This window comes from Hoplias malabaricus, chromosome 16 (assembly GCF_029633855.1).
Source record: "Hoplias malabaricus isolate fHopMal1 chromosome 16, fHopMal1.hap1, whole genome shotgun sequence".
NCBI classification, from domain to species: Eukaryota; Metazoa; Chordata; class Actinopteri; order Characiformes; family Erythrinidae; genus Hoplias; species Hoplias malabaricus.
Genome location: NC_089815.1, coordinates 17,897,121 through 17,969,209, shown reverse-complemented (window position 1 = coordinate 17,969,209; position 72,089 = coordinate 17,897,121). Strand labels below are relative to the sequence as shown.

At 40.2% G+C, this 72,089-nt stretch overlaps 1 protein-coding gene across 3 annotated transcripts; it reads left to right on the top strand.

The window, feature by feature from the left end:
* Positions 1-11,699: 11,699 nt before the first annotated feature.
* Positions 11,700-38,485, top strand: midn (midnolin). Of its 3 annotated transcripts, none has more exons than XM_066648096.1 (8): positions 11,700-11,811; positions 14,620-14,848; positions 16,832-16,919; positions 17,024-17,086; positions 24,367-24,867; positions 24,984-25,104; positions 26,111-26,425; positions 34,989-38,485. In XM_066648096.1, exons 2-8 carry the CDS (start codon positions 14,628-14,630, stop codon positions 35,249-35,251), a joined length of 1,572 nt encoding a protein of 523 aa, XP_066504193.1. In that variant the 5' UTR covers positions 11,700-11,811; positions 14,620-14,627; the 3' UTR covers positions 35,252-38,485. The 3 variants fall into 3 exon arrangements, with proteins under 3 accessions (XP_066504193.1, XP_066504191.1, XP_066504192.1); XM_066648094.1 differs by lacking the exon at positions 11,700-11,811 and adding an exon at positions 12,009-12,215; XM_066648095.1 differs by lacking the exon at positions 11,700-11,811 and having other exon boundaries at positions 14,207-14,848.
* Positions 38,486-72,089: the final 33,604 nt, after the last annotated feature.

The following is a 72,089-nucleotide window of genomic DNA, read 5'->3' as shown; positions in this document are numbered from 1 at the left end:
CAGTATGATTACACGTTAGTGTCACCCTGTGTTGCTAACAATGCTAGTTTAGCCACTGATCTATAAACTGATAAGTACGACAACTAATAACTTGATAAGATTTAGCTCTTAGCTTGTTTTGCTCCATATTTGTATCATTTGTGTAATCAGGTTTCTTAATTTCAACTATGATATACAAGGAACTCTCACTCTTTTAGGAACACCAACTTGTATCTACAGTCATTATCCATTTTATCAACTCCACTGACCATATAGGAGCATATTGTAGCTCTACAGTTACCTATTAAAGTCCATCTGTTGCTCTGTATACTTTTTAAAATCCCCATTTCAACCTGCCCTTCACTGGTCATCACATGTTAGCTTTTTGCCTTAATTGTTTCTGTATTGCATTTCAGAAGCTAGCAAAAAATAATTAAGCTAAATATCTTTTAGTTATCTAACCCCAAATTAGTCCCAGAGCATTTGTAGGTTTCCTAAAGGGCCTCTCACCTTCATGATACACCTTAATGGATGCGTTGAAGTCTGTAAACCAGAAAATCTCAGCCTAGTCTGCTGTAGTGCACTGAACTACAAATCACAATGTTTTTTTTTTTTTTTTATCCAAGACAAATGGCGTATTCTGGGCAGTACAGTCATCCAAACTCATTATATACACTTTTGCATGCTACAGTTAATGCTTGCAGCTTTGGCTTGCTTTATTTTTGGCTTAAAGTTAGGTTGGGAAATATGAATCAAAACTGCCCCATCTGTGTGTCACTTGTAGAAAGGTGTGGCACCAAAAATAGAATCTGGGGCATGTGTTTCGGAGAAACCTGCAACTATGCCGACCACATCCAGACAAAGCTTAATCAGCTTTGTTCTCTGAATAAGGGCACAAACCTATCTTCAGGTGTTTAGATACTTGCCTTTATAAATATTTACATTTCTTTCTTAGGCAGGATTCTTCGATCTCCCTAAAACTGCAGCCAGACCATTATCTAAGCTTTTATTAAACAATTCTTTAAACACACGCAAACTGGTCTTCTCAGTATATGCAAGATAAATTTAGCCTGAATAACATTTCAAGCAAGTCCTATTAATGTTAATGTCCTTTAAATGTTGTTGTTTGTCCTGTGGGCCGCACGGTGGCGCAGCACATAGTGTTGCAGTCACACAGCTCCAGGAACCTGTGTCCTGCTCCGGGTGACTGTCTGTGAGGAGTTTGGTGTGTTCTCCCCGTGTCTGCATGGGTTTCCTCCGGTTGCTCCGGTTTCCGCCCACGGTCCAAAAACACACGCTGTTAGGTGGATTGGTGACACTAGTGTCTGAGTGTGTGAGTGAATGTGTGAGTGTGTGTTGCCCTGTAAAGGACTGGCGCCCCCTCCAGGGTGTGTTCCAGTGATTCCGTGCAGGCTCTGGACCCACCGCAACCTGAACTGGATAAGCGGTTACAGATAAGGAATAAATGAATGAATGTTTGTTCTGTCTAGCTGTGCAATAATGTGCAGAGTTGAGGGCATTGGAATATTAATAACAATAATTATTAAAGGAAATTTCCAACAATTTATCTCGCATGGCCAATTAAATAATATATATATATATATATATATATATATATATATATATTTTTTTTTTTTTTTTTTTTTTTTAATTAATGTATTATTTGTTGGAGTTCAGAAATTCTGTGCTCCAGTACAATGCAACACTACTTCACAAAGCTAAGTTGCTTGTGTTAAGGGTTTGCCATCAGGCCTCATGCTCTCCCTGAGGCAGCAAACAATGAAGTTTTTTGGCAGGCCTACATTCCATAGAGCAAAGTGTCACATTCCAGCTGGGTGAGGCGTATGGTAGTGAGTGGGTGAGGAGGTGGGTGTGGGCATAGGGGCATATAGCAGAGCAAAGTCCACCACCCACCATTCACTACAGTAGAGTTAAGGTCAGTCACAAGAATCCAGATCATGCTCTGGATAATCTTGAACTTACACTGATAACTCAAAAGCAGTAATGTTACCAAGTGTTCTCACAGTAAGAGTCCAAATCAGCAGTGAAGGAAAAACAAAGGAAATAAGGCACCAACAATGCTCCCACACCCACACTATAAAATCAGTCTTCCAAACAAAATGTAAACTGAGGCAAATTTCCCCATTCAAGATTGTTAAGGTCATTGTTACCCAGACGCGTCACTTTCCTCTTCATTCCTTCTGCAAACCAAGGCTTAGGCCTCTCAATATTAATCCAGTGATCTGATTATTAGGATGGTTAATTTCTATTGCACCTATGTCCTTCATTTTTCTTGTATAAATTCTCTTATAAATTATAAATATTTTGTTTAAATAACCATTTCACATTGTTTTTTCTTTATTTCTAAGAATTCAACAAGTTGTTTTTATTAGTCTTTAAGACTGATATATCTATGTGAGCTCAGTTATAATGGACTGCTTAATATGATTCTCTAATGTGGCATTGCTGATATCAATACTGCATATTTTACTTACTTTCCTTTATTTGTTTTAGATCTACGCTTCAGAGAAAGAGCACTTGAATCAATATTTCTAGAAACGTGCCTGTTCCGGCAACTGGGCTAATTTCCAGCTGTACTTTACAAGCTGCCAAATCATCATCATACATTTCATTCTTTATATCAAGTTATCATGGCAGCCCCAGTATAATCTCTGATTGTATTTTGACTGCAGGGACTGTTGATGCTACTTCAATGCAAAATGCTCTTTTTATGACCACGGCAACATTTTCCAGGGATATTATGCCTTCTCTCTTTCCTTCCCTCCAGCACTGAGTGCCACGTGAGTTGCCCATCTGGAGGATGGCACTGGTTTTCCCTTGAGTGCTGCACTTTTTTTTCCCTTCTCTGCTTGAGCTTTTTTCCTCTAGACCTGACTGAGTGCTATAACAGGTCTGTATTACAGCATGGAAAACTCAATTAAAGGAACTTGTTCACTACATAATATTGCCTCTAAAAAAAAGCACAATCATGTTCCCTTAAAGTAGCACAGTCTTCCGTGCTTTTTTCCAGTTCTTTTTTTTTACAGACTCTACGCAAACTATCATCCCTAAATAGTACTCTGAAAAAATTTGACATGTTGTAGATTTTTTTTTGTGGAAATGTGGATTCTATTCACATTTTAACATATTTCACACGAACAAAATACATATTACATGAACAAAATCTAAGGGGCGGCTCCAATCATTTATTCATTCATTGTCTGAAAGCGCGGTGGGTCCAGAGCCTACCCTGAATTATTGGGCACAAGGCAAGAACACACCCTGGAAGGGGCACCAGTTTTTCACAGCATGACACACACACATTCACTCACACCTATGGAAACTTTTTAGTTGATGCATTGACTGTTTTTTTTTTTTGGTAGTGATCCTTGACCCATCAAGCAGTTGCTTTAGGCTTCTTTTATGTTTTTGACTTTATTTTTTCTGACACTTGACAATGTACCTAGCCTTGAGCAGCCTCTGATACATTTTAGAAAATTTCAGAAAATGATATATGTGATGAAGTATATAATGTTATACAGTAGAACCTCTACTACAGTGGAGCCTATACTACCGAACTTTACAAGATACGAACCGGGCATTTGAATATTTTTTGCCTCCAACAACGCACCATGAGTCTAGAAACAAACCTGAGCCACTGACCACTGGAAATGGCCTCTGACCCCTATAGGCGTGTCTCCCAGCACACCCAGACTTGAGTGAGCTTTTAAGATTAGCAAATTGTAGTTTTAGCAATTTAGCAGTAGTGTAAATAGCAGACATCGAAATTCGTTCCACATTCACCCGCCTACTCTCTGTTATTCCACCCACCCCCACCTCCCGTGATACAGCCAGTGCCTGTTACTCCTCCAACCAGTCATCACGTCTCCAAGGTAGTGATATGTAACTACTTAAAACTTTTTTATTTCTTATTATTACTGTTACCACTGTATTGCCTTTTAATTTCTAGTAATGCTACATGTATATATTTTTTTTTACTAATTTGAGAGTGTTGTAAACATATATCAGTGCAAAAAGGGTGAGTTTCGGGGTGGGGGCTGGAACACATTAATTGCTTTTCCATTATTTTAAATGGGGAAACTTGACTCGAGAAACGAACTTTTCTACTTACGAATCGGGTCATGGAACGGATCAAGTTTGTAGGTAGAGTTTCCACTGTATATCTTTATTTTGCTTAAATAAATGTCAAAATGTTTGTTACAAATGATTACTTTGTTTATATTTGAATTTCACTGGCTTTTCTGAAACGGAAATTAGTATATTTGGTGATGCTTTGGTTGATGTACTATATTATATTGTGGAAATGATGCACATACAAGTACATTCAACTTTTCTCAGTGTAACTTCCCTATATCATAATTTTAATTGCGGTTTACAATGAATTTAGTAGGAACTTTAGAATTTAGAGTCACTTTTTCTGTTTTTCCTGAATGTTCTGAATTCTGAAAAAACTGAATAAACACTGAGATTTGTGCAGCTTTCCTAATCACGTGTGTTTAATTTGTACTGAAGTTCTTGGAAAATATTCCATCAGGCTAGCTTACAACCTGAAGAACCCAAGCAGACATACCTAGCTTCTTTTACACAGGGACTTCACTGCTAGGCCCCCATTGCCTGCATACAAATAAATGACACCTTCTAGTGGAAGGGGACAACAGATATGGCATACAAGCTCAGCCAAGGCTATCAATCAGACTCTGCTGCCTGGTTTGTATTACATTCATCTAAGTTAATGGAAGTGTAGTTAGGGGAAGGTTGATGACTGGCTGCTGACATCTGTGGGGCACTCAGTGACAGTAAAGCACAATGACGTTGGTTGCTCAGCATCTGAACTGATAAGCAGAGTCCCTTTTTTTTTGTACTGAAAGGGTGTGCCTGAAGCCATGGGTCACCCAAAGGACAATGGGTTGATTTACATGTAGGCCACCCTGACAACTTGTCCTTCTCAAATATATGATATGACTGCCCTGCAGGGAGAATGTTCTGGAGACGTTTGTGTAGTGTTGCCAGAGCCCGTGCCAAGGCTTTAGAGACTTCCTATGCTGACGGACAGAGGGCATGTATGTCTATCCTTTCCTGATAGACATACAAGGTGTCAGAATGAGAACTATTTAAAATTTACAGCTTGTCTGAAATGAATATTGACCTATCCAGGCTCCTCCTACTAATGAGCTACTTCATAGCAACAGTAGAGCTTAGACAGGCTTTACAGTGCACTGGCAAAAACCTCACTCAGCCTTATATGGCCAACCGATAGTTCTTCTAAAGTGAAGGGTATTAAAGGTATTAAAAATGAGCCACTCCATTGCTGCACCAACAGTTGTTGCCCTTCAATAGATGTTGGAATATGTTAGTGAGGATTTGATGACATTCAGCCACGATTAGGTCTGGATCAAAAAAGCCACTTCAACTCAGCCCAAAGACCGAGCTCTATCACCACAGAAACCACTGCCAAAAAACTGAGTGCTTTATACCCCTCTAGCCAATGCTTGACATTAGGCATTGTTAATTTAGGCTCATGTGCAGCTGCTCCAGAGAGCCTCATTTTGATTAGCACTTTCCTACAGAGATATAAGCTACGCCTAAACAGCAGAATGTTTGTGTCCACAATGGGTGTACCTTAAAATAGATGATTTTACATTGGATGGACATCCAATTAATCCTAATGTTGTGATATATCACACTGATCTCAAATGAAATTTAAGACACTTTCTAAATTTGAACACAAACTGAGTTATCTGAGGTATTTCAATGATATATTGGCCAGTGTTCAGGACATCTTGTTTACACTTGCTTATGAAAGTACACATTTGTGGGCAGAAGTCCTGTAGAAAGCGTTAGTGTGGCGTCAGTGTAAAGAGTATGCACTCTTTCCATGAAGCTCCAGAATGCTGATCTGGTGGTATGCGCAATTTGGAAAACAGTCCTTTCAAGCCAGGACAAACTCCAAACAGATCCCACCCATAATTCTAGGAGGTGGTAAGAAAGGTGGAGGCATTCCATGCACTACGTAATAGGTCACTGGGGGCTGGCAAATGTTGCGTCAGTAAAAGTAAGGAAGATGTATGGGGCATGGCAGATATCAGACTTCAGCAAATGTTGTAGTAACATCTAGCCTTAATGAGACACGTGATTCATGTAATTCAACCACAAGAGAACAAATTCGAATTGGCTGAGTTGGGTAATGTTAGCACAGCATTATAAACATGTCTTTACATAAGTTAGCACCAGAGAGGTCAACAAGACTATAAAAATAGACACATCATGCTAATTAACTGTGAAGCTCTAGTGGACCTGTTGCTGCCCGTGTCAGATAACATCAACAGTAATGATATACCAACAAGACTAAACATAGACAAGGTAATGTTAAGGATGTCACAGGGAGAGATGATATTTTTTATTTATCAGAGAGGGGGCGGAAGCCTATACTGTTAACAATGGAGTTTGCTGTTATTGCTGTTGAATTTGAGGGCTCCAAAATTGCAGACCTCATGAGCAGTGAAGAGACATTTGGCAACAACTGACACTTCGGAATCAACTAGTTTAGCCATAACGTCTGTCCAGTGTCTCTGAGTCATGAGCATAAAGTGCAATGTCACTTGTTAGATTGAAACTCCAGACTGCTACTTGAAATCTTCTTGGTTCCTTAAAACTGACAACATTTGGGTGGCGCAATAAATCCAGGGCACACTGAAATCAAGTCAGTCCTAGCAGAGAAATAATTTCCTTTTTCCCACTCAGCCATCATCAGTTGTCTGTTTTGAAATTACATTTCTACATATTTCCACTGAAAATGTGTCAAAAACATGAGAGAAACTAACGTGTGTAGAAAAGGACCTTGAATCATTGACAGAAGGATATTATGCAAGGTGTTCTACTGCTTGTCTATCCAAACTGTGGTTAGAAACAACCCCTAAAGTTCTTGTTTTATTCTGCCAGAAATAAATAAAATAAAATAAATGTCAAAAACAATACAAAAATATTCATTTCTGCAACTCCTATGAGGTTTAGTAACATGTTGGCTGCTACGCTAACAATGATTTAAATAAACTTTTTGTGGGCATTCTTGGAAACACATAGATATATATTAACACATTATACCTTGTCGGATGCCTACTCTTTCATTAAAGAGCCCTGGGAACTGCATTGGTCAGTTTACCACTCACATTCACAATATGCTACGTCTAAAGAATCGAATCTAAGGTCCACATATGCAGTTCCAAACATCAGTAAGAGAAGCAAAAAGCCCCAGCACTGGCTCTGAAGCAGTGGAGCTGTGTTCCTGCAACATGATCCCATATCTTTTGGATTAACTGGACTGGCATTTGTGATCCAGAACTAATCATCCAAAATCAGTACCTGACATCATTAATGTTTATGTGGCTGAGGTATTCAAATCCCCTCAGAAATGTTCCAACAAGGCTGCCTAGAAGAGTAGAAGCTGTTACTGCAGTAAAAGGGATACTCTATTGACACCCTCAATTTCAAGAGAAACCTTGTGATTATTTGGCAAAATAGTGTATATACGGAGAAAAAAAGGCATTTGAAGCTTCCACACTGATCAGTATTTTATTTCCATCCATATCCTGTATTTGTACACCACATATTATTAGATGTGTCAGGAGGTCAAGTATCATAAACAAATATAAGGAAAATGTAGAATCAGAAATATCTGATCCCAGTTTGATCACAGAAAATGAGAAAAGTCCCCGGGTTGTTAGATGTCATCATCAACATTGAATTTTACAATTAGACCACTCTATGAAGGTTCAGTAAATGGTTTTGAGTCCTGTCACAACAATTACATTATCGACATATCATACTGTGACCAGACCTCCTCTTTTTGCTGGATCTGTCCTCTTATTTGGGTTTTGTGTCCGGCCCGGACATTTTTAAATCTCTAAAAATATTTGGGATTTTGCTGGGTGCAGGTTTTTTCCATTCCAATATATAACATAAGCCCTAAACCCTTCTGTGAAGTGTGCGCTTTGATGTTCATAGGTGGTAGGTGAGCAAAATGGGTCAGAGAGGTCAAACGTTAATGGGGCCAGTGAGTTGAGAGCAGAATTGGGACACACTTTGCTAGGCTCACCTTCATATTAGTATAACACTACGGCTTAAACTTCATTCGTTAGCTTCAGCCAAGGTCTGCTCAACACTGCAGTTTTTCACTAGAATACCCCTGTCCCTATAATGATAAAAATATACATACACATCTGACTGTTACAGACTTCCTAACAAGTAATTTACATATGTGCATCTTTTTGTGTAACATTAACTTTGCAGGAAAACAGGGGAAATCCAAAACACCAGAGAGCGAGGAACAAGGCTGTGAATCACTGTTTTATCAGCCAGATCTTTGTATGAAATGTAGGAATTTCTACATAAATGTTTGTATACCAGCAACACCCTGTTACTTGATCAAGTATATTTCTTGGTGATAAAATGAGGTGCATCCTTTTAGCAACATTAAAAAACATCGTTAAACTCATGAGTTTTCTGGTGTAAACATGTTACTTGTATATCAATAGGGTGCTTCGGATTTGTAATTTGATATGAACAGAAAAGCCTCTCATAATGTGTCAGGAACTGTCCATTTTTAAAAAAAACGTTTATTCATTATTGTTTATGCCCAAATGTTGAATGAAAGAAATCAGGCCTCAAACGGTTATGGATTAATTTGTCAACTTTTTACAAAACCCCAGTGTGGCCCCAAGTGTCCTATTTATGTAGATTTGTTTTGTTTTTTTGGACATATTTAAGTTTTTTATTATTCTTATTCTTATTCTTATTCTTATTCTTATTACAAATATTCCTATTCCAATAGATGTTGTTTTGATTTTATATGCCTTATTTCATCTTCAGGACTTATATTATGTTGTTTAAAGGAACATTGACATTTTTATGTACATTTAGTGACAATAATGTACCTCTACAGTACAATTTTCTCTGAAATATAGATAATATAATAACATTATAATGAAATCACACCCTTTTAAATGAGAAAAGGAGAGTGTAAAATGGTTTTAAAATAACAATAATATAATTTATCGCAATTATTTTAGGGACAATGTATTGATCAAATAAACAAACAAACAAACAATCAAGCAAAAAAAGGCTATTGTGACAGGCCTAGTGTTGAGCACAATCCACTACATTTCAAAGTATCATTGATGACATAATCAGGCTTGTTTGCATAATTCACACAGTGAGATAAACTACCAATATATATCCATGTAAATATTTTACCGGACTGATGAGAGTGTATTCTCTGAAATGAGGAAATGACCCAGCATAACGATAATGTGGGGAATACGTGGGGAAGCAAAGGGGGCCTACAGACCAGAGCATAATGGGAAAGTGTTACACTGTGTGAGCACACTGTGCTATGTTTAGTGCCTGATTAAAAATGGGGAATGGTCAGAGCCGACCTGTGGCGTCACTGGTCGTGAAGTGAGGAGACCACGTGACACCTAATGACTGTCTGGATCAATGATTAGATTACAGAGAACGGAGAGGTGGGTGGAAGGGTAGAGTATGTGTGTGTGTAGAGAGGGTGAAACACCAGTGTGCCTCACACTCCCTGTGCCACGTTCCGGTTAAATTAGCTGCACGTGGGACGTTGCTAATCCCAGCCAAACCGAGATTACAGAGGAAGAGCGTGTGGGGTAAATGTGTGTGGGCAGATGAGTGGGCGGTGGATAACCAGTGCATCTGGAGAGCAAATACCAGAGACCAAACAGCAAAAGATCCTCTTGTCTTAACACATTTCCTGGTACAGGGAGCATTGTCTTAATGAAATGAGTCCTATAGGCCACTCTGAATTGTCCATTGTCCTCATTGTCAACTAAATACTGCAAAGCCCTATGAAATGCCTGTAATTTGAAGGTTTTGGCAGTTGGATGGCCATTTGTTCCCGGCTTCACATTGAGGATGTTATTGTGAACTGAGCTGTTAATGTTAGCGCAAGCCTTTAGTCTATAACATAATACATTTTCATTTTGTCTATGTGATTCCCTATACAGTGCGCATGTCTTCTCATCATTTCCTTGTTTTTATTTATTGAGCATTAAAATAACAGTCAGTATTCAGTGTCTACCTTAATCTCTTCATCTGATATGGGTGTAGTTCTTTAGGCCTTGAAATGCGTTATGCATAAAGCCCACATTCTCACAATGTTCAGTAAGCCCTGTGTATTAACTTCCTGCTGATGATCTTGTAAACCTCAGCACTTGGCCTAATGCGGGTGTGCCTATACATGCTCATATATGATTCAAGCACTGTGAAATAAATACCAGCGGTGGGCTGACAGATATGTGGGCTGTCAGAATTCTGTGACACAGAGTGGGCTATAAGAATGACTTTGGGGATAGAAATGCTGTTCCCCCCACATGAATGTACGCCTCCATGTGTCCAGCACACCATATGAGTTTCCCGATTTCCTCAACATACTCAAAGCTGAAAATTCAATATTCAAATCAAGATATGAGTAAGCAGGAGCATAGAATTTTGGTGAAGAGAGGTTCCCTGTACTTATCAGTTGTCAGTTGCAGCCAGTTAACCCATTCATACTGATGAAAAATAAAAGCTGATGATATCATTTTGTAATTTGAATAAAGACTAGTGCTTGAAGACTACAAGAGAATTTCATATGAGACCAAATATCTAACAATACACAACAGATCCTTCACAGCATGAAAAAATAACTAAGGTTTTACTTAAATATTATCTGCAGATTTTCTCCCCAAAATGCTGTTTCCATTTGTACAGATCGCTTACATATTGGAAGAAAGTGTTTTATTATATGTATTATTCAAAATATTTAATAATTCTAACTATATATACATTTACGTATTTTGACTATAATATATATATATATATATATATATATATATATATATATATATATATATATATATATATATATATATATAAATATATTTCATCAAACATGTTTGATGAAAACTTAATTATAACAGTTATGATGAAATATGAAATTATAACTTTCTGCCAAGTCAAGGACCTAAATTTATATATATGATGCTTTATCATTTCAGAAAACAATGTTCCAATACTCCTCTGACCAGTGCTAGGCACTGAGCTGGGTGACATTAAGCTCATTTGTAGCTGTTTCTGTGTATATGGTCTCCTAGCTTTTCAGGCTTTTAGATTATACAGATTTTTCAGGCTATACAGATTATATGATTTGTGCATGCACAGCTGAAAGTCAGTGTCCACAATCTATGCATTTTAATTATAAAGCTGTCAACATAAACTCTGGGATATTTAGTTAATATAGGCACTGAAATATGACCCATATTAAATGGGGATGCTCTTATTAACTGCAGTTACTCTGACTCTGTGGTAAAGTCCTTCTTAAGGTTTGACTTAATTTTGGGCCAAATAATAAGAAATTCGACGTCAGTTGTGACGTCAAAATCTCGTTGTATGCATGTTGTTAAGTCGCTGGTGTTTTATATCGTGACGTTACAGTCGTAATCAAGTCGTTGTTTATCGCCGTGTTCTACTGTATCCAGGGAAATATGTTTTGCTGCTCTGGTTGCTAAGCGTCCTTTTATTTTTTTTCGCAGTTATGTCGTCATAAAGGGTTCCGCCTATTCCAGCCCAAAGGCGTTCTCTCCTTTCACTAGGCAGTTTCTTAAGGTGGATTGATTTGAAGTTCACTCTCATGAAGAACAAATATATTTAATGCCACAGTGCTGAAACACTCAACACTTTAATGATATTGAAATTTAATTACAACAGTATAAAGCATTCTATTGGGCTTTGTTATTTACGAAAGGCCCACAGGTAAGTTAGATTTTTTTTTGCCACTCTATACAGTGTGCTTTGGCTCTCGCCACCTTAAACCACACGCTGACTTCGCAGTAACCCTAGGCTCCGCCCACTTTGCGGGGAGCATAGTAGAAGGCTGTCTTACCTCAACTCAAGCCTTAGAAATACAGACGTCTGTGGAGCCCAGCATACAAATCGGAAAAGAGCCGGCGTTCATTAATTACGGACTGATATAAAAGGAATAGCTACTCATTCTCTCGGTATTCTGTAGCGCTGAGTTATTTCATTGCTCCTATTTGTGGATATAGGCTGCTTTTTTGGAGCTTAACAGGTTTTTACTCGATACATGCCAGAACTGGGGAATCTTGAGGATTGTGAAACTTTGTCGCGGAGCTTTGAGGTTTTCGCCACTATAATAGGTAAGTCTTAAGGCACATGACTTTGAAATGTACTGGAAAATGACTCGGGCTTGTGGAGAGTAAGACGGTTTCATACTTTGAATTAACTCGAAATTCTGAATGTCTCACTTTGCGTGTTCATCTATATATATATATAAGTGAAGTGTCTTGTGTTGCATGGTGCACTGGCTTTAGGGGTTTAGTAATGCTATTATAACCTCCCCCAGACTCTTTTTTTCTACAAGTTTTCCAGTTTAACTGTCGTTTGAAGAACATGTTCAAAGCTCATAATTTGATATTCCCGGCTATTCCTATATTCTAATGTATTCTTTCCTCGGAGCAGGCGTACAGTTTAATGATGTGCATCATGTCCAGTTCTTGCAGTTTGTATCTGATGCTGAACACTGTGGCATTAACACAGCCTTCACATATATGACGAATAGAGCAAAAGATAAGAAATTCGTTGGTTATCAGTTTCCTGCCGGACTGAGTATGAAGAGATGGGACAGAACGATGAAACCGTGGGCTACTGCAGAAGCAGGGAACTAAATGGTGTAATATGATTTCTTTCGCCACTGGTGGGCGGTCGAGTATCTGTTCTGTTTTCAGGAGACCACTTCAGGCACTGCGCTGTTTCTGACTGAAGCCAGTGCACATAGACTTCTTTCTATATTTTAAGAAAACTGATGACTATGAAAGCACCGTACAACCCATTATAACTTTCCATCAATGCATCTGGAGTTAGTTTTCATGACATGTCTCAAATGTATCCAAACCGAGTTTAATGTACTGTCTTGCCAATTAATTCCTTTTAGAGTTTCCGTATGTCTAAATTTAGTTTATATTACACTGACTGCACTTATTCGGAGTGACGTAGGCTACACGTTTAACCTTGATATTGTTGTAGGAGATTCAACTTTAGGAGCCCAATGACTCTTACTGAGTATTGAGTGCCTTCCCAAACTGGGACTCGAACCCTTCTGTGTGGAAGACAGTGGTGCTGCCAGTCACTGTCTATAGCCATAATATCACTGTTTTCCAGAGACCAGAATAGATTACTGTTTAGTTGAGTGACTAAGACCATATCAGGTCAGCAGTGGACTAAGGACTAGTGACGTAAGGGTGAATTTGTGCTGCCCTCATTACAACGATGAATGCTTTCCTTAAAATACACTTCACACTGTCCTGACCTGTTTGAATAGCCTTTAGCTCTCTCCTATAGGGATTCAGTCATAATGTTACGCAAGGGTGCAGTATTTAGGCCTATATTATATAAAGGCTTATAATAAGAATACATTAAAAGTATTACATGTTCAGTTTAGTTCTAATATTCTGATTATTTCCCCATTACAATGGCCTTCTGCATTTTTTTAAATAAATATTTTGCTCCAGTGTTGATACATATGACATTTATGAACATAGTACTGTAAATAATTATTAATAATTCAGGATACAGTAAATAAGCACCAAATAGTAGTGCAGTGCCGTCCACTTTAATTAAATTTAGAGTTTTAAAATGTGCTTTTTTCGACACCTGTCCCACGACCCCCACAGTCTTTTCACCTCATTTCAGGAAGTGGGAACGCAGTCCCACCCCCAGTGTGCCCACTGTATTTGGTGTATAAAGCCTACAATAGTAAAATCCGCATGCTGTGTTCATTTAATTTCCTACCTGTATAATTACTACTGAACACCCGTGTAAAAATCTGACTTTGTTGGGCTTTATGAAGATAAACAGAGAAACAACAGTCGAGGCTACGCCGGGTGCCCTTTTGTTATGGTCGCGTTTTGCATTATGAATGGTGTAGCAGGGGAGGTTGGGCTTTGCTGCCCCCAAGCCCCGCCCAAAGAATCTTTAATGAGGGTAAATATGTGGCTCAGAGGGAAGTAGGGGTGGTTGTGGGCGGGAAATATTTTCACGTGGGTGTTTTAGTCCCATGCCTATTGGCTGGAAGCAGTGACGTTTTATCAAGAGCCTCATGTGATTGGACGCGTACGCGAGGAGGCGTGGATGGCGTCGTAACACGGTGGCAGCATTGTAAAGTGGGGGAGCTCATTTTAAATCCGTTACGGCGGAGATCTGCTCGCGGGAGGCAGCTCGCGAAACCGACGGCGAATACAAGGAGCGCGCAGTGTGCGCTAAGTGCGCGCCCCCGTCGTATTAATCGCGATTAAAAGCGGAAACGTTTCTCCGTCGCATTTGTAACACTCCGGACCGTCTCCTGTGGACATAGACACACGGACTAGGTGTTGTTTATGGGAATACTGTATGCCTTTCGACAGCGTATTGGAGCTGCAATAACAGTGTCGACAGAAAATAAAAACGAAAAGCTACAGGACGCCTGAATTCTCTCTCATTCTCTCTCTCTCTCTCTCTCTCTCTCTCTCTCTCTCTCTCTCTCTCTCCGCGGCTACGCGCGCGCAGGTTACCGGATGGAGCAGGAGCCGAGCGCACGGAGCTGCTCGAGGCGCGGAGCTCCGTCCTGCGAGGCCGCCGCGGGCGAGCCGCCCATCAGCCTGCACATCCACTCCACGACGGGCACGCGCTTCGAGCTCTCGCTCCCTGCGGAGGAGACCGTGGACGGGCTGAAGAGGAGGCTGTCTCAGAGGCTCAAGGTTCCAAAAGAGAGGCTCGCCCTTCTGCACAAAGAGATGTGAGTAGTCCCTTCATTGCCTTATGTATAGCTCTATATACAGTCTGGACACCAGCGGTCGAATAACACCACATACCACATGCTCTGCATATAATATTAAGGGTTCCAAAATTTTGCACAGGGCTTATTTTATTTTATTTTACTTTATTTTTATTAAATTCAGCTTATACAGAGTAAAAGTACATTAAAGAGTGTCCTTCTTTTCACATGTTATCAGTATCACGGAATGCTTAGAATACTTTGCCCAGAACTGTTGATAAATCAGTTTGAACCTTATCACATGCAGTTTTTCAGGGTAAATAAATAGGTCAGCTGTGATTTAGCAAGCACTGGAGCCTTGTAGCTTAGGGTAAGTGGCTTAACATGGTCATCTTTAGCCTCCGTGTGGTTCAGTCCACTCAGCTGCAAGCACTGGAGTCTGTGTGCATGCAGAACAAAGCAGTGTGATCATGTGTTTTTAGAGCTAAGCTCTTTGCCCTGAAAAGGTTTGGAGTGGACCATATGGCAAAGATATTATCATTTTAATAGATTTTCACAATACCTACCACCATATTTTCACCTACAGTAGTGACATATTTGCATTAATTCTGGGTAAAATGATTTTTACTTAACATTTCGCATCCTGCACTGCTCAGAAGGCAATTAAACAAGAGTAATTAGGAATAAACCATAATTGTGCAAAAAAAAAAAATGATGCACAAGTGTTTTCTTCTGAAAATAAACAAAATATTAGTATAGTCATTCGAGCAGAGGTGCCCAAAGTTTTGCATATAAGCGTTAGCCTATGCTTCTTTTGTGGTTGTCAGAGGTGAATGGGGCCAGACGTGATTTAGCACAGAGCCTGCGTGTCTTACAGCGCTTGGTATGGTGGTCATGTTTAGCCCTTATGTTCAGTCTGGTTAAATACACAATAGAGTTTGTGTGTGTATTATACAATAAAGCAGGGGTGTTTTTTTATTTATTGTAGTCATTATTATATGGACATATACATTACATGGACACATTTAAAAGTTCGTTATATTGCATGTAACTTTACAATAGATTGCAGTTTCTGCAGTCCCTTTGCTATATTTTTGTGTGCTGAATGAAGGCCAATTCATATTAATCTTGTATATTGTATAGTCTCCTGACATTGCTTTCACTTAAACCAAGCATGGCTTGATGTCATGGACAATAAAGGTGCCTCTGTGGAGGCTCACAATGATGTGCTAGAATATTTCTCTCTTATGTTAAATGGGGTGGGGGGGGCAATGTTAGTTTCAGCAAGCTCTTCAGCCTGCCCTAACAATGGCACAAAGGTGGTAATATTGGGAGGAGAGAGAAAGAGAGAGAGCCTCTTTGTCACTTGTAAATGACCCCTAAGAGTTGCGTTGTTTCACCCTGAATCAGACTAATTTAACAGCTTCCAAAGGCAATCACCCACCAAATTACATCATTCTTAAAAACCAAGGTCTCCTGCTTAACATCTTCTTTTGGATTAGGAGCCTGTAGGCAGCATACTGAGTCCCTTTGTTTAGCAAGAGGTGACATTTAGCCCATAGCACATGTCATATGTATACATCAACACTTTGGGGGTTGTCTTGCTCCTTTGCCAAATAATGGAGGCTCTGTTAAGACCACTAAGCTTTGCCATTGAACATCAGTTTGTACATCGTTTTTGGTGAACTATTTGTTCAAAAATATGGTTTCATTTAGGTTTCATAACCAAACAATAAACTGACAGAAACGGTGGCCTTCGACAGACTGAATACATTTGCATGGGCAAGTCACCGATAATCCACCAGTCATAATTTGATAGTGCTATCTGTCACCAAGTACAGTGCTTACAGTATATCATGAGCAAGTGTAATTGTCACATAATAACATAAACTAAATTTATCTGTTTTGTATCTGACTCATTGCCACTGAACTGGAAAAATCAGTAATTTTATTTTCACCTCGCGATTGCCAACAAGCTCATTTGAGTTTCCATTCTCTCTGCAGGCGCCTGAATTCAGGGAAACTTCAGGACCTGGGCATTACTGATGGGAGCAAGTTGACTCTCGTCCCAACAGTCGAAGCAGGTCTAATGGTAACACTGAATTCATGCAACACTTTGTTTTTTGTTTTTTTGAGACTCACACAATCTGAAAGCACTTCCAAAGAAACTGACTCTCAATTCTCTTTTCTTTAAAGTCTCAAGCATCAAGGCCCGAGCAGTCAGTGATGCAGGCATTGGAGAGTCTGACAGAAACACAGGTAAGAAACCACACTTATAAAACATCTGTGTAAAGAGATTGATATATGTGTAGTGGAGTTAAACTCCTAGAGCTAATACGTGTAAACCTCAGCACACTTAGTATGCATATTTTAAGAAACACCCTCCAGTTTCCTGGCAACATCTCTGAGCTGAGACAAGCCAGGGCAAGCTCCACCTAGCACCCACTTCAGTAAGACCCCAGTGTTCTTTGAAGGCAACCATATGCTTCCAGAGTGCTTAGAAACACAACCAGCAAGCTGATGTTCATTTGCTGTTTCTATAGATTTTTTATTTTTGGCAATTTGCTTATTAACCTGAGTGCTTGTATTGTATCTTGGTATTATGTAGATAGTGTTTAGGATTAAGCTGCCTCCAGTGTGCATGCATTTTATGTTGTGATTAAATTGTATTAGCTGGAAATTATGGCTGGCTTTTTTTTGTTTACAGTGCAGCATCTCTTTTTTTCCCCAGCAGCTATATATACTCGGGTACCTTTGCTTTGTATGTAAGTAAAACTGAGAGGAATAAAGCTTACAGTGATGAAACAGTGAAGTTGTGTTTGACTGAGAAGAGGAGGAGGAGGGAGGTTTTGTATGTGTGTTGGGGGTTGGCAGGGGAGTGCACCATTCTTCTCATGCTGCACGCCTTCTCACAGCAGCTGCAGCGTCGGCTGTTTCCTAAAGAAAAGCTTTTCATATGGCTCTGAATGCAGTCCTGCTCCAGTCAGTGGCTTCTTCCAGCACAGCGCTAGCCGGAAACAGTCACTGAGGTGCCATAATGGTGTGCTGGTTCTAGTATGGTATTTCCTTTTATTTTTTATTTTTATTTATTCATTTTTTTTAAAGTAAAGCTACTTATTGTTATGGTTATATTTCCTCCGTTTTTTTTGGAAAGCATTCACAATAAACTCTCAATACTGTTCCAATAATATGCCAACGTTTTGAGTCTGAATGACTATGAATAGCAGACAAATGACTAGTCTTGAACAGCATTCAGTTCCAAGATGAAGATCAACCACCCAATTATGTGGTTGATTTGTATGTGTGTCTGTGGGTGTCGGAGAGAGCGAGCAGGTCAGGTTATGTGTTTGGACCATACTCATAGAGTTACAGCGGATAAGGCCGTCTTACAGCAGTGTCAGGATTCCGAAGGCTTCAGTGGCTTCCTAAGAAAGATCTAACTTAGACTTCCATGTATTGAGCTGGAGAGTGTTTTATGGAAAAGGAAGACTGGCAATTATTGGAATAGACCTTTCCCTCATTACTGCAGCTCTGTAATTTGAGGCTGCTGTGGTTATATGTCTTGGTGACGTCCCAAGCTTTTTCACTCACTGTCGTTAAACAGGAATCTTGAGACAAGGCAAAGGAAAAAGAATCCAAACTGAGGCATGTAGTACTTGAATTTCCATGGTTTCTTACTAGATTCAGACTGGTGTTGTTCATCCTTCACCAAGCAGGGTAACAGTTAATACCACTGCACAGCCTATGGGTGTATAAATAAGATCTGAAAGCAAGAGCGTAACAGTTTCAGCCTTGGTATCACTGACCCTCCGGTAGAAATAATGACCAGTGTCATATTCCCTCAAGCTGGAGAGTTCCCTAATTGGCAGTGTCTGTTCTAACCTGCCTCTGAAGGCAGGTACATAACTCTTTCTGTCCTCTGGGGATAACAATTCAGTCTGTCTCTCAAAGCTGCTGCATCCTCTCGGTCTCGCTGTCTTCCCACTGATGTATTTTTGTCATAACTCCACACCTGCGCTAGCGACAAACACAGCACCCCCTCCCCCCATTCATTGCGCTTCCACAAAGAGAAACCTCGTCATTGTGTCTGAAATCAGACAGATGCAAATTGTGGGATCTAACAATGTGAATCGAGTCACCTTTCAATCACCCCTCTCATAATTCCCACCCCCTCCCCCCAAGCACGCCGAGGCCAAGTGGGATGGTGGGGGTGGGGTCGGAAGGGACGGACGTTGTCAGGGAAGTGCAGGCTGAGAACTGCCCTTTCTGATGCCCCCACTTGGTTTCTCATGGAGTGTATATGAGATTACCAGGAAGAACAGCAGTGAGTCAGAATGCTGTGTATTGGCAGGAGATAAAAATAGGGAGTAGGACACAAAAGGTTCCAGTAATGTGGCCCCCACTGGACAATGATGACTAGTCCAGTAATTAAAATGAAGCAGATGTCTTCAGAAATGACAGTAAATCATTGTAAATCTTAATATTTGCTTTATATGACCAGTTGGCTTATGGAATGGCTTTGTTAACAGGAAGAGAGATTTGTTTGTGTTCCCCTGCACAGTGATAAATAGAGATAAGGGGTGTGTATCAGTGGGTGTTTGCACATTGCAAGCTTCTATTCCACAACAAAACAAGAGGTTAGACAACTGACCGCTCTGATTCGTGACTGGCACTGTCTCCATTTCCCTCTCAGCTATTGTAAGTGAAGGACATGGCTTCGTGACTAGGCTTATTTGCAAACAAGGTTGGAGGAGTCTCAAAATATTGGCTTTGAATTAAACCGCTGTTTGGCTAGCCAAGGAAAGATTTTCTCTCACAATAGTTAGCATTGGAACTCACAGTGCAAAGGCATTTAAATGTATGTAAATACTGTTATATCTATAAGATACAGCTGTGGCTCAGTATTATGTATATGTATAATAAGGGTGTGTTCAGACTTGTAGTTGCTGTTCCCTTGGTACGGACTAAAAAAGAAAATGTTACATTTTAGTCATGGTTTGGTTTGAGTTCACACTGACACATTTACAATCAACCCAAAGTAAAAAAAAAAAGTGACATATGACGCACATAGGACATTTATTTTGCCATCCAGTCTTCAGAGTTTTCAGCTGGGTTTAATGCAGTTATCTGGGTTGTGTGTGTTTACCTGGAGGTGGCTTTACAAACAGGAAAAACAGCAAGAGGTGATAAAATAGATAAAGAAGTCAAAACAACAGCAGAAATTCATCCACTGCATGAACTAGAGCAGCTCTGCCGCAGAGAGAAGATGTTAGGAGGTGTGTCAGTTTGGTTGTAATGTTCTTCTGTTTCTTCACAGCACTTTTATTCTTACATCTTGGAACTTCGTGTTCTGTGCTTGGTTCAGACAGATGCTTCGTATTGTATTCTCACTTGGAACAAACCTCAGTAGAGTTCATTTAGAAATGGGCTGATAACCACCTGCTCAGACGGTCTCTTTCCTCTTGTTTATTTAGCACCAGAGTTAGAAAAAGAGCGTTCACACTTACTCTAACGAACTGCACTAACAGGGCAATTATACCACGGTTAATTTAAACCAAACCAAAACTGACAAGTCTGAATACACCCTAAGTCTTTTGCCCTATTCTACTCAATCCAGTCTACGTCAAAAGCTGTTGAGCCTTCACAGTTCATATTTCTGATCAGAGAGAAAACAGAGAGCAGGAGAGGGAGGTAGGACCCAGCAGGAGTTGAGAGAAAAAACTAAGTGGATTGCTTCTTTGTAGCCTTCGAAACACCTCAAAGCGATTTGATTGTTGTGTTCAGATCGGATATAGAAAAGAAGGGGGATGACAGAAGCTTTAGCAGGGAGCCCATCAGGCATGCCACTTTGGATTTGGTAATCATTCAGCTGATCAAATACAGCCATCACCCACTGGACCAACCCTATCCCAAACCATATCTCAGTCTCAGCTAGACCTTGAGCAGGTCAGCATCCCTTCAGTGAGATCTTTGAAGATTGTGGTCTTTTTAAGATTTGGAGAAAGATGCAAGCCATTGATTATTTTACAAGGGCTTCTTATTTCAACCTGACCCGTTATGCTTCTCTGTGGAGACTATATCGATAGTACCCCAGAGCAATGAAAACCTGCTTGTCGATGCTAGGGGTTAATAAGGGAGTTTTGAACTTTCCGCACTGATCTAGTTCTAAAGCACAATGACCAGGACATTGTGGTTCTTTGAAAGTCTTCTGACCCCTTCAGACACCCTGTAAGTGATAGGAGTTGTTGGACTGTGGACGAATGGCATCGTCGCATTATTCCAGGCTGGCCTCAGCTCTTGGCCTAGCATGCAGCAAGAAGAAAAGGCTGCAGATGAGTTCCTTGAACCACAGGGACCCCGATTCATACACACTGTCAGCCACTGAGTTTGGGGTGGGGGGTGGGGAAGAGGAGCCAGAGGCGTACTCTCACTGAATATTTCATCACCATCCAACAGCATCTCCGCTCTTCTACAACCCCCACCCCCTTCTCCCGCAACCGAGCATCTCCCCTCACCCAGCCTGCCCCCAACCCATCTCCCTCTCCCTCCTTAACTCGCTTTTCACTGCATAGCAACCACAGCCCACTGCAGAGCAAATGCCAGTGTAACAAAAAAGGCTCTTTGAGGTGCAGCGCAGTCCAAAAACAGGCAACTGTTCACACGGGCAGTTCTTATCTAGGAACCTAGAACCCACAGTCCTAACTGCCTAATGTCACAACATTGTCTAGGTTTGTGGCAGCCTTATTTTTGGCCTTTTGGAGAGCGAGGGTGGAAGAAGCAGGTTGGGGCTGGTTTTGAAGGTCAGAAAAGTTCAAAGATATTTTCATGCCATCGTTTGAGAAACCTCCATCAGAGCATGATCTGTCATCTCTAGCACAAGCACCAAAAAGTCACTGGCCTTTAGAACAAAGAGACATGTTTGAACTGAGCCATGATGGTTGCTTTGGAGTGCCTGACCCATTTCAGATGCTGGGGATTCCAGGATGTCGCTCTAAGCTCAGCGACAACAGTGAGTATGGACTATGGTATCTTATGGTATTTTTCCACGGCATGGTACCTACTCTACGTGGCCATACTCACTTTTTAGTCCATGGTCCCCTGATGGCTTCAGTTGAGATTAGTATAGTTTTTGTTCTTTGTTGCTGTTGTATCCAACCCTCACTGGAGTCTTTCATTGTCTACAAATCCAAGGAGCGTTTGTACCAATAGACGCAACCTGTTGTTGAGTACACCCCAGGGTAGGTAACATGCAGTGGAAAAGTGCCTATACACCCATGACGTCAGAACTGCTCTTTTAACATAAACGTCTTTGGCAGTTCTAGGCAGAGGTCCCAAGTGTTTTTCTCATTTTTTTCTCAGTGAAAGGAAGAATGCTGAGGTCTAGTAGCTGACTAAGATAATTCTTAGACAGCTACTGCACATTCTCCCCAATTGGAAGAAAATACAATGATGTATTTTCATTGGTTCCTTTTTTCTATTCTTTCTGCATGTGGATTCAATCTGGTTGCTGGTGGCTGTAATATAAGAAAAGTCCATAGAAGGCAGTTAAAGTATAAACTCATTACCCTGCAGTGGTCATTTGTTGTTTTTTTTTATATAAGAGAAGTGTGTGGTGGGCGATGTATTGACAGTCTGACTCAAGTCAAGCGGCGGACTGCTGTGGGGAATGTCTCTGCCGCCTGCAGAGTGCAGATTGTCCTCGCTTCTCATGGCCACTTTTACTGGTTGGTTGGGGTTAGCACACTCTCTCATTATGTGGGTAGTGTCTGGGCCTTGCGAATGAGTCAGTGTGACTCTTTGGCTTGGGGGGACTGATCTGCGAGTCTAATGCGGGGTCTGCTCTGCCCACTCATCAACTCACAGTCCCAAAACATGGCGTTCCTTGGGGCTTTGCGCCAAAGCCACATGTCCTTATGCGGAGGCTTTGCCTCTCGCCTCAGAAGAGGTTTTTCACGTAGCTGTTACAGGGACTTCTCTGTAGTATTTTAAACGTGTAGGCAAATGCAAATCAGAAATAGTATTTACCTGACAGCTATCAATCTGTGCAGGATTCTCTCTGCCCACCATGTAGTATGACTCATTTGTAACCTTTGCATGAAGTCCCACAGAGACTCCCCATCTTCAGGCCAAAATAAGTTTTGACAGGTATGAAAACATTAGATACAGATACTGTATATCCTGGATTTTTAGAATGATGAAGATAAAAGGAGAGCCCATCTGTGTTAATATCAGGCTCCTGTAGTAAAGGTCACTCAACTGCTTAGAGAGAATGACTGCAACATAAATGAGCAACAGAGATGGAGAAGTAAAATAATGTAGTGGAGTCTCCATCCAAGCAATGGGGTAACAGTAACCTTGAGCATGTACACTGCAGAACAAAGTGGAACTGGACCTTTGGTTGTGTCATTTGTCTGTGGACTTGAATGTCCTGGAGCTACTATGTTCACATTACCAGGCAGAAGTGACTTAAATCTGGCTTTAACGTGACTAACATTTTTTCATGGCTGTGTGGATATGTCATCGTATCAGATTTTATATGTAGGCCTTGATCGGATACGTATCAGATTTGTAAGCAAGTGACCTGAATGCGAACACCCAGATCAGATTTAATGAGTCTTTTTGCCTGTACATATTCGCCTAGAGCTTTTACTTCAGTCTGCATAAGCAGTCAAGCTTTTGGCAGATTATAAACCGTTTTGTAATTCAACATAAACTACATGAGCGCAGAAACTGTTATTTAATGATAGTTTGAGCAAGAAAGGGTGTATGGAGACATTTGGAATTCAGACGTATCTCTCTGGGCAGCAATAAAAGCTTGTAACATAGACAGCTAAATCTGATCTGAGCAAAAAATTCTGAATGGATGAATGAGGCTTAAAATGTAATCGTAGCACAAGCTCCATAAAATATTCAGTGTTCCACTTTGTTTTGTAGAATTTTGACATTTTTCTCATGCTACAGAATTAGGAGGGGGATAACCTAGCTTTACTTAGGCTGTCCCTTTAAGGGGACTGTGTCCTCCTAACAAACCAGTAAATAGCAGCTGTTACAAAGAAAGCCTAAGGGCTGAGATAGGACAAGAGGGAAGTTGTTATGAGTATGCACTGAGAGCCAAGTCAAGACAAGCCCTGTGTGCTTCTCTTCCTGATTTGTAGGGGTCAGAGCCCCATGCTTGGCTCTGCTTCCCATTCTGGGCACTCCTAAAATGGGCAAGCCTTCCAGATCCGTCCTAACCCCTGAAACAATCGACTATTGTGCATCTGTGAAGCGAGTGGGTCTGCATCCTGTTTCTGTGGTGGATTTTGCAGGCCTGAGGCCAGACAGAAGTTAGCCCTTTGTGGGTGTACTCAATGGCAGAGTTCAGGACTGGGGGAGTGTTTGTGTGTGGCTCTGTGTGTGTGCTTTTACATAATGACGCCTGTTCCTAAAGCGGGATTCAAAACTTTGCGTTCATTCAGCTATTTTGACCAGCATTCCATTCGAGTTCTGCAAAATGGGGAGATTCCTAAATCCTGTGTTTTTCTCTCTTCTGCTCATAGGTCAGCGACTTCCTGTCTGGCCGCTCTCCTTTGACCCTGGCCCTTCGAGTAGGTGATCACATGATGTTCGTCCAGCTGCAGTTGGCGGCGCAGCACTCAGGCAGCCAGCAAATGCAGCACCGACATCTCGTCTCACGTGGCGCCTCAGAGGGCACAACAGGACACTCGTCGACGGCTGTGGGTTCCGCTGCTCGTGTCTCGCACAGCCCCCATCCACATCCACACTCGCACCCACATCCACACCCACACCCGCACCCACACCCACATCATCACACTCACCCCCACCATCCGCATGCAGCACTCCCACTCAGCCCTGCAACCTTTAACCCTTCAAGTTCTGGCCACTCTGTGCCAGTCATATGCCACACCTCGGCCTCCAGACACTGCAGTACCCCGCCCTGCCCCTCGCCTCTCCCAGAGAGCCTTCTCCGCTCCCAGCAGCCCCCGTCAGCCTGCCCAAGCTCCCCCAGCAGCACCAGCCCTACTGCGTCCTGTCCAGAGGTAAGGCACAAATCCCTTTGGTCCAAATCCTACAAGATTATTATGGATCATAGGATTAAATAGACTCTGAGATAGTGACAGGTTTTTTTTTAACCATCTGCCCATGTCTTCCACAGACAAACTGCACTGCTAAGACTGCCAGCAACTGCAATGCTCCCTCACGCTCCCGCAAACCAGGTGCTATCATTGAAAGCTTTGTCAACCATGCTCCAGGAGTTTTCTCTGGAACATTTTCAGGTATACTGAAACTGCTGTTACTTTTGAGTACTTTAGTGTTAATGATCAATATGATTAAAACTCAAGCCCAATATACATTTCTTTTGATTGTTGGTTTTCCTCCTAACCCTGTCAACTTTGAAACATATATATTTAATATGAATGTTAACCTGCTAAAAGTGTGGATATACCTGGTTATAGCTCTTTACATTCTAGGTAGCTAAGCTAGGTAGCTTATGAAAATATTTGCACTTTTTTACAGCATGGTACCTGCTCTATTTGGCTATACTTGCTTTTTGGTACCTGGTTCGTTTTCCACTACCACAGCTCCTACCGGAAATATAGCCAGTGAACAGTCGAAAATTACCAGCAGTACTAGGAACAGCAGGCTTTGGAAACCACAACAGTGGTGGCAGAAATGCTAAATGTTGTTTACAAATTGTGTATTCGTGTGCTGTATTTGCTTTTTGGGACTGAAAACAGCCCAGCAGTATAGCTTTTTCACTCCTTGGTACACCATCCAGGTCTCAGTGGACTTTTTCATCAGGCACTAATCAAGGGAACTTTTGTACCTCTTCAAAATGCCGCAGTGTATTTATAAAGGCTGACATTTTGAGTCAAATAAAAACAAACGTGATCGCTACTGTAGCGTGGATATTTTTTTCAAAAGGCAACTTTGCTGGTTGTCTGCATTTCTTCGTGTAGTGTGACAAGACTTTCTGGCCATTCAGTGCCCTGCAAGGTTACCACATTCACATTTTTGTCCCTACTTGACTTGCTCGGAACCACAAGTGAGCAGGCACTAAAAAATACCCAGTTCCAGGTATCAGGTGCCAAATTTGCCTAATGGAAATGCAAAACAATCAAAGCAGAGTCAACTACAGTGGTGTAGTTACCATGCAACAGAAAGGTACCATTTGTAACAGCCAACCACATTGCTATGAAAGTAAGGTTTGGTAGGGCCTTTTGTTACAGAATTGGAATAAAGGGCAGGTTTTGACCTTCAGAGTCTCTTCCCCTACTCCAGGCACTTTGCATCCGAACTGTCAGGACAGCAGTGGTCGCCCACGACGGGACATCAGCACCATCCTGCAGATCCTGAATGACCTTCTGAGTGCTACCCGCCACTACCAGGGCATGCCTGCATCCCTCACACAGCTCCGCTACCAGACTCAGTGTGGCAGTTCAGGTTCTCCTGCACCCTCACCCCCGCCTTCCCCTCCAGCCACAGCTGAACTAGCTGGCATGTCCTCTAAAGCTACCTCCATACCATCAGTGAACCAACCCTCCCTCCACCCTCTCGTCCAATGCCAGAGCCAGGTCCGAATGTGCAAGCCTCCTGGTGAGTAAAAGTTGTGTGTGCTTCTTTTCTTTAGGAAATCTACGATGTCAATAAGACCATTAGTATGTAAGTGTGCTGAAAACTGAAAAGTTAAACTGATCTCTTCAACAGTAAACTTATTACTAATTGATGAATCATGCGATTATTTAGTAACTTCAGGGAATTATTTTGCCAATACTTCAAAAGTGGTATATAAATTGTACGGTTTTAAATGTAAGGAACTGTAGGAATAAAGACACTGTTTGGTGCATCAGTTTATAGTTGCCATTTGTTGTGTGGTGGAAGGTAAAGGAAAAATAAACAGGTAGAGTGAGGAAAAAAATGCTGCTATCTTGAGACTCCAAAACCTTCCTTGGCAGACTTGTTCTTTTAGGCTTCAGTGGCTGCGTTCTGGCAGCAGCAGCAGGTCTGGCTTAGTCTCTGTGCTGACGGTGTCAGCTTTCCACTAGGAGAGAATGAATGGAAGGGGGGTGCGGGGGGGTGAGCCAGATAGTCAGCTAAGATCTTTCACAAGTGTGTGGCAGGTACCCTGCTTTGTCTCCAGAAACTGAATTACCTTTCTCCAGTGTGTGAGGGCAAACACAGCTGCTTGGCGAGCTTTTGGATAACAAAACAATGCTGTCGATTTACTGCTGAAAGGCATGGCCGACTTCGTTAGCACTGAGAAAATGTGAAATGTGAAAGAGCCCTGCTGATTATTTGCACAATAACACGCACACACAGTGATTTTTGACCTGTTTTGCAAAATTTTGTATCGGGGTGGGGAATCCTCCATTCTTTTGTGATAATGCTTAGTTGATCTGTGCGCTCTATGCACTCACCCCCTGCTTCTATCATCAGCCTTTGTTCCACTCCCACATTTCCAGTCAATGGGCCATCCTACTGTTTCCTCTCTGGCTGGCCAGCACTCAGGCCCATCTGTAAAAGCCATCCAGGCACTGTGAGCCAGGCCTCCTCAATGACGCCTTGTTTTCCTTTCAGTCTTTAAATAGAGATTTATGCAAAAAAACATGAGCTCGAAGAGAATGTTCATTGTATTTGGAGTCTGTAGAAAAGCAAAAAATAAAAACCCTCCATTCATAAAAAATGGTGTTTATATGGGGCCTGCAACTGCCCAATGATTAATTGCTGATTCTTTTTAAGAAAGGGGTAGTTTGGGGCCTCTTTTTTTTGCCTTGTTGGTTAGTTTGTGTTGTCCTTTGTCTTGTTTTTTTGGGGCGGGGGGATGGAAGTAGCATTTGACTCAACAGGTACCTCAAGCTTTGCAGTTTTAATTTCTTTGCACCTGGTGACTGAACTGCTTTTATGACCGTTATAGTTTTCACAGAAATCTGCCTACAGAAATAGCCTAGGAGACAGACATCTCAGTGTGTTCCACAGCTTCTGGGTAAGCCCAGCTCTTGGAAATGTCACATACTTGCGCTGTCTCTATGAAGCTGCCACTTCTTTATCTACCTACCTCTTACATGTGTATGTGAATGAAAAAGCAACTGATACCCCCCCACCCCAACTCTTCCTCCGCCTTGATTTGATCAGACTGGCTGTAGCCTGTGTTAGTGAGGAGGACAAGGAAAGGGTTGACTGACTATGTTATGAGCCTCGGGAGGGGAGGACAATCGCCTATGGAGAGGATTTGGCCATTTTGAACAGATGTCCTGTGCACAGTGGGTTTTATGTACTATCTGCTCTGTGCGGATCTGCCCTTTTATTTGACCAAAGTGGGTAAATAACTGCAGAACTCAAGCTTGTTCCACTGCAGAGCCACAGAGTGGGAAGGAGTGAGTTAGAGAGAGGGAGGGAGGGACTGAAAGGGAAAATACTCAAAGAAATAAAGAAAGAATAAAAAGCAGAACTAGGCCCCAAAGGGTAGTATTTAGCTAGGGGCTTTGTGCATGCAGAACATAACAGTAGGACTAAAAGAGGACCCAGCAGACTCGGAAACATGGTTGGGGGGTCAGAAGGAATGCCCTCCTCCCTCTCCTCCCCTCACTATCTGTCAGGTCAGGTTAGTTTAGTTTAGGCTTGGGAAGAGACGGCCTGGGTGGAGTTGTGTTTCAGACGAGAGGAAGAATGAGAGAGAGAGCGAGAGCAAGGGGGGGGGGGGGGACCTGGGGTGGGGACTGCTCAAATTCCTCAAGTCAGTCCTTTAATCCACCCAAAAGCAAATGTTCCCAGCTCCTGTGTACATTCAGCAGAACCAGAAATGTCAAAACCTTCACTCTTTGTCCTTAGCTGCCCCTTGTGTAAACAGTGCCACTGCACTCTCTCCTAGAACCCCAGCTTGCCACATTTGCAGATCCCCATTTATTTTATTTTTTTTGCTTGAGTGCCCCAGGCCTCCCTCTCTGTCGCTATGGAGCTCTGACCTGCCCATGCCTGGCTGCGGTTCAATAATTCATTCCCTAGTGCAGCTATGCCATCAGCAAGTGTGTAAGAAGCCCCCCGGGCTGCCTGTTGGCTGCTGCAAGACCGTAACCGAACCTGCCTGCTTTCCTGTTGAGCACGGCCATATAGAACCCCCCTATCTGATGCCCTTTATTGCTCCCACTATGCAAATAACAGTTATTTGAGATGCAGGCTCCCTGTGGGGTCATTGAAAGCATCACACCCCAGAGGAGCTAGAGATAGTGGGGCTGGTGGTAAAGTCTCCCCAGGTTTTAGGCTCCAGATGGCTGAGCACAATGCTTGTCCTGTGCTGTGTAGCAACTCCTAGCTTGTCTTCTCCCTTAAGGCACAGTTGGATTCTCTTGAAGCTTTCTAGGAACATGCTGCAGCTGGATTGTGGCATTGTAGTATGCTCTCATTTTAGAGCAAACCTGGGTATGGACTTTATTGTCTGTACTTTGGAGAAGCCTTGTTCATGTTGGCATGCCTAGCCCTTTTCCACCAAGAGAATTCATAGTACAGGAACATTCTTGGAACCTTAGTCTTTTCCAGTGAAGCGGCACACATTTCCACCAGTTTTGTTTGATGGGAACCAAGGATTTGTCATCTGTGGGGGGTGGGCGTTGCAGGGTTGCTTGATACCCGTGTTGCTGTGCTAGAGATAAACGGATAGAGTCATGGTTATTCCAGTGTTTACAGCAGGGTCACATTCTAGTAATATATGATACTGAGCCATTCTGCACTCAAGTGCTGAACACAGCCCCAAAATATTATTTCTACTTATTGTGTATATACAACATGCTGTCAATGACTATGTCCAATCGCAATACCTCTTTATTTGAGTCTCTGTGCTCTTTCTGGAGCTTCTTTCGCTCGACATGCCGACAGACGTCATCACAGTTCACATAATATTCTTTGGTTCCAGCTGGGACTTTTCTGGTTCCACCCTGGTGGAAAAAGGACTAGCCTTGGTTCTTAAGATATCAGATCAATAGGGCTTTTTGAACAGCTGAAGACTGTTTCTGACTGGCTGTGCATCAGTGGAGTCATCTGCTGTCGAGAAATATCCCTTTGATGCAAAAGCTGTAGCATCCTGAATCAAAAGAGATCACAGGACTTTTTAGGGGAAAACAAACAAGCAAGTCAAAGACAACTGTTAATTAAGCTGATCTTTAATGGATCAATGGAAGGGAAGCTCACTGGAGCTGCTACGCCGTTGTAGAGTGGGCTGCTTGACTGGGATGAGCTTTCTGCCTATCCCTCGAGTCTGCTGTAACTGACCCAATGCCTGCAGCTAGGCCAACTGCTTCATTGATTGTTTTTTCTTCCTTTCTCTCTCTCTCTCTCTCTCTCTCTCTCTCTCTCTCTCTCACTTGCTTTCACCCTGCCTTTCACCCACCCCCACTCCTTCCTTCCGTCTTCTTCCATTTTCTTCCCTCATGTGGCGATTAGCATGAGGGTCTGGTCTAAATCCTCCTTCCCCAGCGCACTGATCAATACATTCTTATGCATCAGCCCTTTTTTGCTCGGTTGCAGAACGCAAGCCAGAGTCTGTCCCCATTTTAAAAACGCCTTTCTGCCACAAGACTAAAAAAAAAAAAAAAAAGAAGCCAAGCGGCGGCTTTTGTTCGAGAGCGGCCGCTGCTTTGAGATTCCAGAGGGACTCCACTGTAATCGTTTCCAGCCTCTTGTTCTCCAGGCTTGTTCTCATTTGCCTTTTTTGTATGTCCCTTGGAGGCCCCCTTTGCGGCGCCCTACTGGGGGAGGGTAAGTGCGTGGTGGCGGGGGTGAGGTTGGGGGTTGGAAAGGAAGGCCAGGTGTATATGTCATGTGCAAACTGAACAGCTGAACAGATCCTCCCACACTTGCACGTGGCTTTGAGCACCAGCTCTGGGGTCTGCATTAGCGCCTAGTGCTCTTGATTTGTTTGCATTGCGTGGAACTGAGGGCACTGCCGCATATGACTCGCACGGAGACAATGCAGCGTTGGCGTAGGGACTTAGCTGGGGTGGAGGAGGATAGAGAAGAGTGGAAGGGAGGGGAGAAGCAAGGGGGAGGTGTTATGCTCTGTCTCTATCCTCTGCTTTTGTGACCTGCTCTGCGTTCACTCATGATTTGCTACTGGCAAAACTTGCTCTATTCTAACTGCCCTCGATCCTGCATGTTGTGCCCGAGCATTTGCAGAAGGGAGGAGATTTTTAAAGAATGAGAAGCAGATGAGGAAAAGCATTTTTAGTGCTCGCTCTTGCTTTTGTTCCCTGTCTATCCCTGCTTCCCCTCTGCCCAGCCCCCATACTTGTTTGCTGCGTGGCCTTTCTCCCTGAGGCTCTCTCTCTCTTTTCCCCTTCTCCTATCTCCTTCTCTACACCAGTAGTACTCTAGGCTAGGACAGCCCAACCTCAGATTATAGCCCCTGCTAATGTAAACCGAATCTGGAGCCCTCCCATTGGGCCACGACGTTCAGCACACTGGCTCTCTAATGATGTTAGGGAACGAGCGAACAAGCAGGTCAAGTCCTGTCTTCATTTCCCCAAAGCATAGAACCGTATGCTCTTGTCAGCAGATGCATTGCAGATTACAATGTAAACACAATACTGTTAAATTAAGGAGCTGTTGATATAACACGATCAAAGATCAGGTTGCTTTATTTTGCAGCTTGCTAGATCATGTCCTCGCTTTGATTTGTCAAAACATCCATAAATACCATAAATATAACTCCTTGAAAATACACAATTATCTACTTATGCAATACGCGACGTAGTGATTATGACACAGGGTGCAGTTATGTGCAGGGGTGTTTTGGGATATCTGTTAGTCGGCTTTAGCGGGGATCCCTGTGTCCAGAAGCCATTTTTGGGAAAATGCATGCAGTCTCTCTCTCTCTCTCTCTCTCTCACACACACACACACACACACACACACACACACACACACACACATTAAAAAAACAGCTTGGTTTGGTAGGACGGGGTCTCCCTGAGCTTCTTGGAGCCTATTGTGAGTGCAGTACAATACCTCTGCAGTGGCATGCCGTGCTCCGTACTCCTAATGAGCTTCTCTGCCTGTTTTTTTTTTCTTTTTTTTTTCTAGCTTTGTCCCTCTGAGCACATCAGCTTGCATGCAAAGTATGTGCTTTTCTTTCTCCCTCTGCCTCCTTGCAGTTATGACACAGAGGCTCAAGGGTGAGGGTGACTGCCCTACATTTGCGCTTGCAGCAGAAGCATCAGCACGGGAACTGCTGGAGAGGACATGTGAAGGAGAGAACAAGAGACAGGGAACAAAACAGCAGCGACACTTTGTTTTCTTTTTTTAAAAGAAAGGGAAGTAGGTGGTATCTCATGTGAGGGTTACAGTGGGTGTGTGTGTGTGTTTGGGGGTGTGGGAGGTTAGCAGAGCAGAACAAAGGCCCAGGACATCTCAGAATAGGTTGCTATCTGCATTTGTCAGTGTTGCTCATATATACTCAGGCAAAAAAAAAAGAAGTGTTCATGCTTTACCTGGCACCCTTGTTTGTTTGTGCTCATGCCACATATGGCATGAGCGTTTTAGTTGGAAGGAGAAGCGATTGGAAAAATGCAGTGGAGCCTTTGTTTATACGGCCTGTCCTCTCGAGTGAATAGCCGGTGAGGGAGCAGTAGTAGCGCACATAAGTCATTTACTGCAAATGTATTTTCCATGGAAGAATCGTACCCAAACCCTATGGTGCAAAAAAAAAAAAACATTGAAAAAAAGCTAATTAAATACAAAGGGAAATTGAACCCACACAGTCTCCCATTTCAGGAGGGGAAGGAGATTGATTCGGGTTCTGTCACACATATCGGTTCCCCACCCCCTAGCTGGGGTAGAATGCCACAACACAGGCCTCCCTATACTTCACCTCTCTTCCTCTCTTAAAGCAGAGAGGGCTCTGGAGGTGAAAGAGGGGGGTTATGTGCTGTGGGGGTCTCTTTACTCAAGGGGTTATGGGGGTAGGGGGAGATTGGGTGGGGTGATTACTCATTCAATGAGCTTAGGCCTGGAAACGGGTGGCGGGTGGCGGGGAGGGGGGATGAAGCCTGGCTTGCTTCGCTTACAATTTCCATTCGCTTGCATTTTCTATTGAAAGCCAATAGCCGTGTCCTCGCCTGGAGATGGATTGCCGCACTAGAGCTAAGGTTTAATCAATAGGTCTTTTTAATTTGCCATCGATCCATGTTAAAAGCTACTGCTACTGCTGCTGCGGGTGTGTGTGTGTGCCCGTGTGAGTGTGTGAGGCAGACTGCATCCAATGAAAGATGGTCCGTGCTTTGGATTATTGACATTCTATCCTTTTATTTCATTATTTAATTCTGGGATAGATCCTAATGGAGCTAGCTAATAGATTGTGGTTGCTTTTTCCCCTTCCATCCTTCTGAATATATTTATAAATGAAATTAAGGTTGGGCAGAATAGTGCGGTCTGATGCACAGGGAAGAGAAAAGCCCTACAGGGATTTCTTCCTTTCCAATAGCCACATCAACAGCTCGAAAATGCATTTAGCATTGCTTCACTGATGGGAAGTGATAAGCATGAGAAGATGTTTTACCTGTGAAAGAACCCACAGCTCAGCTCGGAGGTGGCTGAAGTGGGTAAGGCCTCCTTGAAAATCTCAAGGTCACGTCCACCAGTGCATTTTGAACAAAGCATTCTGCGATAAGGTTGTTAGAAAGGACGTTGCCGCCACAAAGGCTTTATGCCGATATCAGATCTGCAGGCACGTGCACCTGTGTGTGTCCCGAGAGGGAGGGGAGCCAGAGCCTCTGGAAAAGATCACAGCTTGTCTTTTTAAAGTATATCAGCATCATGGCTCAAGCTCCAGCATATTTATTCTGAGCTGTCACCTTAGCTAACTCTGCACAGGCTCAACAGAGATGTGCTGAAACTTCACTTTCCAAACACTGCAGCTAGGTCTTAAGTCCAGCCCTGCCACAGTGCGCCGACCACTTTTAAAGCATGTGCTCGCATTTAGAGGAAGGTCATGGTGTTTTATTAATATTAGACAGTATTCAAGGATTTATGGAAAAATTAAGCATGGAATGTTGCACACTATCATATATAGAAAATATTTTACTTGTGCCACGTGTTCAGTTTTCATTAGATAACACATAATATTTAGAAAACACAAAGAATGTGGAGTACACCATTTGTAATGCATTTAGTAGTTGTATAGTGGCCAGAATGAAACCCTTAATGAGACCAAACATGTCTTTGCTGTGCACTACGAGATGAGCCCAATATTAACTGGCCCTACTTTGTACTACAGATTTTGACAGACGGATGTTATTTTCCAGGTTTAGAAGCGACTAAGACCATGGATGATTTGGTAATCTGAGCGATTCAGTGTTTAGCTTTCTGATCTAGCTCTGCAGTGCTCTGAAACTTTCGGACATGCCGGAGTGCTGTAGTATGAGATTGTCAGTGACATAACAGACCATTCCAATTGATTCAGGCAATAGATAACGAGAGACAGCCAAAACACCACAATATCTCTATATTTATTTTTGTTTGTCAAGTAATATCTTTAAGATTTGGGCTTTGAAAGTGACTGTGTTTGATGACTTTCCTTGCCTAATTGTCAGGTGCAATGTGCCCCTACATAAAAGACAAGAACCCGGTTCTTTTACAAAAAGTGTATGTTACTATTTTTCTAAAATGTATACTTGGCTTAACATTTAATCTCATAAACAAGGGACAATACGTGCTAGCACTTCTTCTACAGCTTGCTTGTCTTGGTAGTCAACAAGTTAACAATAATCCATCACAGTTACAGAATAAAGGCAAGTTCAAGGAGTTAACGAGCACTTTTTGACCTAGAACAGGTCTGTTTAAGATGGGGGAGAATAAAATATGCAGGATTTGGGGGCTTTGAGTCCATAATTGGCAACCAGTGCTACATTTATTTATTCCACATTCACAGTTTGATCCACAACATAGGTACTCTAGTGGTGCATGGATGTTATTGACATTTGGCAGACACTCAAAGTCAAAGGCCCAAGGATTCTTATTGGTATAGAGTGGTAGCACTCTATTCTGGAAATAAACCCCAATTCAAAAGATGGTGGGCAGCAGTTCTACCAACTAAACAACATCAGTCACATTGTTCTACACGAAGAATGAGCCGGATTGTGTCTAAATTATGCCTGTTCCCTCTTTTTGTCCAGGTGACCAGCTGCGGCAGACGGAGAACCGGGCCACCCGCTGTAAAGTGGAGCATCTGCAGCTGCTCATGCAGCAAAAGCGCCTGCGCAGGAAGGCCCGGAGGGACTCTCGTGCCCCCTACCCCTGGCTGCCCAACCGCAAAGCCGGACGGAGCAACAGCAACAGCAGCATGTCCAGCGAGGGCTCCCTGGACCTGGACTTTGACGACTCTGTGTGGAAGCCTGACGTCAAAGCTGACATGAAATCTGAGTTCATCATGGCCTGAAACAACTGCAAGGACGCAATGTCTTAATTATCGTGGAGAGAGATGGGCCAATCAGTGTGAGGGGGTTGTGTACAGGAAAGGCAACTGTGTGAAACTTCAGGCTGGTGACGACTGAGAAAAAAAATTCAAAGCATTTTATGCTTCCCTTCAACCACAGACTCGTTTCACAAAGGAAGTTCTACAGACTTTTTACCGTAATGTCCCTGTCCCCGTCAGCTTACGATTGAGGAGATGGACACAGTTTCATTTTGGACGCGGACTGGATGCAGATTCACGCTGTCACGAGAAATAGTTCTAAAGCAAAACACAAGAAAGGAGCATAGCAGACTTTAATGGTGTTGGGGTTTTTTCTTTTATTTTTTCTTTTCCTGAGGACAACACGGGGCAAATAGCAGCTCACCATGAATCCAGAAAACTTTGCTGGTCTTGCTGCCACCTTTTTTTTTTTCCCTTTCCCACAGGGGCATTGAAAACAATATTTAGGAGCCATGAAGCAGATCTCAAATGGGGGGTGGAGTTATTTCTTCTTTGTTTATGCTTTTTTTGATTTGTTTCTTACTATTAATCAATTTACTATTTTTGAAAAAAAAAAGAAAGGAAAAGTATGTAGCATTACCCACATAGCATTCAGGTGTTTTTCGATCTTATGGACGAGGAGGTTTTGTTTGCACATATCTTTTTGTTTTTCAATTTTCAAACCGTGACTAATAAATGGTACAAGTGCATGTTTCAGAAAAAAAACAACAACACAGAAGCTTCTTCAATGCAGCTTGGTGTAGAGACAGAGGTTTGAAGTTGGATTCATTCTCAAAAACAAGGATTAAAAACTCCACCAATCACAGAAACAAAAAATAGGATGTAACTGTAAACTGTAAAGTTGGTCAGTTTATATATACATACTTACATAAATATATATATATATAAATATATATATTTTCCTTTGACATGATACTTAAAAATGATACAGAATATGACATGGATGAAGTTAGGAAATGAATGGTGTGAGTCATATAGCGTATATCTAAACCCAGTTTCTTTCAGTTTGTCCTCATATCTGTGAAGAACAGGTCAATTTTAGCATCTATTTAGAGTTCATCAAAAGTGCTTGTTCAAGGCTTTTATTCAGAAAAATGCTGATTAACTTTACTCTCAGAATTCTGCACCCCATTCTTCCCCATGATTCTTTGGACCCCCATCCACCCTCATGATGGCCACCATGTTTTGTCTGTGTAATGGCAGTCTCTGGATCAACCCTTCTGCAGATTTGTTCATAAATTGCTCTTATTTAGGACCCTTCAGCCTGTCTTTTAGATGGAGAAAAGAGAACAATAAGCCTGGAGCTGACATCTTCACCTACTGAATAGTGCCTCACTGGTAGATGCACTAACATCCAATTAGGCCTTCCCCAGACCCGACAGTTCTGCTGCTAAATGAGACTTTTACTTTGCATGCAAATGTGTGAATTAGCCTCATCTTTGTAGGAAAAACAGACACGTGGTGCTTAAAAGAAAAAAAAAACTGCATGCATTCATGAGAGAACCCAGAGTCGCTCAGCTGACTGGGATTTCCTAATGTAGAGATGATGGTACATATCAGTGGCGAACCAAAACACGGGGCAGGACATGTTTTTGTTTTATTTTTTCATCTTTTTATTTAAAAAAGAAAAACAGTATTCACGGATCATTCCTGGACTGTGATGAACTTAGAGCAACTGAACATCTTTTTCCTACACCCAGCAAAAGGGGTCCACAGAGCCAAACAAACCCTGCCCCCAGGTGAAGGCAGAACGTCTGGACCACCCTCTGCTCCAACTGACTTGAGACTCTATCTATGAATTTGTAAAGAATAAAGAAGAAAAGAATGAATGAAAGAAAAGTGAAAAAGAAGACCACAATTGCACTCACTGAGTTTGCAATGAGATTACTTGCCTGAAAGGGGAACCTAGTCTCTTTTTTCCTCCTGTTTTTGTTTCAAGTGGCCTTAACTTTCACAATGAGACACTTGGGGACTGCGGGACTAGATAGGGATGGCTTTTTTTGTTGTTGTTGTCATCAATATTCTAGTTTTTTGCCAAAATATCATCATTTTCTCCAACTCTTTGGGCAACTCTTTGCATTTCTTGAAGGTGGAGGCTCTAATATGTCAAGGCTTCTGTGCCTTAAAAAATTGCCCTTCAGTGAGGGGGAAAAACAGAAAAAATTTAAGAATTTTAATTTTTAGCCCTTGCTGATTCTTCAGTTCTCACATAATCTCTGGTAGAACAATTATATTAAAATTGTTGTACTTTTTATTATTTTTTTTGCAATTATTCAGCACTACCTTGATGTAAGAGGAATGGCTTCAGGTCTCATTTAATGTGTTCCATCCTTATTTGTGAAATCAGATCCTTTTAAACCCTTTTCTGTCCTACCACAAAGAAGCTGAAAAAGCAACAAACGAAGCAAAATCAAAGGGAAAAAAAAGAAATAATAATAATAGTGAGGAAGGTTTCCGCTGTAGTGCTACAGCTAAAAAGTGCCCTGACTCTAAACGTCCTTTAAGGACAAGTTACTACATGCACTTCCTCCCCCCTTGGTGAAAAGATTTCAAAGGACATCCCCCCCATCCCCAACCTGAACCCTGATTCCCACCCTCAACCCAAACATTTTTAATTTCCATATATGTATGAAATATACTCTGTGTGTGCCTCACCTATATGTGAAATGATTAAAACAAGAAAATGAAAAAAAAAAAATAAAAATACAATGACAAGTTTGAAAGAGCGGGGAGTTTTAAGGGGTGGTGTCTGGGCGGGGGGGATTTACAATACAGTTTGTTGAAGTTCACATCATTTAAGTTGCCTGTTCTTTCTTGTAGCCAACAATTAAAGATGATGATAATAACAAGAGTCAAAAATACAATGTTCTAGCTATAGACCGGTGTAGCACATGTGTGACTGTATTAATTTATAAAAAAACCAAAATGGTAACTGTGAATTATGTATTTCTTTGTGCATTTTTTTTAAAGTGGGAGAAGGTGAAAAAAAGGGGGACGTGGCTGTGCCCCGTTTTTTTTTTTGTTTGTTTGTTTGTTTTGTTTTGTTTTTGTGGAATATAATGGAAATAATCAAGTTAAAAAAAAAGAAAAAAAAACAAAAACAAAGGAAAATATCTAAATATATTTTTTTCTTAAGCAATACATTTCAGTGTGACTTGTGATAGGACATTTTCTTTTTTAGGTAATAAATTGGACGAAAACGTGTCTGTGTGTGTGAGACTTTTTTTTACTGTTTGAGTTTAAAAATCTTAGGACAGAGGTTCTCAAACATAAATTTTAGAGGTCCTTATACCAAATTTCCCTACAGCTTAAGTGTTTTTAAAACAGGTGTCTCTTAAAAGTCTCCAATTACCTAAAACAGTGGTACTTAAAAATACAGACTCCGATCTGGGTCTGGACTTAAATGTGATTTATTACAGACCAACAAAACATCCATTTCCTGTGGTCCAATCATGCATGTAAAACAATTTCCATGACAACAGTGACATCACTCAACTCTTGTTGATCTGCTTAGCAAACCAGGAAGCTAGGCTAACATCATGTTCAGAAATTAAAATTGTGTCTTCTATATTGTGCAGTACAAATAATTGGATTGAAAATGGTCTTCGTTGGTCTCACTAATTTGACTTCTCTGGACCTTAAAACAATTTAATTTTGGCTTTAGGATTTCTCCTATGTTGTGAGCTTTTTGAGCTCTAAAATATTTTAAGTGAACTGATATTTTTGTGAAATCAATGTATAATTTAAAAAAATTAAGCTTTAAATGGATAACTTAAGCAAGCCAAATTCTGACATGTCCTACACAGGCCTCCAAGAGGCATATCCCACAAAACGGGTCATAAATCAGTCCCAAACAAGCAAACTCAAACAATAGCAAAGCACTTTTTGGGGCCAACACTGTATGTCCAAATCCTCCTTTCTTCTGAAACGTAAAATACCAATAGGGTCTTTGTCCTCCTTTACTGCAGTAACAGCTTCTACTCTTCTAGGAAGGCTTTCCACTAGATATTGGAACTTTGCTCTAAGGATTTCATAGCATTGAGCCACAAAAGCATTAGCGGTGATTAATTGGTTGGGTGGAAACACCATGACCATGATCAGGATGAATAAAATTACTCATTCAAAGAAGTGTTTACAAATGTATTTTGAAAACGTTCTATAGATGAGACCCCTACAGCACCAGTTTTCAATCATAGATAAGACCTTTTATTATGCAGTATCATTCAGATATTCAATTGGTTCTTCATGCTTTTATAATTGTTGCCTTCACTTAAGAACCCTTGAAGAACCATTTCGAAGGGTACAGATGATGCCGCATTCTGAATAAAAAACAACAACACTATGCTTGTGTAATTTGGAACCAAATGCATGATGCACATTCTCTATGGTATCCTCATTTACATTCATTCCCTATGAAGCATGCCCTTCGAAGTATGTGATCAGAGGCAGAGAGCAGGGTGGTGGGTTCTCTCTCTCTCTCTCTCTCTCTTTTTTTTTTTTTTTTCTCTCTCTCTCCCTTCCTCACACACACACACACACACACAAACTGCCCTGCGCCATCTCAGTGCGGCTGCACAGCTGTATGGAGATGATGAAAGGTGCTATGAAAGCAGACGTGGCTGCTGCTGGCTCTGCGGCAGGAGGTTCACATCAGAGCCAGGCACTGGAGGGGTGGGGGGCTTGATGCTCACAGAGAGTCTAACATCCCCCCCAATCTGTCAACCCACCCTGCTCTTCCGCTGCAGGAGAAAACAGAAGATGTGCTAACAGAGCAGGGATGAGAGAGGAAGGCAAGAGCCATTTTGAAATTCAAGAGCATGCCAAGCCATGTTTTGAGCAAGAATTAAATTTACTAAATATTTCCATTGTACTCCCAATATAATTGATCAGCTGAGACAAGTTGGATGCCTGGAATTTCATTCTTTAGCTTTGCACTAGACTTATAAGCTCATTTAGCCACAGGAGCATTATTGAGGTAAGGTACTGATTTTGAATGACTTGTTCTGGATTACAAACACCAATTCGATTCATCCCAAAGGTATTGGATGGGGCTCTGACACCACAATGGTGAGGGGCTTTAATACAGATCTAGTTGGCATTTAGCATTGGGTATTTGCATTAAAGGAAGAATCTTCAGATATTAAGTAAGTTTTGGCTAATGCAGCTAACTTGTAATGGAAACATGTGGCCTCCTTTAGTATCAGATTTGACCTTTATAAAATCCCAAGTAAAAATGTAGACTTAAGTAGTGATTTATAAAATGAGAATTTGGTGTAAAAGATCTGGGTATATGACCACAAGTTTTCAATCTGAAGAAGAAACAGCACTGCTAGTTTGCTAAAGGCAGTAGTGCTATATGTCTAAGCTAAAGACAGTGATTATTTTAAAAGCAAGTTCAGGAAAAAAATGTAATTACACTTTATAAATAAGGGTCCATAAATGGAATTTCATTCACCTGACAAAATCCAGGCTGATCTGGCTAAATTCTGGTGCCTATAATAGAGCTAAAACAGTTGCAGACCTCACACTTGATACTGGTTGGTATTTAAGTCTATTTTTATATTCCAGTAAAGCATCCCAATAATTTTGAAGCTGAAATTTGAGGGGAAGTATACTACTAGTGTTCCTTTAATGCCAGGTGTTTACAGGCCTATAGTTCAAGCAACCTGTTAGCAAGTAAATTTTTGATTACTTGGCAAGTCAACAGTTTGAGAGGAGTATGTGTTTATGTATAAGCTTCTATTTTGTGTTGTTAACTGCATAAGCCTCATATTTTCAGTGTAAAACTAGAAGAAGGCATGAAATATAAACTCTGAATATGCTAATTGGAGGCTTCCTTTAGTTGTGAGCTACATTATCCTTGTAGGTCTATTATAAAAGTATAGAAACTGATCAGATGTCAATGTCAGCTGATTATGCAGATTGCAGACATAGTTTTCCATTAGCGGTTCGCTACATTAGCTTTGTAACTCAGATTAAAACTAAGCTGCAGACATTAACGCTTGGCTGATTAGTTTCATTTGTACATTCCTTGAAGGCTGTAACATTGCTTTCAGTCTTCAGCACTCATGAAGGCCCACAACAGAAGAAGGGCCACTATGAAGAAGCGCAGGTAAGTAGGGGTCGGGTGGAAGTGTAAAAAAAGAAAAGACTCATGTTGCACTAATAACAGAGAAAGAGAGGTAATTAGAGGTTGAATTTTGAGACGGTGGATGCCTTCACCACCAATCACACAGTGAACTCACTCTTAATCTTGATTAGCAAACCAAACATTCACTCAGCCACAAAAACGTTCATAGACTGTTTGCGACACAGCGCTAATAGGCTAAGTTATGCTAAAGGAAAAAAAAATGTTTAAATAAATATGTTGAATAATTTTCTATTAATTTTACTTATAGTCTTATAATGAGAATTATAAATATTAACTAGACTGAAATTTTCATTTACGTAATTTTTACATAACTTCATAAAAGTTATGGTCATGGATTAAACACCTAAAACCTTTACTCTGTACTTCAAAAGTATGTGTATATGTTAACAAAAACAACCCTTTTGCTTCAAGAAAGGGCTTGTACACCCTTTTTGTACTTTGTTCTTCTTTACAAAGATACACACCTTTACCTGTCATCAGTATATCTATGAATATGCAATTTGTTTGCAACTCTGGCTCCACCATCCCCTCCATCACTGCCCTGCAAGTTGAATGGATTGGATCCTTAAGTTGGTTGTCTGAATTAGTCCATTTGCACCTGCAGAGCAGAAATGTTTAGCCTGGCATCAACTGCTTATTTCATTGACAACATGTCTTCTATCGAACAGACAACATAACATGGAAATGATGGATATAGTAAAAAAGCTACTATTTGGAAATAAAAAATTTAATTTTGTATTTAATGTAATGAATTAAAATTGTCATAATGTGATGAGCGTATATCCTTCGTTTGACGGACACATACAGTGCATATGGTTGTTCCCTGGCTGAAATTAATACCTAATTTACATATTCTGTTGCACATAGCAATCAGAATTCAAAATGAACACCAGAGTTTCTTTGACTACCAAGTGTTAATGTTTGTGGTTAAAAATGTATCCAGATGCAGTCCACATACCAGGTATAAATCACTGGCAAAAGGAAGGAACACAACCTGTATAGGATGCCAGTATATCACAGGGCATCACACACTCATATATTCACTCACACACTCAGAGCTGTGGACAATTTTGCATAGCAAATCAACCTATCAGCAAGTGTTTTTGGACTGTGGGAGAAAACCAAAGCACCCAGAGAAAGCTACTTACAGACAGTGATACAAGGCATGGTTTGAAACCACAGCCCCAGAACCTTGGAGTATAACAGAAAGAACCAAATATGAAAATACCCAAATGAAATAATATTTTTTACATATAATATGATCACATGATCACTCCTGTGTCTTGTTCCTGTTTAATGACTTGAAGTTTGATTATTAAATAAAATTAATTATTGGTCCATTAACATCTCACCAACTGAAGATCACCGTAGTGCTAGTTTGTCACATATGTTATGAAAAACATTCTCAGTAGTACTTTCTGGCACATTAAAACATCTGATTGAAATTGAATGCACAAGATTTTATCAAGTGTCAGAGTGTCATCTTTGCAGCTTCTTCTATACCATCCTACTCTAAAGCCAAAAAAGCTATCAACATTAGCATTTAGGCCACTCACAGGCTTGTTATAATATCTATGTCAGTGACCTGGCTTTTGACAACAGAGCAAAAAAATATTGCACTCAGCACATAAGAGCTGTTTTAGCAGGCGGGGTCAAAGGGCCAACTTTTTCAAGTTTCCAGTAATACTACTAGTTCAGTTAAGAGTGTTTCCCAGAACCCACAGCCTGGTTCTGCATCGCCTGAGCTTTGCATCTGCCTCCACACACCCTGCTGCTGAGAAAAGAAGCTTGAAGCGCATGGCTCTGAAATCGAAACTTTGCGCTGAGGAAGATAATCGCGGCTGTGGCTACACTGCAAAAACTGATCAGTTAGCAAGTGAAATCATCTGCAATCTAGTCAATAGTTTTAATATTTGTCATCTTATGATTTAGGTTATCATATTATTCAGGTTTAGACAGTTTTACTTGTTGAAAGTGAATTGATCTGAGAAAGTATTTGATGAATTTGACGTTTCAAGAAACGTTTAATTTTACTTTGCAAAGCAAATTCAAAGGAATTACACACTTAAAATTAGACACTTCCTTAAAATAAATTCTTGTCCAACAATCTCTATAAACAATTCAAATGGTCTAGAAATAAGTTTAACAGGTTTATTATTGTTATATTGTTATATTCTTTATAACGTTTGTATTCTTAAAACAATCTCGCATTGAGAAATGTTAGGTTAATTGATTTGATTTAGGATGATTGCACTGGCTAAGGGAACAGATTTTGCAATGTAAACTCCTCCACGCTGCTGCACTCCAAAACAGACCAGCGATTCTTCACATGGCTGACTGTCCATGTCCTCCTCTTATTTTTCATAGCTACAGTATGAAGCACAACAAAAGTGGCTCATATGACGATGAGTTTTCCACACCAAACTCTTTGCATGGCATACATGGAAAAAAAAAAAAGAAAAAGAAAACCTACTAGTGTATCATCTGTGGAGTCTAAATTTGTCAGTGATGGCAGTAAATGTCTCTACTGCATAGAGCAAAGGCCCTAGTACAAATACTGGAAAAAATGTCTTGCCTGGGCATGTTGCCTTTACTCATAACACTTACTTACATAAAACCATCTTCAACATTGAAATACACCAAAGGTTTGTTAAGTTTTGCTTAAAGCGTGTATTGAATGTACTGTAAATTGCCCTGTCAGGTCAATATCTCATGTCTCTTAACTTTTCTGATCTTATTTTAAATTACAAGTTCCCTTTACATTGGGTCAAAATTTCATGCTGAATGGACCAATAGGACCAAATATCCAAAATTACTTGGAATTATTAATCGCTGCATTATAATCCATTCAAAGTGCACACATTTTGCTCTAGTCTATAACACTGTCTCGGCCATTAAGAAGTTTTAAGTTATTTAAAACAGACTTTTTTTTCATGTGATTTAAGACACTGTATGAGAGATCATTGTTTACAAAAATTGATGTACATGTAAGATAGAATGGAGGCTTCAAGATGACTGTTACTACTGTTTTTAGCATAGACTGTCCATTTGAGGCTTGCAGCTCCAATGCAAATCTAAGGAAACATTAGACAGAGCATTTTTACCAGCACTGGGCACAATTCTGACACTGTGTAAAGGGGTATTAACTGTAAACTCCATATATATTTGTAATTTTTGTAATCGAAAATGGTCTCACTGATGACACACCCTAGTGTTTTGGAATGTATTCTCTGGCCATCTTTTTTTTTCAGTTTCCAGTGCAGTGGAAAAGAGAAGAATGGTAATCTGTTTAAAATGTCACATGGACTTTATTTATGCAGCTGCCTTAGTTGAATGAACCTTTAATGCCATTTCATTTTTCTTTTTTTTTTCTACTTTCACTGCTCCATGTCTCTCATGCTGTTCCAGCTGTCTGACCGTATCACTGTGCACTGCCCTATCCATGTGAGCTGGAAATGGAAGCCATAGGATACTCAGCCAGTCTCATAATACTGGAGGAGCTAGAGAGACCCCCGAGAGACAGGTGCTGATATGTAAATTGCTCAATGGGCTTAAAGTGTATGATGGTGCAGTTTCGTCCACCCACACTCCAGTTCCCGCCATAAACACTGAGCTCACCACCTATGTGATAAACTACAGAGGCGGTTAGTATCTAGCTGTTATTACCCTAGTACACAAACTTCAGAAAAATATTGATGGGTTTATACTATTTTTTTCTTTTTTTTATAGATCACAGTCATTTAACTTCCATGTTACATTTTAACTGTTCGATATTTCATAACTAATTCCTGTAATTGTGTTTTATGTGTGTGCAACTTTGTGTTTGGTCACTAATTGAGCCTGAAACTGACCTTTTAACATTTTATTTTAGACTAGAAATATCCACAAATGGAAGAAAAATCCCCCACTGTGAAAAAACACCCTATATAATGAGTGATAAATTCTCAGAATAGTGGATACTGTTATTGCAGCAATGGGGGAAAAACTCTATTTTCGTGGGCTTGATATTAGGAGTAATATTGGAATTCAACTTGCAAACATGTAACAGTTGGTATCGTCAGTTGCCAGATGATATAGTGTAATTAAAAGGAAAGGGGAAGTAACACAGTCATAAATATGCACCTTTTTTGGAGTGTGTTTCAGAGGTCAACTCTAAATGTGTTTAGGTCATCATTCAATTTTTAATTTTCTGGGACCACTATATCCTGTTCAGCAAGACCAGAACACACCTTAGACGGGGTGCCAGTCCACCACAGGGCACCTCACAGACCCGATGTGGGGTTTGAATCCACAATCCCAGGATTCTTGAGCTGTGTGACCTTCAGTGAAAATGTTGGAAATGTGTGTAATTTTATAGTGGATGCTTGATGTACCTAGGATTTAAGGGTATTTTAATTTTTTGTTTAGATTCCTTTTGTTGTAATTACACATATTATTCTTTTATATAACCTTATTTGTATTTTTAAGAGTATGTGTAAACATACTAGTGACCTTTGTGAGTGACTAAACAGCATTTTATGAACGACACACAAACAGACGCACAGACATTCTTCCCCACAAGCCACAACCATGCTCTAGAAATTATTAATCGTCTCTTATGCCATTGCTTCCTTCATCGTTCCTCATGTACTGATCATGACAACAAGACCTAACCTGTTGCTCACAGCGTCTCAAACAGTCGGCTGTGCCTCAGTTAGCCGTCCAGACATGTAGTCTAATTAGGAGCTGTCGAACTTAATTGCGTTCTAGGGAATGAAGGGGGGTGGGGTGAGAGGCTGGGTGTCCAAATGATTGGGGGTATTCTAAAAGGCCAAGCCATCATTTTATCTCCTTGCTCAGCAGGTGAAAGTGCAGCTGGCTGGTTTGCGTTTCCTAGAAGGCCCGCACTTCACTTGATGGCTCCAAGAAGCTCAGGCTAAACAATGATCTAGGACTTCCAAATGTCAAGAGCTGCCTTTACAGGAACAAAAAAGCAGAACTGATCTGAAATCAGCTGCTCTTTGAGAGAGTAATACTTGTAATATGTCTTTGTTGAGATAAAAGGCACTTTACAACAGTAACAAAATACACTATCAGCAAACACATGCAATTGCCCAGCTTACAAGGCGATGCAATGAAGGAGGGACCTTCTGAGCCTAGAAAGAAGACATATAAGCCCCTTTCACATATAAACTCTATAGAAACTCTAGAGAAACTCCAGAGTATCAGGTTCAGAGATGTCCCGGAGTAGTCCTTTCATAAGTGCAGAACATAGATAGACATTTTCCATGTTAGACATATTCTTGCAGCTGGAAATGCTCTGGAGATACAATATGCTTATCTGGGACTCATGCTGACTTTACCAAGAGATTCTACTAGGGTACTAAGAGGAAAAAGTCAGTGTAAAGTCTGGGACAAACATTACAGGTGTTTGTTTACACACATTCTGCTTCTCCAGGGAAACTCTGGAACATTTCTGGATTGCCATGCATGTGTGGGGCTTTAGACAAAGGCTTATTAGCTGCAATGTGGAGTCAATCAAAAGCCTTGTAGCTGTAGTGTAGACTTGCTCAGGTGGCCAGAGTGAGGAATCCCTTACCCATAATATAGAGTTTCTCAACCGTCTAGTTTGAGAAGTTTCATAGCTGCAATGTACAGAAGCTCAGATGGCCAACTCTGTAGCTGGAGAATACAGTCAGTCACCAAGGTGGCCTGTCAGAGAAGACTTATAACTTTAGTTTAGAATTGCTCAGATTGCTAACAAAAGAGCCTCATAGCTGCAGTGTAGAGTTGTTTGAGTGGCTGGCACAAGAAGCCTAAAAACTACACAGGATTCTCAGATGACCATTCTAGAAATCTCACTGTAACAGAGTACAGTTGCTCAGGTGACTTGCCTGAGAAGTTTCGTTGCCTGCTATTTTAGTCAATCAGTTGGAAAAGTTCTTGGCCAATGAATAGGAAAGTGTCCTGCAATGGAGGAAGGTCACTCACAGCTGGGGAGGAAGCCTCATAGCCAAGAGGCTTTGTAGTTGCAGGGTAGAATTATTCAGTTGGCCAACACACGAAGCCTTGTAGCTGTAGCGTGGAGTTGCTCAGATGTATGAGCACTATCGGGTCATGTTTGCAACAGCAACTGTCAGAAAGCATGATTTGGATGTTTGCTTTTCAGAATAGGTTGTGGTTTAAAGTCATGAACCACACTTGCAAGAGCTTACCGGCCTTTGGGGTTTGATTAAGTGGAAAACACAAAGAAACCCACACACTTGAAAGCAGATTGATATATAAGATGCTCTCTTTTTTTTTGGCAGCTTGACCATACAGTCCGAGAAAGAGAAGTCATATGACGTAATCTCTTTTTATGCTTGGTAAGGTAATTTTTTAAAAGCAAATTTAATTTTCCGGTATTTGTCCCCATATTAACGTATGCACCATAGTGCTGGTTTTTTTTTTATAAAGAGGTGTGAGATATAACTTGTGTTGCTGTGCATGGGGGAGTTTCCCTCTAGAACAACATAAAAAAGCTGTGATTATTTGAAATGAGTTAAAACTGCCAAAGATGAGAGGGCAGGCCGGATATATGCGTGAGAAGACCAAAAGCCTATGATAAAAACCACTGATATCTGGGTGTGTAACTTGCTTCGAATTCAACTGCCCATAGTCATTGTCAACAGCCCAAAAGAACAACAGGTGAAAACCCAGCAGTGAGTTTTATGTAGATTCCTGTAACATAAACTCATAACAAAGAGCAGGAGATCACTACAATTTAAAATCCCCCCATTTTAAAATCTTACATTACAATAAAAACTGGGTCGGAAAAGAAATACCCAGATTTACTGAGCGGATGTGTGTTTAGAACATTTTCAGGACATTTTTTACATTCAGTTTAAACAATGAGTGTAATACTGTACGCGTATTATTCATGTATTATAGCAGCTAACTTAAGTCAATGCAGTTCAAACTCACTTGAGTTAACGTTTCTGTTTCCTTTTGTTTTCATCTTGTTGCTGTTTCTTAAAAAAGTGAATTATAAATCTAAAATATAATTAATACTCTGTGTATCCTTAAGTACACATATAGAGATATAAATTTAGAAATGTTATATTTTCATGAATATTTTATTTAAATTTAAAGCAAAAAATGCAAAACTAATAAAAATTAAAAAATGAAAGAAAAAATTAAATAATAAAAAAAGCTGAAAAAATGTCACAAATTAACGTGAATATTTAAGTCCATTCAAGAATTCTTTAGTTCTTTAAGTATATCGGCAGTATGTAGGTTTTCAGTGTACACTCTACAGAGCTGCCCTGAGCCCAGCCGCTGTGCCAGCTGAGAAGCACACGCTCATACACACACACACATATGCAAAAAAAAAAAAAAAAAAAAAAGTGAATGAACACAGGAAACCTCACACGGGCAGGAAGTGGGGCTGCTGCTATGGTAACAAACCGAAAGCAGGAGGCCTGGTGGAGCTGCTGCGAATCGCTCTGTTTTGACGTCATTTCACGCTCGGAGAGAGCAGCTGCCTGAGATATAAAATAAACAAAGAGAGAGGATGAACTTTAAACGCTCGCTCAGAAATGCAGTGTGAAGAGCACTTTGACCAAATGTTTGGAAAGGCAATGTCTTGTCATAACCAAAAAAAAAAAAAAACTTTTTCTTGGCAAGGAACAATTTACATAATAATTTTCTTCTGTTGCAAGAAAGATATGGGATATGTAAGGAAGTTAAATGATTTGCTGTGTAGATGGGGAAAAGGCCATGGATTTTTAGCCATTCAGTTCAGTAATCTAGTCCAAGTCAATAAGCAAACATATATATATATATATATATATATATATGTATGTATGTATGTATGTGTGTGTGTGTGTGTGTGTGTGTGTGTTTATCAAAAGAAATGTAAGCAGATCTCACATGAGACAAAAAAAATATATTATTAATATACAAAATAGCTTTGTAATCCCGGAATGGACCAGTTTATAATCCTTAGAATGGGTCTCCCGCAATGGGACAGCCATGTTTGAAAAGATTTAATACAAAATCTCTGATGCATCCAGGGTACTTGGTGTCAGTATAATAAAGTTTCATCACGTGAAGAAGAAGCATGGGAGAGAATTACAGATTGCTCTTTTACGCAAAACAACAGGATCATATAAGTGCACAATATGCCCACCATTCATTCATTCATTCTTTCATTGTCTGTAACCGCTTATCCAGTTCAGGGTTGTGCTGGGTCCAGAGCCTACCCGGAATCACAGGGCGCAAAGCAGGAGCACACCCTGGAGTCATGTCCACCAATTTTAGTGATTCAATCTTCTATAAGTTACATGTATTTGTGGACCCAACTTGTAGGGTATTCATAGAAAATACACTGACAGATAGAACTGGAGCAGCTGCACATGAGGCTAAGGTCACCAGGTACAGTGCTAAGCATGGGCTAAGCACTGGGCTATACAAAGTGCAATAGTTGAACTTTGTTCTCTGGAGTAATGGCGCTCCATCCATAACCTTTGGTATGCATTGAAGTGGTGTTTGTGATTTATTACTAATCATGTATATCAGTAGTTGACCTCACTAAGGTTTATGTGGGTGAATTTAATCAAATCCTCACAACAGACCAGCCCAGAAAAATATAGGCTAACCGTAAAACTTTCTTTCATTACAGAATACATGTAGGATAAGTGCCCAAACCATTTGGTCATATAATGCAGATAAACATGCTATCCTCAGTGGGGCCTTGGGAGTGGATATTTGTGCTAGTTATAGTGTGTGTTTTTGTAACAGTAAGAACAGCCTGTTAGACTGAATTAAGTGGATAGGTGATGTTTCCTTATACAGCAAAAGCTTTCTCAGAACAATTGTTTTTCAAACTGACATATTAATTCTGCTTCAATGTGTGTGTGTGTGTGTGTGTGTGTGTGTGTGTGTGTGTGTGTGTGTGTTTGGATTTAGTTGGAAGTCATTGACAAACCCCCAACCCATCCACATTCACATAGCTATAGCTCAGTATGTTTATAAATGCCTTAACATGTTGAGAAAAAAAAACTTTTTGTGCAAAAAAACACAAAATGTTATTGAAGATACATTAATAGCTGGTCAAAATTCAGAGACAACCTTACTTTTATTTATCTTACAGTAAAACTGTACATACACCCTTTCAACATCAGAAACAAAAGCCCTTCAGGTTTCAGGCCCCGAAGCTGAAAAGTCTCTGTCCTTGTCTTGCTTGACCTAAGTGCTGCTTTTGACACAGTGTATCATGAAATTCTACTTGATCAACTCCAGAACTGGGCAGGTCTCAGTGGCTGAGACTTGGACTTACCTAAACATTAGGTAGTTCTTCCTCTAAACTTTAGGGAATAACTTATGGTGTTCCCCAAGGTTCAATTATTGGACCTTTAGTATTCAAATCTGAATTGCTTTCATTATCTAATATCATTAAGCAACATGACATTAATAATCATTAATACATAGAAGAATCAACAAACTTACTGTTTTGAGTGCATTGGTGATATATAGATGTGGGTGTTAAACATCTTATGTCTGCAAAATAAAGAGAAGACTGATGTTCTTGTCCTCAGAAGTAAGACACAAAATATGATTTTCAGACTTATTTAAACAACATGCATCTGAATGCCAAACAATTTCTTAAAAATTTCAGCATAAGTTTTGGTAATAAGCTCCCGTTTAAGTCACACATCATGGCTGCTTACAGAACGGATTACTTACACCTTTGAAATATTGTTAAGGTCAATAACACTCTCTCTTCTGCAGATAGTGAGAAACTTGTCCATGCATTCATCACATCAAAATTAGATCAAGGGCATAGGTTTGGGTAGGAATGTAGGGACATGTCCCTACCTACATCCAGCTACTATTGAGCTATCTCTAGCAATAATTTTGGACAAAAAATGACAGTACAGTTGTCTGTCTGTGTCGACCTTGATAGCATGAAGACAGGAGACCACGGTCTGTCCACCGAGGGCAAAGATGAAGGTCCAATGGTGTTTTCTGGGTGGATCACCGGTCGATAAACATTTCAAATTCCCTTTTTCATTCACAGTCAAATTTACAGATTTTTCCTTTAATTTATTTCTTTTGTTATCTGTGTAAATAAGATTAGTAAATAATTTTAATCCAGCACAGTCTCAACATTTTCAGCATAATCATTTTATATCAGGCCTACATATTATTGTAAATCTTACAGTTGTTAATACTGGAATAAAGGTCTCTGTGAATTTTCAGGAGATTAAAAACTAATTAGATCTTGTACATGGGGCAGTAATCTGAATAGTCTACAGTCAGCAATTTGTCAACATTTTTAAGCCAGTGAACTGATATATGCTTGCTGTCTGGGAAGACATTGCATCTGGTACACAAATGGTTAAGATCTCAGTCTACTACAAAGTCTGTATTATGGTTAGAAAATTGTTGCTTCTCCTCACAGATTTCACACTCTTTTCAAGCCCAAACCTGAGGCTGTACAGTCATAAATGTGATATATATATATATTTTAAATCACAACATTTATCAGCCTTCTATTACGGTTATTTATATTTTTCTCTAGTCATCAATTTCCCATTAGAAGTCCAGTAATATATATTTCCATCACATCTATCTATCTATCTATCTATTGGCATTACATTAGCAGCATTATGAAAAGAGGTGCTGGTTGGCATCATACACCTCAGAATAAGCTCACTTTCACCCTCTCAGGATATCTGGATTGTTTGTACTTGGGAAGTTTTAGCTAAGACATGGTAACATCTAATCATTGGGAAAAAAAATTGGCCATCTTCAAGATGCATAAAAATTGGTTTTCCACGCTGTAACCTGGAAGATCTCACACTAAAGTGATACATTCTCAAAAATGCCAAGCTTTTCTCATCAGGGTTGTCAACAGCTTGGAAGCCCAGCTTGAAATATTACTGTGGCCCCACTGTAAGATGCGAATAAGCTTATTTACAGATATGGTAGATTACATTTTTTTTTTGGACAGAGTGTCTCATTAAGCTTATGTTACCCAACCTCAAACCCTTTTAGTCATTTCACCTGCCCACAAACATCTCGCTTACACACCCCACTCTCAGCCACCTGCTCTGTCGTCATTATGGAGGCAGGTCGATCTCTCTCTCTCTCTCTCTCTCTCTCTCTCTCTCTCTCTCTCTCTCTCTCTCTCTCTCTCTCTCTTTCTCTCTCTCTCTCTCTCTCTCTTTCTCTCTCTAATATGGCTATGAGAGGCAGGTGCCATTTCAGTCATCATGTGTTTGTAGCTGGAGGTTTGGGAAAAGAAATGCCCTGCTCCCGTCACTGTATTTAGCAGTGTCTGAAGCAATGATACTCAACACTGAGCAAATACACCAACTGGAACCAGCTCAGATGTGTGATTTCACTAAAGCTAATAACATGTTAAGCTCATCTAAGACCAAAGCTTTTAGCTGTGAGTACCAGCCCATAAACATCTATGTCAAGAAACAATATCTAGGCCTATATTAACCTGTCAAGCTAATTTGTCAGCTAGCCGTACAGAACACCATTGTTTTTCCATTTGTGGACATTTAATTATTTTACAAATAAATATTTGACTTAATATTTTACATTGTCAAAGTATCAAAATTTAATAGGATAATTTTATGGAGAATGACATGTGTATTTGGCTGTGACACTGCAAATATTTTGACTCTAAATATTCTGACTTTATTCTCAGAACATTTGTATTTCTTTTCTATGATTTACATTATACATTATTTCTAAAGCTGTGAGTAAGAGTTGGCTACTACTCACCAGTCAAACTCTTTGCGTGATGGAGGCAAGGGGCATTCGAGGCATATGAGGCAATGCTGCTGCAGATTTGTTTTTGTGAAGCATTAAATACCTTCCCCACCTCAACCACCCCAGACTGTTGACAAAATTAGACACCCATGTTTCCTACGCCATGATATGTTTTTTAAGCATAATTTTTATCCTTATGTCAGCAACATTAGAAAAAATTTGATGGAACTTATGAAGCCACATGGCGCCCCTTTTGATAAAGACTGATTTACAGCACTGCGGGTTTCTGGACATATCATTTATTATGTATAAATATTTTTGGCATTTTTTATACATATTTATATATTTCACAAATGATGTATATTTAGTTACTTTCTCTCTGGGAAACGTAAAGTAATTAATTTATATCATTTATAAGAATATGTTTAAAAGTCTTTTGTAAGATTCTTATAGGAAACAAAAATAACTATTCAGTGACTTTGCACTGAATGATATTTTTGGCATCTAAACTTTTAACAGTGTGAAATAAATAAATTAATTAGCTTGATTTAGGCTTCTTTTCAGATACCAAATAAAGCTAAATAAGCTAACTGGTTTGCTTAGTTATCTAGCTAAATATCCAAAGCATATTAGCAAATTAGTTGGTCAGACGCCTAGCCTTATATTAATTTCCAAGGATGTAATGTTTTATTTTTCACACTTTATTTTAAATTATTTAAAATACATAACTGTTTAGCTTCTATGCTAATTCTTTCACACGTATATTTAGCATTAGCACTCAATTTCAAGTTTCATATTAGGAGCAGGTTTTGTCTAATTATACTTTTGCCTGTTTTTCTTCTAGACTGTTGTTAGAAACTCATTTGGCTTAAAGGTCTGCACTGACAGATAAAAAGTGATGAATATGTTTCCTTTATAACTATATTTAATTGTTTTTTTAATGTAACATAAGCAAATAAATGAATGCCACATGGTCATATATTAAACTATTTGAAATCATTTTAAATGCACATTTAAATGCACAAGATTTCACAGTGATATGATGACAGTGTCTAATAATAAATAGATATTTAAGGGATAATATATATATGGGGTATGATAAAGGGATATCTGATATTGCAAATCAGATGCTAAACCAATTAAAATGTTTTGGCTCTCTGTGTCCTCTGACCCCTTTGAAATGTCACCTACCCCGAATGCATGCGCTTCACTCTTAAAGGGCGCCTCAGAATATCTCAGCCTGTACATGTATCTGTTCTCCAGGCTGACCTTATGAAGCTGTACAGTGTACAGTCAAATGCAAATGGGTACAAGGAATTAGGACACATCTAGTCAAGGTAAAAAAAAATTCAATGATTATCATTAAGTTTTCAAAATATTTTTTAATGTTAAAAAACACAGGTACACAGGTATCACACACCGCCATAACATTATGACCACCTCCCTGTTTTTATATTCACTGTCCATTCTCGAAGCTCCACTGACCATATACATGCACTTTGTAGTTATAAAATTATAGACGGTAGTCCAGCTGTTGCTCTGAATACTTTGTTTGCATATTTTTACCCTGTTCATCAATGTTCAGGATCCCCACAGGACCCCAAGTTACTTCAGTCCCTCTCTGTTTTTACTAGAGATATTTATTACCCCCTTTACCTATTTTTAAACATAGTGCTGTAGGTCATATATTTGCAGAAAAAAAGAAGCCTTTACATGAAGTAAACACCTCACAGCATGATCCAATTGTTCGTGGTGGGATCTGTGGGAAACCCTGGAGAGATGTCCTTACTTCAATCTGGAGTTTCCTGATGCGTGGGGAGCTTAAATCAATAGGGATTTTGTAATCGGGATTTTGGGGGCAGGTGCAGACAGGAGAGGGTGGGGTTTTGGCCACTGGTGATTGGTGTGTTGCCGACGAGGTGGCAGATACTGCTCAGTGCTCAAGACTCAGGAGAATCAGTGTGCATTGGCTTAGCTGAACTGAATGGTCGTCTGGCCGATTGATCAGAGGATGTCAATAGAATGGCCTCCAATGTACCTTTAACCTTGGGGTGCACTAGTGTTATAAATCTAAATAACAGGGACTCAATTTGATTACCGTTTATTAGGAGACAACTCAATGCATCATGAAATCTCCAATTACAGCATGATTCAATAAAACAAATATATGCAAATTTAGTCATTTCCATTTCAGCATGCTAGCTATCTCCCACAGTTATATGATGCAGGCTGGAGTCAGCCAACACATAATTTCTCACCTGCTAATGCAACATCCAAGCTTGTCTAAGCACGCTTGGAGGAGAACACTGATTACTCATTCTGTTATGTCAGGTTACACCTGGCTGGTATAGCATTGCTTTGAGTGATGGGGTGGGGTGAGGTGGGGGGTTGGGGGGGGCAGTTATGCTCTCTTGAAAATAGGTTGAATGGTCTAATGATGTTCTCATTTGTAGTCTATTTATGAGAAATAATAGCTGTTTTGCCTAGAATCAAGATGTTTGCACTTAATGCAATATCATTTTTTGCAGTGATGTGGCCAACTGCCCCCAGCATAGTCTGGTTCCATCATGTGAAATGCCAGTGGTTTTTTATGACAGGCTCTTTGACAGGCATTCTGCATTAAAAAAATAGCTCCACACACGCTATCGTGATTACATCAGCAAGTGTTTTATGGTTTTATTTAGTTTTTTTTTTTCATTTGTAACTCTGTCTGTAATATGGTCGGAGGTGTGTTTTTGAAGTCGCTTCTGGTAAATATGTCATCACAGGGCTTCTCAAGAACATCAGCCGTGTCATTTCAGCACAGAAGCTGAAGCAGCACCCGAAGCCCAGTTTCATATTCACACACAAACACACACACATACACACACATTTACATATGTACATGCATGCGTATGTACACAAGTGCAGTCCTAACACCTAACTGTCACTTTACAGTTCTGCAACAGACATTAAACCTTGAAACTGAAAAAAAAACCTTTCTGGCTTGAATTTAAAGTAAGGCAATGGAGCGATTTGGTTTACTTGAAACAGTCTGTTAGGAGATTATTTCCTTTCTCTACACACCTCAGACTGGAACCAATGCAAACCAGGACTTTTTTAGGAGACTGCAGCTGACCGTGTCCAGAGCAGCAAAGCACATGGAACTATGGTTGCATCCAAAACCACACTCTCCACATTAGACATATATTCCGATGCAAAAAAGGGCCCAACCCAAAATAGCCTAACTTTACCCGTTTAATCAGCAAGAAATCAGCAAGAATCAATAAACAGATGAAGTAATGTAGTATGTGAGATTTTTCCTTTGATTTCCTTAAGTATTCCCTCGCAGACAGAGTGATCATTGTTTGATTCAGTAGATACAGATTCAGGAGTACGTTGAATTGGAAAAATGTCTGTTTGTTTCTGTTGAATGTGAGCCCTAATATTCTCTATATGATTAAAAGCCCCCTGGAACTGGTTTCTATGCAGAGCACCAGGGAAAAACTTTGAAATGATGGCTTTAGTAATACAGAGCAAATCATCCAGCATCAGTACCTGACTTTGTTAATGTTTATTTGGCAAAAAATCCTAAATTCAGCTCAAAGATTTGTAGGTTTGCCTGAGGTGAATACAGTTTTTGCAATGTTATTGTGATACTATGGAAACACTGGAACAAAGAAGAAATCATAACAATAAAATTACGAAGTGAAGAGATTTATTGACTTTCAGCCACTATTTCAAACCAAAACAACAATGAGAAGTAGCTCAACATCAACCATTCTAGACTCAATCTCTGTATATTTCTGATGTGTACTAACCAATGAGATACAGAGTTTTATGCCTTAATTTATGTACTTTTGTGACATTTTAGTTACTTGTTGAATTTATATCAACATCTGAATGTACACCTGGTTATCATTAGGAGAGATCAGATTAAAAGTGATGTCGACAGTTCTGAAGAACTACTGTTCTTACAGCAAAACAAACTCCCCCTGTTTGTTTTCATTGAAGCAGAGGTGCTGCATCTCTAAGGTGGAATGTTATGCTCGATTAAGAAACTGACTGTATCTTGGTTGTGGTTGAAATTGAGGCTCTGTAAGTTTATATGCAGTTTGAAACTCAAGCTGTTTAATTTTGTAGCACTTTAGCTCTGTGTTTATTGTCATGGAATTTTAGCATTCAGAGTCAGTTCCACCTTAAGCATAAATAAGTAAATATTACCCACCTATGGTGCAGAATTAGTGCAACATCCTTAACCATTGTCATGCTTTCCAGTGTTGTGAGGTCTCTCCACCATCCTAATGCCTCAGGATTCCATTTTTTCTGCAGTGGCCCCTGAACATATTGGACAGAGATAATTAATTTCTGTCCCATTTATCAAACCATGGCTTTGTATTAACATTGGACCTTTTTCAAGCAGGCAGACAGACCAGAGAGCTAGCAAACCATGGGAAAACATTCTCTGAATGTTATTAAAAGTCTGTTGTATTAAAATCATAAATATTGCCTTTATTTTTTTTTTGCTTTTGTTGCCAAAATCTCTCATTTTATTGAATGGGTGTTTGATAACATTAAACAGGCTGCTATAAAAAGTGCATTTTTGGGTAGAGTGTGGATCCTTTTCACATGACAAATGTAAACTTTGAATTTCCCTTCAGCTTCTAACCATGAATTCCATTTGCTTGCTTGAGCCCCCACCCCACCCCATCCAGAGCCACACACAATATGCTAATCATTAGAATTTACTGTGCAGCCGGCCACAAATAATGGAGCAGTGTGCCGGCCCCTTTGGGTCGATCTAGGTCGAATTCAATTTGTAAGATATTATGTATTGATTGGTGCACATTGGCCTGAGTGGGAAAGCGAGACAGAGAGAGAGAGGGTGAGAGAGAAAGAAAGAGAGAGAGGGGGGTGGGAGTGGGAGTGTGAGGTGAAAAGGTTGGGGGGGATGGACAATACTTTGACCTCCACATGGTACATTCATGATCGTCAGATCACTTCCCACATCCCAGAAAGGAATGATTCTTCCCCATGCTGTACATCCCCAGAACTTGGAGGACCACTGCAGGAACAAGTCAGTGCCAATGTGTTCTACAAGAAACATATTTGTAGAGGGCCTCAAAGTGTCATTTGTTGTTTGTGTCCATGCTTTCTGAAAGACAAATGTTAATGGGTGCACATTTGTTTTTGCTGTCTAGCAGAGGTGAATAACTAGAGCATGTTTTCACGCCCGTATGACCTTATTACGGCACATAGGGTTATTGTATTTTTATGATGGAATCGGAGATGGCTGGACCTCCCACACGTGCATCCAAGAGGCACGGAATAACATTTAGCCAAACCAGCAGGCCCTAAATCTGCCTGATCAATAGCCCTCCACCAGGCCTTCCTTTCATGCGCATGAGTAAATCATTCAGATGAGATGAGTTCGACTGAAATGTGGAAAGCTTGAGGAAAAAAATCTTGCTGCTTGTGTTGCTGATATTTCTTCTCGCCTCCATGAGCAGGAAAAGGTTCTGGACATTGTAAGATTGAATCAATGGTAGCTTGACAGGATAAAGATGGATTTGAGTCAATTACAGCTCTGGCCTCTTTTGCCATTAACATGTAATATTCAAACTATATAAACACAAAGAGAAATTGGGAGGAACTGGTGGACTTTACCTTGAATCTATACTCACTGTCCATTTAAGAAGCTTCACTGACTATACAGGAGCACTTTGTAGTTCTACAATTAAAGACTGTAGTCCAGTTGTTTCTCTACATACTTTCTTATCCACATTTCACTCTGCTCTTCAGCGGTCAGGACCCCCACAGGAGCACCACAGAGTAGGTATGACTTGGTTGGTGGATCATTCTATGATCTATGTGTGACATAGTCAGTGTCACATTAACAGTGGTGTGTTGATGTGTGTTGTGCTGGTACGAGTGGATCAGACACAGCAGTGCTTCTGAAGTTTTTAAACACTTTGTCCACTCATTTTCATTTCTGTTAGACACACCTACCTTGTTGGTCCACCTTGTAGATGCACAAAATCAGAGGGATTAGCTTATCTGTCTCTGCAGTGTGTGTTGGTCATTTACTGTTTGGTCGTTTCCCACACTGTTAGCTGAATATGCTTGGTTGGTGGACCAGCTGTGACAACGACAGTTTAAAAACCCAAGCAGCACTGCTGTTTCTGATCTACATGTACCAGCAAAACACAACACAATACACATCAAAAGTTATTGTTAATGTCACTGTAGTGCTGGGAATGATCTACCATCCAAATCCTACTTGTTCTGTTGTTGTCCTGTGAAGAGCAGGGTGAAATGGGGATAAGAAAGTATACAGAGAAACAGGCTACTACAATCTGTGAATGTAAAACTACAAACTGCTCCTGTACGGTGAATGGAGCTGAAACAATGGGCAATGCGTGTAGATACAAGGTAGGTTTTCTTACCCAGTGATCATTCACTGTATACTATACAGCTTAGAATTGCATGTCTAGGATCAGCACTGGTTCCTATAGAGAACAACTTATGCACCTCGTCTTGCATCAGCGAACAGGTCTTGCAGCCATAAAGAAGTTTTTCATTTACGGTGGCCTTCTGATGAGAGACAAGGCAGCTCAATTTTAAGACAAGGGCTTTAGTAAATGGAGTATTCTTCCCTGGGTGGAATGCTGACAGCACGAGAGCATGGCCCCCTCGCCAGGGGCCATTATGAGATTTCAGCTCCTATCTTAATAACAACAGCAGCCTGGCTGAGGTGGGAATCCCTCTATTTACACTCCACTTCCTCTCCCAGCAGGCCATAGAGGACACACAGAGCCCCCTCCACAGGAAGCCCTGTGCACCAGGGTACACCCCATGACTTCTGCCCCCACACACTGGCGACTTTAATACTGGTAACCACAGGATAAATGTGCAGTGGTTAAAGTTGTTTTTCATACTAGCAAAAATGTTTAAAGAACTTTGGTCAAATTATATTATATTTCTGGTAAATAACTGTTAAATAAACCACATTTAAAAAATATGTATATTACCCTGTGTATTAAAGTCATAACATAAACAGTAATTATGCTTTGCATGCATTTATTTTATGTTGAACATGTGTTAACTTTTCACTTAGTAAATTAACCAAGCCTGTCATTTGTTGTAGGGGTGCCAAAACCTTTGCAAATTAGTACATTTTTACTTATTTTCCATGTGTTCTGCCTAATTTGGGTGTTTCTACACAAAGTAACCAAGCAAATTTTCAGAACATTAGCATTTATTTGGACACCTGGCTTTAATTGGGGTTATCATCAGTGTTCAGCTTCCAGTCAATGAACATACATATTAGTTTTTATTCAGAAATTGAAGGCTAAATCCAGAGACAAATGTCTCAGTTGTGCTGTGGACTTTAACAAGGATTAGCTTGCTAGCAAGGACAGAAGATTAGCCATGGGACAAAGGAGTCTGGACTGCCTCAGCTAACGAACTAACAGAAAGCAGATGCAAGGCCAGGCTGGTGGACCGACAGGTCCAAGGCCAGTGATGGAGTGCCTAAGCCGGGTGTCAGGAGCTCCAGGTCTGACCCCGGCCTTTTTAGCTTTAAAGAAGCATCACCTCCACCCTTCAAGACGGATGGGCTTTTAAGCTCATTAGCCCCGCAGCCTGAACTGTTTTATTTCAGGGAGGGGGATAAGGGGTGGGGGTAGGGGGTAGGGGTTCATCTGTTTGCTCCTGTCTGGGGACTGAATTACAGCACCATTCGTGTTCCAAGAGATCAAGAAGGCATTACAGTTAAGAAGAGAAACAATATAACCCATGGAAAACGGAAGACTAGAGTTCAGTTCCCTACTCTTGGGACAAGACTCCTAACATTGCATCAGCCTCCATCTGTAATATTATTGAAGGCCATAAATAGCTCTTGATAAGAGTGTCTGCGGAAATACTATAAATATAATATAAAATGTTACAGCCTCCATGTTAGCTCACCGCAGGATGTACACAGTGGCCAGTTATGGTCAACACTTCATATGAAAACCTCAAGTTTCACTTTACATTTTCTGACTCAGCATGATTCAACTCAGACAGGAAGACACTCTCAATAGGCTTATGAGTCATATATCGCTATCATACGTACTATTGTGGTGGCACTTGCTACAGATGTTGAGCAGCACATGGCGAGCTGTGTCTAGGTGCTTTGAAAAGGGGAAGGGGAGAGAGTAGTGTTTGGAATATGTCCGCCAACAATGCTTGACTGTGCTCTCTCTGTCAGTCTTATTTGTTAAAATTTTGTATTATCCGCCATCATGTTGATGTACATTCCTTGTGGTCTTCCCGCATCCAGTGTAAGAGTTTGCTCTTAGTTGGCTGCCCACATACTGATAGTCAATGGTGTAATTGTGGTTGCATCATTAACGAGTCATCAGTGTAATGGAAAACCTGCTGTCTGCCTCAGCAGGTTTTCTGAAAATGATACCATGTTATCAGGTCATACATATTGTCAAAGTCATGACAAAATGAATCTTCGAATTTTTCATGGAAGTACATGTAAAGTTCTTTTATTTCAAATGATTTAGGATCTTTTCAGATGGAAGCTCAATACTGATACAAACATATAGCCATTTATTATAATTAGGTCTTGCTGTCTCATAATCATGGGATGCTAGCCTATAACTTTTATATATATTGTATATTTTATATATTTCAGGATCATGACAGTATCTGCTAAGAATGTGATTCGATTCTCTCTCATTTGTATGTGATCTGAATTCTTAGCCATAATTATGAGAAATGTTTTCATTATTCCTATACTAAGTTGTAATTAAGTATATCAGGCTCCTTGTTACAGTTAAAAAAATTGTATTTCTTGTTTTTTTTTTTTTTTGCACATTTTAACAGTACAAAACATTCTGTCGTAATTTGTTGACATGATAAATAATATAGTGGGGTGGCATCGTGGATGTATAGTGTTTCTCCAGAGCTCCAGGATCTTAAGGGCCTGGGTTCAATCAATGTCTCAGGTGACTGTCTTCAAGGAGTTTGGTGTGTTCTCCCTGTGTCTGCATGGGTGTTCCAGTTTACTCCCACAGTCTGAAAAACATATGACAGTAGATGGATTGGCTGTGCATAATTGTTCAGAATTTCTCTGAACATTACAGAAGATGAATGAATTACTCTAGCTTCATTTTAAATTTCATTGCATCTAAATAGGAGATATTTGCACACTGCATAGCAGCTCAGCAATTATATCAGCATGAATGCAGTTAATATACAAGGTAATATGTTAGCATGCCAACATGCTAAAACAGCAGATTCAGTGAGGGCTAGTTAATTGTTTTGTTTACATTTCATGTATGGAATTTTCCTTAAATGTAAGTAAGCTAAAGTAAACAAATACATTTTCAAGAGACGATAGTCATAAAAAATTAGAAACTTATTCAATGACAGGGATTACAGCTTTATACTGTGACTCACCAGGGCCAGTAATATAATGTACTCATACAGAAAGATTCGCTCTTTAAATCAAAACAAGTGCTTTCTTTTGTTACTGAACAGAAGAAATGGTGCAAAAAATGCTAAATTGAGGCTAATTATATCAAAGTAGAAGTATTTCACTTTGAACTATCTTAAAATTTCATGACAGTATATACAGTACTGTGCACCAGAGATGATGAGATTTAAAAACCCATTTAAGCAGTAAGTGTTTATTTGCTAAAAAACAAACAAATAAACAGCATATATATAAAACAGCATATATATATATATGTAAAAGGAAAGAGTGCAAAAAGGTAACTGTTGAATCCTTCTATTGTTCTATTGAGTGAAGATATGCTCTTTTTTGATTAAATCAGTTTCAATTTAGCATTTTCTGCACCTTTTGTGCTGTTCAGTAACAAAAGCTAGCACCCAGTGTTGTTTTGATTTGATTTAAAGAGCAAATCTTTCTGTATGAATACATTATATCACTGGCCCTGGTGAGTCACAGTATAAAGCTGTAATCATCTCAAAAGACAACGATTATTCATTTCTTCTATACGGTCCTGCATTTCTTTATGAATAAGAACTATTCATTTTTTCATACACCATGGCTAAAACTCTGATAGTTAAACCAAGAGATGCTGTATTTACTCTGAATGTCATTCTGGTCACATGCCTCCTACTGTCTTCACTCTCTCTTGTTCTCTTTATCTCTACCTATCACTCCACTGCATGTACCCTTATAGCAGCAATAAATCATTTTTTCCACAAATAATATTTAAGAATGTAATTTTACATTTATTTGTACATGTTTTTATAAGGTACATGAGATGAAGTATCATATATCTAAATGACCCAGTTTATACTCCATAGACAGGGTCCCCTACATGGAGACAGCCATGTTTAAAACCGAATGTAGGTAAATCTAGAAAATGAAAGTGTGGCATCTCACATAAATTCTTATGCTCATATTATGATTACATTGATGTTTTTTGGGGCATACATTAATAAATTATGTGAAAATAAACAGGTAGTTTTTCTCATCCACCAACTCTTCTCTTTTACCCACACTAATATATCGCTGTGGCTTCACCTTACCCCTTTCCCCTCTCTTCTCTTTCTGACATGGCTTATTGAACTGCTAGATTGATCCTGGCCTGTGTCCATCTGCTGTGGGCCTGGCTCTGGAACCATAGTGGCCTCCCAGAGAGAAGTTGCAGGACACCCAGGACAGCTGGCCTTGATAACCAATCTGTCTCTCACTGGCTCTGAGCAAAACAAGATAGGAGGCAACTAGATAATGTGAATTAATACAAGTTATATCATAGCACAAAATGGCTGACAAAGAGAGAGGTTGGTAAAAATAATCTAAATTGGATTCATATTTCTATTATAATATATCTGTGCAGCTACAGCTGACAGTTGTTTGAAATAGTTATTTTCTTCTTATGCTGCTGCTTTAACATCAGTACACTACTGTGTATTGTCATGCTGTCTTCTCTTGTCTCATTAGTGTCATTTTAAGTTTTTCTCCTGTGTATTTTTTATGTCAGTTTAAGGTCTGGTGTATAGTATATTCTGCTCTCTTTTTCACATTGTTGTGCAAGTCGGAGTCACGTCATGATTAATTTAATGTGAGTCTAAATCAAGTTAGTTATTTTTGAGAATTAAAGGCAACATGTGGAACTGCTGTTCTCTCTGGTTTGTTTACATTCAGAAGCATTGTGTCTTTTAAGGTTGAACTAGTTTGGAATTTTTCTATTCGCTGTTTGAATTAACACAGAAACTCATTCGTAACTCAAGTTGTTTAGTTTTGTAGAACTTTCACTATGTGTTTACTTACATGCAGTTAGCCTATAACACTGGAACGAGATACTTGTTGAAATATTTTAAAATAAATATTTCTTTACTAATATACAGGCACTGGGGATTCGTAAATACATTGAACCGGTTTCCAGTGGAAACCAACTGGAGAGCAGAAAATGGTAAGGAAACATTCTATGAATTATGTAAATATTTGATTAAATTAGAGAATTTAATCTATTTGATTAAAATAGAGAATGTCATCTTTAAGTCCAAGTGAACGCACAAGTAACTGGTATGTGAGTCTTTGAAAAGCCACAAGTTACAGGGAATTGAGTAAGAGTCGAGTCACGTGTCAGTGGTAATCAAGTCTAGGTCAAGTTTCAACTGGACCTGAGTACAAGTTGAGGTCAAAGTAACTGGAAATTTAGGCCAAGTCAAGTCACAAGTCTCTGTCTTGTGAGTCAGGGCTGAGTCAAGAGACACCAGGAATTGATTCCCAATGATTTGACGTCCAGAGACGATAATATGTTTGTATTTTGTATACACAGGTTTATAAAAGATGTCATTTTTGTGTGCTTTACAAGACATTTGAGACTATCAGACATACACCCTGTGTTTTTGACTCCTCAGTTTTGGCTAGATGCCCTGAGCACACCTGTGCCTCTGTTTGGTGAGGCTGACAGAGGTCGTCCTGGATGATCTACAGCAGGGGTGTCAGACTCGCAGTGTCATTTGAAGATTGTTGTTTTCCCTCGTCTCAGCCACTATCAAAGCCGGATCAGTTTAACCAGGAAAGGGTCTTTTAATGTTTAAGATGTTATAAATTACACTGGCCAATTTATTATAGCCCCCAGAATATCACTACTATATCTGAATAAAGGGCTGAGAATTGGCCACCACTTAAATTATATCTTGTCATATCTGGTCAGTTGTTGGCCTCTAGGACCTGCGTGTGATATAGCTGATCTACAGTGAGGCTGAGGCAGATGCAGTGCAGCCGGGCCTGCAGAAGACATGTCAGTAATGTGATGATTATCAGCACAGAGGGAACACAGAAGGCCGTCTGTTCTTGTCGCTGCCTTGGCCAGAGACACAGTGGCTGCCGGCCAAGCCAGGTGTGTCTGGAGGGAGGGGGTTTGCAGAGAAGCGAGTGGAGAAGGCAAAAATGGATGGGGAGTTGTAGTAATGACAACTACTCACAGAACTGCTAGACAGCTGTTATACAAGTCGACACACTTGCTGCTTAACCTCTTGAAATTAAGGGATATTACATGGAGATACTTGCTTTTCATTGGACAGTGACTATATGTAACAATATTAAATATTATTGTTCATACAGAGTATACTGAGGTAGACTGTAGGTTTTTTTTGCCATGGCTGAAATGCACAATACGGACATGGACAAAGTGTTAACTCTCTGCCTTGAAATTGTATATGTGCTCATATATGTGGGGGACACATAAAACAACACAGTGATAGATAACACAAAATGGGGGAAACAGAAGGCAAATATAACACAACAAAGCAACTACAACACATAAGATGAAAAACCCAGAATAACAGAAAGAGAGTGAGAGCATTAGTACATCATGGGAGGTATAATGGCACCCACACTCAGCCGCCCTTTTCTCCTAGGCACACACATCTCACTGGGAGATGCTCAGCGTTCATGGCAAGGGACACCACAATATTTATTTTTTATATCCAAGCTATAATTTTTAGGCGGCAGAGGTAGTAGTAACCTATAGCCATGAATACACTGTGTCTCACAAAGTTGTCAGTATATAAGTGAGTGGTTGGCCAGTGACCTCTAGAAGGGAAGCTACAGAAAGCCTTGCACAGCTGGCTCTGATAAAGTAGCCGAGATAACCAAAAATATCCTCTATTTCAACACACATTCTGCTGGTTTGTGCTGTGTTTTGTGCTTTCTGGCCTTGATGCTCTTTAAATGAGCAGTTGTGGTGTGTTAGCTGTGGTTAGTACTGCACATGGAAGCTGTCTTCAGAAACTCGTTTTGTGTGTGTGTGTGTGTGTGTGTGTGTGTGTGTGTGTGTGTGTGTGTGAGTGCGTGTGTGTGTGAGATGACCTCTGCAGAAAGCCGCGGGTGTGTGGGTGCTCTTCTGCAGAAGGGAAGTGGCCTGATATGCTGGGAAACGGCCAAACGGCTTAAATAAACTGGACTAAACTGGTGTTGAATTCACTATCACTGTCATCATAAAAAGGATAAAGGACACTGTAGAGTACCGAAAGGTTTGTAGGCACTCCTAAAATAATCCATCAGTGCAAATCATTTGTTCTTTCTTAAACCCTTCCATTCACCAACATTAAAATGACACTAGGTAGTATTTTTACCTTAAAATCGCAACCTTAAAATAATTGTGATGCTCCACTGACCTGTAATAGGAAGAATAGGGCCCTGTCATTGCTACTCTGGGCTCAGCACTGCAAAACAAAAGAAGTGGAGGAGGGTAGGAAACTGTGCTGTGAAAGTGAATTACACTCTGCCATAGACTAAATATATAAACAAAAACATATCTAGTGTTCCTTTAAGCTGCACCCGTTGCAGACACATATTTTCAGTGGTGCACATAGAGCTTGTGTAATATCCATAGAAATCATGAAGTAAAATGTAATGCTCTAAGTCTCCATGCCTGATGCCAAGCACGGACTAGAGGGTTATAAAGCCACCCCGAAAATGGGAACTTGTGCTCTGGAGTGATGGAACACCTTTAATAACTCTTTTGAATTAGTTATGAATGGTGGCTGTGATCTGGAACTAATTATCCCTCATCAGTACCTGAGTTCACTAAAGATCTCATGGCTGAATGGCATCACATCCTCACAAACCTGTTCTAACATATCACCTTAAGCCTTCTCAGAAGGGTGGAAGCTTTTAAAACAGCAGAGTCATAGGACAGACTTCCTATTAATACCCATAGTTACAGAAGAAATCTGTCCAGAAAAACACACATACATTTTTAAATATTGAATCAAAATCTGAAATGAACTGTACTGTTACACAACAATTTAGAAATAGCAGAGCAATTCAGAACGCTATTCTTGCAATTTCATCTCTTTAACTAGAACTAAAATTCCAGGGCAATGGTGTAATGTGCAGGTGAATGAGCCATGTTGAAAGACACAGTCGTTCATGTAGGATCAACTTGGGAAGGTGAAAAGAGTTCAGTTACAGACAACAAAATCTGTTTCTGTCAGCTGCATATACATTCCTTTAGGTCTGTGTAATTGACCATGGTTGCATAATGTTAGAAAGCAAGCCTAGATAAATATAGGGTGAAATATAGCAGATTCATTCATTCATTCATTCATTCATTCATTGTCTGTAAAATGATTTAAGCTTTTTTTTATCCATTAATTCTAATCAGTGTTTCATAACGTGTGATGAAACAATTTTATACTAGATGCATTGTGAAATTATCTAGAAACATCATAAATAGATGATTCAAGCTTGGCCTTAATACAGTCCCTAGAAAGGCCACATCCTTCATTAGCAATGATTGCCTAAGACTCAAAAAGACACTTATTTCTTTCCCAAGAAATGCATCAGCAAGTAACCCAACAGTTTAAGTGTGGTTTTGGATCACAAACATCTCCTCATCTCATTCCAAAGGTACTGAATGGGACACCAACACGCCAAAAACACAGTTCTATTGCTCTTCAGCCCACTACTGGAATGCTTGCTATCTCTCTAGTTAATGTTTAGCATTTTGCATCATGAACTCATGTACAGCTGCTCCAGAGTCTCCAGTGTCTGATTTCATTTCACTGAACTTCTGTGTCCACCATGAGTGCACATTAAAATAGCAGTATTCACTAACTATAAGACATATCTACAAACTATTACTGTTGAAAACATGGACAAACTACCTATTTAAACCCTTGGTTTCAGAGGCAAACTAGATGAGGATATGTCCACAAACTTTTGGGTACACAATGTAGGTCTACAGCTGAAAATAAAATGTCAGAATGTTTGCAAATAATCACTGGAACGATTGTGGCCTGACGCTGTTTAAGGTCCAGCCACAGTGATATTTTTGGCTTTGTGTGGGGGCCATTGACATAAAGATCAATACCAATAGGACACCAGGAAATCAAAATAAAAGCAACAAATGCACATTTGATTTCATGGAAATGTCATTAAGCTTGTGTGTGTGGGTGTGTGTGTATGCACATGGGAGACTCTGATGAATGGCTTTTAGGAGAACACTGTAGAAGCACAATTAAGATTCCATCAGGATAAAGGTAATGGTGAATTATTTACATTAACAAGGGACAGGGCTCATCCAAACCATGGCAGCACAAATGGGAAAAAGGCCAAAACTGCCTTCCAGAGAAAGCTGGGACATCTAACTAATTACGCAAGGTGTAGCACTGGCATTAGAGAGAGAGAGAGAGAGAGAGAGAGAGAGAGAGAGAGAGAGAGAGAGAGAGAGTGTTTACCCTTAATGGGAACTGACTTTCTACAGAACATATTCAGTCAAGTCTCAAATTTTAGACAATTTTTTTGGTTCAAGTTTAACAATTACAACAATTACTGCCATAATTGAAGTTATGTAATAATAAAATATATATAAATTCACGTCATTTCCGCGTCAGACAAACTCGCTTCATTTAGTTCAGGAGACAGATCTCGACTCGACTGCTTCACTACGTCAGCTCACTCCTTTGCGCTGGGTCATTCCTGCTGATTCCCATATGCAGGGCTGTGTTCGGCCATTATCAAACCCCCCGAGTCTCCTGTTTTAAAAAACTTGCTCCCACCTCCACCCCATCTCCACCCTTTTCACATATTCATGTATCCAACGGGGGTGGGGGGTGGGGGTGGGCGGGGGTTTGGTCCGGCTTCATGCGCATTCATAAGCCACCCTGAACTCCTCCCCCAAAGACTTCTGAGTTCACCTCCCCATTTCAGCCTCTACGGGTGTGGTCTGTACTACCAAACAAATGTACGTTAGTGACTTCCTAAACTGACATTCAAAAACCTCAAAACAAAACAAACAACAAATACCATACTAATGTATAGATATTTGTGCAGAGGATGGTTATAAAGACATTATGGTCCACAAAAAAGCTGTCAGTTTCAGCAAGGTTTTAACAAAGCTGGGATAGTGTATTAATAGCCTTGTATGAGAACTGCTTTATTTGCTCACATTTGATCTTAAAGTATAGATATTTGTGGTTTTAATACCTACAGAGTGTAGCCCTGTGCCATTCATTTTAGCAGATTATTTCTGCCAATTATGACAAACTGAAATACGATTGAGCACAACTAAAGCCATTCGTTCCAAAATACAGTTACACTACGAACACATTAAAGCCCCTTTCATACATGCACAGTAACACAGACGTTTTCCAGACTTAAGCAGAGGACATTTGTCCCAGACTTTTCTCTGACTTTTTTCCTGCTAGCCCCATATTACAAACTCCAGCTACAATCCAAGCGAGCGCATTTGTGAACAGAGTCACTAATGTTCCAAAGAATTGCGCACTGCACTCGCAGCAAATGCATCCATGTTAAACCAACACTTTTAAATTTATATTAACACTGAGAGTGTCAAAGTGTGTTACATTTTTACATTCAGTGTTAGTTTACAACTAACAGTGTTGATTTAAAGGAATGCTATGTAACAAGTGGCTTTTTTGTCTCCTGAGATCCAATGCTAAAAAATTAGCTAATTTGGCTAAAGTTAGCCGGTGCTACCACTGGCCCCCTTTAATCAGTAACTCTCAAAAACCTTATTCTAACACTTTGTCATCAACAAATATTGGGCTCCACTGACACAGTGTAAGTTTGGCCATTATAACCACACAGCAACCAGAATAGAACTTATTACCAGAATCAATATCTAGCTTGGCAATGCTCAAAAACCTGATTATAACATTTTTGTCAACAAAACCTAACACGAACTAACACAGAAACACATGAAAAGGGGCAACAATACTTAATATGTCTGTTTCAGCTCACTCTACAGAGTAAAATCAGTCCAAAATTAACTCTTGAACAGTTGCTTGCACTCTCTCTAAATCCTCCTTACTTTCTTTGCCATAATGTCTGTACCGGGAATACTGTGCTAGATTCTTTTTGTAGTGAGCCATAAAACGATGAGCATTTCTCGGGAGAGATCTCCGCCCTGTGGTTCTGAAGTTGCATGGCCAGGCTTTTTTAGAGGAGAAGGCCTGAGAGCTGTGAGAGAAGCACTATTCTCCCTATTACAGGTTGGAGGAGCCTCACAAACGTTTTGAAGCTGTCATTTTCAGGTAAATATACTACATAGTGTTCCTTTAACAATGGTGAATTTGCTGTGCAGGCGCTGCCCCATGCCGCAAGCAGGCAGAACATTTCCCACTGCTGAAGTAATTCTCTCAAGTTCATCTGGACATGTAGGAAAACAGCTTTTGATACACTTGGATTTACTGCCTCTGTTATTTTGTGCAGTGAGCATAAAACATGGAATTTTTGCTTCTTTTCACTTTTAAAACAATAGTATATCAGTAAGATCATATATCAGTAGTTAAGTTTACATAATACACAATTTACGCAGTAAATTATTTATTTTATTTTTTGGTTATATACTACTACTACTACTCACTACTATCACTCATTTCACAAAAACTTATTTTATTTTGATTTAGACAAAACATGGCTCAGTAGAATAAATGGATATTTTGTGAGGTCAGTGATTCATGGGAAGGTCTCTGGTTGTGACTGGGCTTAAATATGGATGGTTCACTGGGACAAAGGAAAATATGTTAATAGCATTAAAAATGTATGATGGTTTGATACCACTAATTGCCACATATATTTATTTCCATTTGTCTGAATGGGGAAATAATTATAGGTATTATACATCCCATGATGCAGTGGTATTATCCAAATCTCACATTTTGGGTGTTTTGATGTGTTTGGATTTGTTGTTTACATTTTTTGTGTTGTGTTTATGGTCTATTAGTTATGTTCATACCAGACGTGCCAGATTTATTTTATAACCATGTTGTTATACACTGCTTATGATCATCCCTTGAGTCTGAATTATTTTTTGCTTAGTGTCCATATAGTGCTTATTAGCTGACGATTTGCTGTCCAGATTAATCCTACAGTCCAAAAACGCACCTTTCTTAATAGACTGGCTGTGAGAATTTGTCCTGTGTGTGTGTGTGTGTGTGTGCGTGTGCGTGCGTGTGTGTGTGTGTGTGCGTGTGCGTGTGCGTGTGTGTGTGTGTTCTGGGCTTCATCAAATAGTTCAGAAAGGTTATCCCGATCGCTTGTTTTCCATATCTTATAGGCCAAGCATTACCCGACTTCTCCACAACCCATTCTCCCGAGAACAGTCCAGAATCACAAATCACAGGCGGAAATGTTAGGACTGACACACCTGCCCTTTCAGTGATAGAGCTGTGAGTTTACCAACGTTCCAACAGCAGTGGAAACAGGGATTCTAAGGCTCTGAGCGCTGCAGGAAAAAGATCAGCAATTTCACTAAATTGAAAGAGACGCCATCTTCAGTGGTCTGTTATTTTGAGTGGCCAAGTCATAACAATCCTAACCTCAGACCTTTCACACAATCATGCTTGTTTAGAGGTCAGATATGCAAACATTTGCATGCATTCTCGCCTTTATCAAACAGGGTGTGCTTTCGCGCT

Excerpts from the sequence above, each read along its gene's own strand:
- midn (XM_066648094.1), top strand. The coding sequence starts at position 12,143 with ATGCCAGAACTGGGGAATCTTGAGGATTGTGAAACTTTGTCGCGGAGC. Across the intron at positions 16,920-17,023 it reads CAGTCGAAGCAGGTCTAATG|TCTCAAGCATCAAGGCCCGA; the intron begins GTAACACTGAAT and ends TTTTCTTTAAAG. Across the intron at positions 26,426-34,988 it reads CCGAATGTGCAAGCCTCCTG|GTGACCAGCTGCGGCAGACG; the intron begins GTGAGTAAAAGT and ends CTTTTTGTCCAG.